The sequence below is a fragment of the Rutidosis leptorrhynchoides genome, chromosome 2 (assembly GCF_046630445.1).
Source record: "Rutidosis leptorrhynchoides isolate AG116_Rl617_1_P2 chromosome 2, CSIRO_AGI_Rlap_v1, whole genome shotgun sequence".
Taxonomy (NCBI): domain Eukaryota; kingdom Viridiplantae; phylum Streptophyta; class Magnoliopsida; order Asterales; family Asteraceae; genus Rutidosis; species Rutidosis leptorrhynchoides.
The window spans coordinates 268634245-268706333 of record NC_092334.1 but is presented as its reverse complement, the minus strand read 5'-3'; positions in this window follow the sequence as shown (position 1 = coordinate 268706333).

The window sequence follows — 72089 nt, the reverse complement described above, 5'->3', positions numbered from 1 at the left end:
GATCGTTTGTTACAAAAATGCAATTCGCATTATACGAGAAAAAGGAAAACCCTTAATGGTGTACGGAGAAAAGGGCAACACGAAGCTACATCTTATTAGTAATTTGAAGGCACAAAAACTAATAAGAAAAGGTTGCTATGCTGTTCTAGCACACGTCGAGAAAGTACAAACTGAAGAAAAGAGCATCAATGATGTTCCCATTGCAAAAGAATTTCCCGATGTATTTCCGAAAGAATTACCGGGATTACCCCCACAGCGATCCGTTGAATTTCAAATAGATCTTGTACCAGGAGCTGCACCAATAGCCCGTGCTCCTTACAGACTCGCACCCAGCGAGATGAAAGAACTGCAAAGCCAATTACAAGAACTTTTAGAGCGTGGTTTCATTCGACCAAGCACATCACCGTGGGGAGCTCCTGTTTTGTTTGTCAAGAAGAAAGATGGTACATTCAGGTTGTGTATCGACTACCGAGAGTTGAACAAACTTACCATCAAGAACCGCTACCCACTACCGAGAATCGACGACTTATTTGATCAACTACAAGGCTCGTCTGTTTATTCAAAGATTGACTTACGTTCCGGGTATCATCAAATGCGGGTGAAAGAAGATGATATTCCAAAGACTGCTTTCAGAACACGTTATGGTCATTACGAGTTTATGGTCATGCCGTTTGGTTTAACTAATGCACCAGCTGTGTTCATGGACCTTATGAACCGAGTGTGTGGACCATACCTTGACAAGTTTGTCATTGTTTTCATTGATGACATACTTATTTACTCAAAGAATGACCAAGAACACGGTGAACATTTGAGAAAGGTGTTAGAAGTATTGAGGAAGGAAGAATTGTACGCTAAGTTTTCAAAGTGTGCATTTTGGTTGGAAGAAGTTCAATTCCTCGGTCACATAGTGAACAAAGAAGGTATTAAGGTGGATCCGGCAAAGATAGAAACTGTTGAAAAGTGGGAAACCCCGAAAACTCCGAAACACATACGCCAGTTTTTAGGACTAGCTGGTTACTACAGAAGGTTCATCCAAGACTTTTCCAGAATAGCAAAACCCTTGACTGCATTAACGCATAAAGGGAAGAAATTTGAATGGAATGATGAACAAGAGAAAGCATTTCAGTTATTGAAGAAAAAGCTAACTACGGCACCTATATTGTCATTGCCTGAAGGGAATGATGATTTTGTGATTTATTGTGACGCATCAAAGCAAGGTCTCGGTTGTGTATTAATGCAACGAACGAAGGTGATTGCTTATGCATCTAGACAATTGAAGATTCACGAGCAAAATTATACGACGCATGATTTGGAATTAGGCGCGGTTGTTTTTGCATTAAAGACTTGGAGGCACTACTTATATGGGGTCAAAAGTATTATATATACTGACCACAAAAGTCTTCAACACATATTTAATCAGAAACAACTGAATATGAGGCAGCGTAGGTGGATTGAATTGTTGAATGATTACGACTTTGAGATTCGTTACCACCCGGGGAAGGCAAATGTGGTAGCCGATGCCTTGAGCAGGAAGGACAGAGAACCCATTCGAGTAAAATCTATGAATATAATGATTCATAATAACATTACTACTCAAATAAAGGAGGCGCAACAAGGAGTTTTAAAAGAGGGAAATTTAAAGGATGAAATACCCAAAGGATCGGAGAAGCATCTTAATATTCGGGAAGACGGAACCCGGTATAGGGCTGAAAGGATTTGGGTACCAAAATTTGGAGATATGAGAGAAATGGTACTTAGAGAAGCTCATAAAACCAGATACTCAATACATCCTGGAACGGGGAAGATGTACAAGGATCTCAAGAAACATTTTTGGTGGCCGGGTATGAAAGCCGATGTTGCTAAATACGTAGGAGAATGTTTGACGTGTTCTAAGGTCAAAGCTGAGCATCAGAAACCATCAGGTCTACTTCAACAACCCGAAATCCCAGAATGGAAATGGGAAAACATTACCATGGATTTCATCACTAAATTGCCAAGGACTGCAAGTGGTTTTGATACTATTTGGGTAATAGTTGATCGTCTCACCAAATCAGCACACTTTCTGCCAATAAGAGAAGATGACAAGATGGAGAAGTTAGCACGACTGTATTTGAAGGAAGTCGTCTCCAGACATGGAATACCAATCTCTATTATCTCTGATAGGGATGGCAGATTTATTTCAAGATTCTGGCAGACATTACAGCAAGCATTAGGAACTCGTCTAGACATGAGTACTGCCTATCATCCACAAACTGATGGGCAGAGCGAAAGGACGATACAAACGCTTGAAGACATGCTACGAGCATGTGTTATTGATTTCGGAAACAGTTGGGATCGACATCTACCGTTAGCAGAATTTTCCTACAACAACAGCTACCATTCAAGCATTGAGATGGCGCCGTTTGAAGCACTTTATGGTAGAAAGTGCAGATCTCCGATTTGTTGGAGTGAAGTGGGGGATAGACAGATTACGGGTCCGGAGATTATACAAGAAACTACCGAGAAGATCATCCAAATTCAACAACGGTTGAAAACCGCCCAAAGTCGACAAAAGAGCTACGCTGACATTAAAAGAAAAGATATAGAATTTGAAATTGGAGAGATGGTCATGCTTAAAGTTGCACCTTGGAAAGGCGTTGTTCGATTTGGTAAACGAGGGAAATTAAATCCAAGGTATATTGGACCATTCAAGATTATTGATCGTGTCGGACCAGTAGCTTACCGACTTGAGTTACCTCAACAACTCGCGGCTGTACATAACACTTTCCACGTCTCGAATTTGAAGAAATGTTTTGCTAAAGAAGATCTCACTATTCCATTAGATGAAATCCAAATCAATGAAAAACTTCAATTCATCGAAGAACCCGTCGAAATAATGGATCGTGAGGTTAAAAGACTTAAGCAAAACAAGATACCAATTGTTAAGGTTCGATGGAATGCTCGTAGAGGACCCGAGTTCACCTGGGAGCGTGAAGATCAGATGAAGAAGAAATACCCGCATCTATTTCCAGAAGATTCGTCAACACCTTCAACAGCTTAAAATTTCGGGACGAAATTTATTTAACGGGTAGGTACTGTAGTGACCCGAACTTTTCCATGTTTATATATATTAATTGAGATTGATATTTACATGATTAAATGTTTCCAACATGTTAAGCAATCAAACTTGTTAAGACTTGATTAATTGAAATATGTTTCATATAGACAATTGACCACCCAAGTTGACCGGCGATTCACGAACGTTAAAACTTGTAAAAACGACTTGACGATATATATATGGATATACATATGGTTAACATGAGATTATGATAAGTAAGTATCTCCATAAGTATATTAACAATGAGTTATATACATATAAACAAGACTACTAACTTAAGGATTTCGAAACGAGACATATATGTAACGATTATCGTTGTAACGACATTTAAATATATATATATATCATATTAAGATATATTAATATATCATAATATCATGATAATATAATAATTTAACATCTCATTAGATATAATAAACAATGGGTTAACAACATTAATTGAGATCGTTAACTTAAAGGTTTCAAAACAACACTTACATGTAACGACTAACGATGACTTAACGACTCCGTTAAAATGTATATACATGTAGTGTATTTAGATGTATTAAAATACTTTTGGAAGACTTCAAGACATATATCAAAACACTCATACTTAACAAAAATGGTTACAGTTACTTTCCCATTCTTTTCTTTCATCAAGAATTCTAGTCGTATTCTTACCCGTATTATACACAGCTTCAAAACGTACTTACTATGGGTATATACCAATAGGAACTAGCATGGGATTCCACTCTTGATTATGTCATGTATGACTAATCAATTTTAACTTCTACCATGAGCTAGTCAACTAACTAGAACTCCTTTTAACCCCACTCACCACTCACCAATTAACACTCATCATTCACTCCATTTCACTTCCAAATCTCTTTCTAAATCTCTCTCAACACACCCACACTATTATGAACGTATTTTTCCAGTAGTTAATCATCATCTTCATCAAAAATCACTTCAAGAATCAAGATATAATCATCATAGGAAGAACACTTCAAGAATACTTCAAAAATCCCTTCAAGTTTACTAATTTACTTCCAAGCTTTCTAATCCATTCCAAGTAATCATCTAAGATCAAGAAACCTTTGTTATATACAGTAGGTTATCTTTCTTATTCAAGGTAATATTCATATTCAAACTTTGATTCAATTTCTATAACTATAAACTATCTTAATTCGAGCAAAAATCTTACTTGAACTTGTTTTTGTGTCATGATCCTACTTCAAGAACTTTCAAGCCATACAAGATCCTTTGAAGCTAGATCATTTCTTGTCACTTCCAGTAGGTTTACCTACTAAACTTGAGGTAGTAATGATGTTCATAACATCATTCGATTCATATATATAAAACTATCTTATTCGAAGGTTTAAACTCGTAATCACTAGAACATAGTTTAGTTAATTCTAAACTTGTTCGCAAACAAAAGTTAATCCTTCTAACTTGACTTTTAAAATCAACTAAACACATGTTCTATATCTATATGATATGCTAACTTAATGATTTAAAACCTGGAAACACGAAAAATACCGTAAAACCGGATTTACGCCGTCGTAGTAACACCGCGGGCTGTTTTGGGTTAGTTAATTAAAAACTATGATAAACTTTGATTTAAAAGTTGTTATTCTGAGAAAATGATTTTTATTATGAACATGAAACTATATCCAAAAATTATGGTTAAACTCAAAGTGGAAGTATGTTTTCTAAAATGGTCATCTAGACGTCGTTCTTTCGACTGAAATGACTACCTTTACAAAAATGACTTGTAACTTATTTTTCCGACTATAAACCTATACTTTTTCTGTTTAGATTCATAAAATAGAGTTCAATATGAAATCATAGCAATTTGATTCACTCAAAACGGATTTAAAATGAAGAAGTTATGGGTAAAACAAGATTGGATAATTTTTCTCATTTTAGCTACGTGAAAATTGGTAACAAATCTATTCCAACCATAACTTAATCAACTTGTATTGTATATTATGTAATCTTGAGATACCATAGACACGTATACAATGTTTCGACCTATCATGTCGACACATCTATATATATTTCGGAACAACCATAGACACTCTATATGTGAATGTTGGAGTTAGCTATACAGGGTTGAGGTTGATTCCAAAATATATATAGTTTGAGTTGTGATCAATACTGAGATACGTATACACTGGGTCGTGGATTGATTCAAGATAATATTTATCGATTTATTTCTGTACATCTAACTGTGGACAACTAGTTATAGGTTACTAACGAGGACAGCTGACTTAATAAACTTAAAACATCAAAATATATTAAAAGTGTTGTAAATATATTTTGAACATACTTTAATATATATGTATATATTGTTATAGGTTCGTGAATCAACAGTGGCCAAGTCTTACTTCCCGACGAAGTAAAAATCTGTGAAAGTGAGTTATAGTCCCACTTTTAAAATCTAATATTTTTGGGATGAGAATACATGCAGGTTTTATAAATGATTTACAAAATAGACACAAGTACGTGAAACTACATTCTATGGTTGAATTATCGAAATCGAATATGCCCCTTTTTATTAAGTCTGGTAATCTAAGAATTAGGGAACAGACACCCTAATTGACGCGAATCCTAAAGATAGATCTATTGGGCCTAACAAACCCCATCCAAAGTACCGGATGCTTTAGTACTTCGAAATTTATATCATATCCGAAGGGTGTCCCGGAATGATGGGGATATTCTTATATATGCATCTTGTTATTGTCGGTTACCAGGTGTTCACCATATGAATGATTTTTATCTCTATGTATGGGATGTGTATTGAAATATGAAATCTTGTGGTCTATTGTTACGATTTGATATATATAGGTTAAACCTATAACTCACCAACATTTTTGTTGACGTTTTAAGCATGTTTATTCTCAGGTGATTATTAAGAGCTTCCGCTGTTGCATACTTAAATAAGGACAAGATTTGGAGTCCATGCTTGTATGATATTGTGTAAAAACTGCATTCAAGAAACTTATTTTGTTGTAACATATTTGTATTGTAAACCATTATGTAATGGTCGTGTGTAAACAGGATATTTTAGATTATCATTATTTGATAATCTACGTAAAGCTTTTTAAACCTTTATTGATGAAATAAAGGTTATGGTTTGTTTAAAAATGAATGCAGTCTTTGAAAAACGTCTCATATAGAGGTCAAAACCTCGCAACGAAATCAATTAATATGGAACGTTTTTAATCAATAAGAACGGGACATTTCAACAAATTACCCACGGCAACCTTCGTGTTCCCCTTACTAACTTTCTGCTTCTCCTTCTTAGGTATTATAAGGCCTGCCTTAGTCAAATGCATCCCCATGGCCTTCAAAAAATCATCCTTTTAGAAATGAACTGCAATGCTGCTAATATTAAGCCTTGCATTAAAGTTTTTATCTCTTTGTTTAGAATTCGCACAATTAGTGACTGCTGGCTTACTATTGATAGTAAACGAAATACGCATTTTGTTGGTACAAATAGAGTGTCAAACTTGAAGGACTAGAAAAGTCCATTTTTCTTTGTTGATAAGACTATTATTCCGGAGGAGTACTCCATTATCCGGGAATGGGGTGCTATTGATGCTGGTGTAGGAAAGGGTGTTAAGATTTCTGCCGCAGAGCAGCGGATAGTAAATAGTTTGAAAGAGCTTCGCCTTCCGCCCAGATCATACGATGAAAGGACCCGTCCTAATCCATCCGGACGAAGTCCATATCGATTACAAACGATTAACAACAGTTGATTACATCTCGAGGAAATTGACCTCTATATGATAAATTTTACAAACATTGCATTCGTTTTTAAAAGACAAACTTTCGTTACATCGACAGTTGACAGGCATGTAAAGCATTTCATAATATATCCAAATATAATTGACTTAATAATAATCTTGATGAACTCAACGACTCGAATGCAACATCTTTTGAAATATGTCATGAATGACTCCAAGTAATATCTCTAATATGAGCAAATGCACAGCAGAAGATTTCTTTCGTACCTGAGAATAAACATGCTTTAATGTGTCAACCAAAAGATTGGTGAGTTCATTAGTTTATCATAAAGAATCATTTCATAATTTTAATAGACCACAAGATTTCATACTTCCATTTCTCATAATCATACGTCCCATGCATAGAGACAAAAATATCATTCATATGGATTGAACACCTGGTAACCGACATTCACAATATGCATATAAGAATATCCCCATCATTCCGGGATCCTCCTTCGGACTTGATATAAATTTTGAAGTACTAAAGCATCCGGTACTTTGGATGGGGCTTGTTGGGCCCGATAGATCTATCTTTAGAGTTCGCATTAATTAGGGTGTCTGTTCCCTAATTCTTAGATTACCAGACTTAATAAAAAGGGGCATATTCAGTTTCGATCATTCAACCATAGAACGTAATTTCGATTACTTGTGTCTATTTCGTAAAACAGTTATAAAAGTTGCGCATGTATTCTCAGCCCAAAAATATAAAGGGTAAAAAGGTAAATGAAACTCACCTAATGTATTTTGTAGTAAAAATACATATTACGATATTGAACAATTGCAGGTTTGGCCTCGGATTCACGAACCTATATCATGTATATATATATTAACACGTATATTTGTAATCGAACAATTTATGTATTGTTATTAGTGATATAATTGTCATATTTAATAATTTATAGGTTTCATTTATAATTTAATTAATTATATCTATTTTATATACTATAGATAAATAGTTAAAAATGTTAATATAGTTATGTTATATATATCAAATGTAGTTATTTATATAAAAATATTTGTTTGTTATTATAATAATAATATAGTAATGATAGTAATAATAATATTAATAAATTTATTTATTTTGTAACTTAATCGTTTCTATAATAATATTTATATCTACAATTATAATAATAATAATAATGTTAATTAAAATAAAAATGAAATTAATGATAATAATAATAATAATAATAATAATAATAATAATAATAATAATAATAATAATAATAATAATAATAATAATAATAATAAAAATTTATAATAATAACGTTAATAAGAATTTTACTAAAAATGACAATTTTAACAATCATAATAATATTTATATTCCTAATGATGATAATATTGATAATAATAATAATAATACTAATACTTATTTTAATCATAATAAAAATGATATTAATGTAATCTATATTAATGATATTAATAATAATAACCATGTTATTAGTCTTTGTATAAATAATAAGTAATTTAACCTAATAACAATAATAATAATTATAATACAAGTGATAATATCAATAATTAATAATAACAATAATAATAATAATAATAATAATTTTTGGTAATGAAAAACTACCTCAAAACAAACTTCAAAAACAGTATGTCACCAACAGGGATCGAAACCGCGACCACTCGCTCAACTACAAACACCTTAACCATTTGAGCTATAATACTTCTCTATTTTATTTCCTAACAGAATTCATTTAATCCATTTTTGTTTCTATTCCGATAATACCAATTAATGCCTGGCCCAATCTTATAATTTCGGCACAACATCATAATTAACCTCAGCCCAAATCATAGTTACTCACGATCCAACAACAATTAAGTCACGGCCCAACATAATATTTCAGCCAAATTTTCGAACCATAGCAGCCCAACAGAGTTTATATTGCTCTTGGCCCAATAGGAAACACAACCTCCAACAGCTTCTATTTAGAAAAAAAAAATGTGCAAGCTGCTAGATTCGATCCTAGGACCTCTCGATCGACATTCACCACACTAAACCATTGATCCACCTATTACCTTTTCTGAATTGATTACTCCAAAAATTTGATTTATCCTATTTTCTGCTTAATCAACTAAATACCCATCATCATCTAATTGCTGTATATACATCATCATCATAGTAATCATTATCATAATCATCTCACACCATCATCAACTCTCACCTCCCTGTAAATCTTTCATCTTCATCATCGAAATCATTTATTATGATTATAACCCGTTCTTCATGATATCTTCATATCATTATCATCATATTCGTGAATCGTCTCAGCTCACCATCATCATCTTCAACATATCGCCTCATTGTCATTACTACATGATCATCATCATACCTCGTTATAATCCTCCCCTTCGTTCCAAATATCCATCACCGTCCACTGTAAACCGAAAGGGATGTTGACATCAAGAACAATAACATTGAAAAAAAATTCTTCGCGAATTGGAGAAGAGAGAGAGAAAGGATGAAAGAGAGTGAGGTGGTGCTATGGTGATTATTAGGGCAGCGATGGTGATGACTTGTTGATGCTGCAAACGAACACAAAAAAAATATAAAAGGGATCGATGGTGGTTAACATGGAGAGGATGGTGGCGGTTCACGATTTACAACAGAAAAAATAGGTTCGATGGTTTAAAACAGAAAAGAGAAGTAACAGCGAACGTTGGATGATCATTTGAAGATAAGTTGCAGGTGATCGGTTGTAGGGTGGTGACGAGGGTGTTGATGGTTGCCCGAGAAGACAAGGGTGAATGGTGGTGGTTATGGTGGCGAAGAGTCTGGTGACTAATGCTTTTCCCTCTCCATCCATTCGATACACATACATATATACAATGATATATATTATGTAAATATATAATATTTAATATTAATAATAATTATAATAATAATTAATCATAATATAATATAAATAATTTAAACATGTGGGAGCAATAATGAACACTAGCAGCCTTAGTGTTGCTGTAGTGTGCCGACACTTTACCCGGGTTATAATATCGTGGTTCATTGTTAAACAGTTAACGTATAAAAGTGTTCCTAAAAATCCCAAAATTTTAGATTAAACATAATTAATTATTTCACTCATTACCTGTTTGAAACCTGATAAAAAAAAGGTTCGAAAATTATTTATTTTCTGTTCCAATTTATATGTACGGAGTACAAAAACTTAGTTCGAAAAGGTAAAAAAAAAAAATATTTATCAAAACTATTATCTTTTTATTCAAATTTTGGAACAACTTTTATTTTAAAACTTCATATATATATATATATATATATATATATATATATATATATATATATATATATATATATATATATATATATATATATATATATATATATATATATATATATATATATATATATATATATATATATATTAGAACTATTTTAAAAATAATTAAATGTCAATCGAAAACTACAGACGTTTATCATTTAAACTTATAATTAATTATATTTAATATACGTTATGTATATATATACATATTTTTAAATAACAAAAATTTACTACGCAAATAAGTATATATTAAATAATTAAATATAACAATATATATATATACAAGAAATATACATATAAAATAATAGTTTTTATTACAATGTATTTTATTGTACATAATTATTTATAACTATAAGTGTATATAATAGTTTATTAATATTTCAGTTATTATATATATTATATATATATTTATATATACATATACTTATATTTAACCACATATTTACAAGCAATGGTTCGTGAATCATCGGGAATAGTCGAAGGTCACATGAATATGTGAAAATAGTTCAACTTTTTGAGACTCAACTTTACAGACTTTGCTTATCATATCGAAATCATACAAAGATCAAGTTTAAATTTAGTCGAAAATTTTCGGGTCATCACATACGAGAGGTATGAGGGAATTCTTGTGCTGTGCAAAGTGAGTCAAGAATGGCCGAGCACTTATGTGCCAGTACTTCGTGAGAAAAACCAGGGTAGGATGTGATATGATCATCCTATTATATATAAATGCGTGTCTATTATTTGTCATGTTTGCTTATATTGCTGTTTATGTTTAATTTTTGCAGCCAATTCCGTGATGCAGGTTCGTTCTGCTCTTTTATCCGTTGATCTTGATGATGAAGTAGAGATCACTGCTAGTGATAAAACTGCTGAAGAGCTAGAGGCAGAGAGAGCTGCAGCTGAGGCTAAAGCTGCTGCTGCTACTGAAAAGGGGGAAGAAATAATTGTCAGCAATTCTGACAGTGAGTCCGGGTCTGAACAGACAGACACTGAACAGACAGACACTGAACAGACAGTGGATGACACCACCACTGCCGAGCAGCAGACATCAGGTTCGGTTGACATCATGAGCGAAACAAACCCCACTCCCCCTCCAACCCAAAAGACAAGGAAGAAGAGCATAGGCTCTAAGAGGGCGAAGAATACAGAGGGGAGCCAAAAGCAAAAGCGCAAAAGAAGTATGTCCATTCTGCTCGTTCTTGATAATGCACATGTCTCTGTTTATAACTGTTATACTTATTCAAAATGCTAATTTGTTTCTGTTAGTGATTTTAGCAGGGTCTGATGATAGCTAACTGAAGGCTACCAAAGGCGGTGAGCAGAGGCTGGAGGAGAACCTTGAAGGTGAAGGAGATAAGGGTCTGAAAACTCCTGACCCAAACTTTACTCCATTTGAGGAATCTGAATTCCATGAAGAGAGGCCGAAAGGCGACTCTGCTTATCATTCTCCTCTTCCTAGTGCCACTAACCCTGTTGTCACATCGTCCAATGTTCAAGAGCCATCTCTTCCTGCTCATGTGATGACATTGCAGGCGATCATTCAAAATCTTGCTACTAAGGACAAAGAATTTTCCACTCTTCTTCAGGTATGAATAATGAAAATTCCTGCATGTATAAGCTTGCAATTTATTTATGTGAGTTTCTTGAAATTAACCATAAAATTTTTCTTCTACAGAGTTATGCTATCCCTGAGCTAAAACCCCAGTTCACCGCTCTCCGCTCTGAGCAGCTCAGGGAATCAACTGCTGCAACATATGTATTGTTAACCAATCATCTGGATTCCGTTCTGCAACTGCAGAAGCAACAGGAGTCCATACTTGCTTTTGCCCGCGCTGAGATTGCTCAAGGTGTAACGACCCGGAAATTTTCAACCAAATTTAAACCTTAATCTTTATATATTTCCGACACGATAAGCAAAATCTGTAATGTTGAGTCTAGAAAGTTTGAAATCTATATTCGGATAATCAGTTACCCTTTGACTACTCCCGACGATTCACGAACAATTTTGCGTAAGTAAATATGTAAATATAAATATAAATATAAATAGATATATATATATATATATATATATATATATATATATATATATATATATATATACAGATATATTAGGAAATCTATATTATTGATATTATTATTATTATTAATATTAGGAATATTATTAATATTAATATTGTTATAATTATTAACAAATTAGATTAATAAAGATATATATAAATGAAAATATATAAATACAGATAGGATTACATATTACTATTCTGTTCCTTAATTCCATTGATGTCTGTTGCCTGTGATTAGCTGTCCACTACCAACACAAAACAACAAATAAATTACTGCTCAAAATGTTGAATTAACCTCCTTATTTCTTTGTTATATACTGATCGTATCTGTATATCATAGGGATAAAAAAATAGAAGTTTAAGAAATTGAAAACCGTTCATCTCTGTTACACCACCACTCGACCACCATGGAACCGCCATCACCTTCTACCACCATGAATACTTTCTCTCCCATCTTTCTTTATCCTCTCTCTCTTCTATACATGACCTCCATAAAAACATCACTTCATCATCCTGTTTCTTGCTCGATAAGACCACCATGTTACCACCTATCTTCGATCACCAACATGACACCAACCCATTGATTTATTGTTGTTAACCATCAACGAACCAGGTTGCTACTACTCGTTCCTGAGTTTGAACCGGAGACAATAACCATTGAAAAACCCACCCAAGAACAACCATACATCATCGATCACCAGTTTAATTTGTTCCTGTTTTGTTTGAGTTAAACCCCAAAAACCCATCACCACTATCACGATTATTGTTGCCGTGCTAATGCTATTTCTGTGTTACTTCGAGAAAAATCACAACCCACCACGATGACCACCCTTCACCCTCTTTAAACCCTCATAATTCTTCTCTCTATCAGTCCCTCTCTTTCTTATTATTCGTAAACTCGCTCGTGTTTTTTTTTTTCGTTGAAACCCCAAAACAACTGTCATCAACACTTCGATTACTACTGCTGTTATACATCTGTTTTCCTATTACGTTCCATCACGAGCCACCATCTATTTCCTAATATTCGATCCACAAACACAACATCATTATCTTTTTCCTGTTCGGAATTCTTTTGTTGCCGTTATTTCGTGATTATCAAACACCAGAATCATCATCTAAGAACCACTCGATTCGATCATTACGTTTTGTTTACTTCTGTTTCGAACAAGAATCATGATGATGATGATAACATAAATGGTGATGAAAAGAACATAATGATGATGATTTAAAAACCCAAATAAAAAGAGTAGGGATCGAGATAGTTATTTGTTTATGAGTTAAAGTTAAAGAAGATAATGATGGTGATTAGTATGATTGATACGTTTGTGTTTTATTTCCTAGAAGAACCCCACCAAGACTTATAACATCCAGCTATATTCCACGATGTATAAATTAGATCTAAAACAAATTGGGCCGTAACCCTTGAACTCTCTAAACCTACTGTGGGCCGAAATCATTGATGGGCCGAAATTGTTGTTGGGCCGTGAATGGTTACCTGGGCCGAAGAGAAAAGTGTAAATACATATGGTTCATATAAAAATCAGAAAAAGTTAAATGGAGCGATGGTTATAGGTGTTAGTAGATAAGCGGGAGGTCAAAGGTTCGAGCCTGGGTATGGGCAGTTTTTTTTAAAAACTTGTTCTAAAGGTAGTTTCCTTTTTCTTATTATTATTATTATTATTATTATTATTATTATTATTATTATTATTATTATTATTTTTATTATTATTATTATTATTATTATTATTATTATTATTATTATTATTATTATTATTATTATTATTATTATTATTACCATTTACATTAAGATTAACTTTTTAATTAAAATTATTACTACCATTAAATTTTTTTTATTATTATTATTAATATTAGTATTAGTATTATCATTAATAATTAATGTAAGGATTATCATTATTATTAAAATTTTATTATTATTATAATAATAACTATTAAAATTATTATTTATTATATAGTTGTTAATATTTAATATTATAAAAATAATACAAATTAACGTTATTAACATTATTAATATCATGGTTATTATTACTATAGTTATTAGTATTATTAAAAATATTTTCTATTAAAAGATAATACCATTTTTTTATTTAATAAATTATTGATTTATCAAATAACTATTAAAAACTATACTCAACATATATGACTTATTAATATTTTTATATATAAAATGAATATATTTAATTTATTAAGGAAACCTATAAATTTTTAATATATAATTCATATCCCTAATTATATATAAATTTCTCTGATTACAATTATACGTGTTAATAACCATTGTAACTCGCTACAGTTACAGCCTTATGTAACTCGCTACAATTACAGCCGAGACCCAGATCCCATCGAAATAACCATTGTAACTCGCTACAATTACAGCCTTATGTTTCTGTTTCATCTCAAATCAAACCCAAAGAAAATACATATTCGATACAACTAAATACTACTGCTGCTATTTCCTCGGTTTCTTAATCTGTTTATCCATTCCAAACACATCACCACCACTGGGACACAATTACTATGCATGCTACTGTTTTACGATTCTGTGAATGAACTCAAGGAGGAAGTAAGACTGTTACCGCTACTATTATGATAAATGAGCGAATGATGATACGTAAATATTAAGAATGATGATGATTTAGAATGATGATGATTAAATTAGATAATGATCCCATGGTGATAATGTTAATGACAAACGATGATGATAGTAAATGATACCCGATTATGATCGTGTTACAATGATGATGAAGTTAGGATGATGTTGGTATGATTCATTTATTATGATAAAGAAAGAAACGAAATCGAAGATGAGATGACGATGAAGATTCGAAGATGATTATGGAAGAAGAAGGAGCAACACAAATAAACGGGTTATATATTTTTGGGGTGATATTAATTCCAGAAAAACAGAAATAGAGGGATGGACTAGAGTGTTTGTGTGTAACGAGAGGTTGGGGGTTCGAGCCCAGGTAGGGGCATATTTTTTTTAAGCCATTTTAAACACTTTTATGGTAGTATTTTATTCCTATTATTATTATTATTATTATTATTATTATTATTATTATTATTATTATTATTATTATTATTATTATTATTATTATTATTATTATTATTATTATTATTATTATTATTATTATTATTATTATTATTATGATTATGATTATTAGTATTATTACTATGGTTATTAATACAAGAATTATTATAATAATTATTATTATTATTATCAACATTTTTAATATTGTTATTATTATTATTATTAAAAGTATCCTTATTATTAAAAATATCATTATTATCAAAATTGTCATTTTTATTAAAATTATCATTTTATTATCATTAAAAACTATCATTATTATTATTATTATTATTATTATTATTATTATTATTATTATTATTATTATTATTATTATTATTATTATTATTATTATTATTATTATTATTATTATTATTATTATTATTATTATTATTATTATTATTATTATTATTATTATTATTATTATTATTATTATTATATTTAACATTAATATTACTATTTTTACATTATTATTATTATTATTATTATTATCATTTTTATTATTACTAGTATCATTATTATTGTTATAATAACCATATTATTATTAATATCAATATTACTACTAATATTATTATTAATATTACAATAAAAATTGGTCATATAAAAATATACTTAACAAAACTATAGTAATATTTAATACAAAATAAATACATTTAATTAAGTTATTAATGAAACACATAATTTATTAAGATAACATTTATAATATATAAATCAGTTCGATTACAATTATAGGTGTTAATATATATACTTTATATAGGTTCGTGAATCCGAGGCCAACCCTGCATTGTTCAGTTCCGTCGTATGCATATTTTTACTACAAAATATCGTATCGTGAGTTTCATTTGCTCCCTTTTTAAATGCTTTGCAATATATATTTTTGGGACTGAGAATACATGCGCTGCTTTGCTTTACAAAATAGACACAAGTACTTGAAACTACATTCTATGGTTAGATTACTATACTGAATATTGCCCCTTAACTTGGTAACCTAAGAATTAGGGAAATGGCCCATAATTGACGCGAATCCTAAAGATAGATCTATGGGTTTTGACACGCCCCAATCAGAGATATGAACTGCTTTAATACTTCGATTTATATATATACTGATTGCGATGGCCGGTATATGGCATACTGATTGAGAAGTGCCGGTATGCGAGGGATATTCTATATGCATTATGTTAATGTCGGTTACCAGGTGTTCATCATACAAATGATTTTTATACAGATAGCTATATGCCTGTATGTTATTTATGAAAATGAAATCTTGTGGTCTATTAAAATATTGAAATGATTGTTATGATAAACCTATGAACTCACCAACCTTTTGGTTGACACTTTTAAGCATGTTTATTTTCAGGTATTAAAGAAATCTTCTACTATGCATTTGCCCAATTTAAAGATATTATTTGGAGTCATTCATGGCATATTTTAAAAGACCTTGCATTCAAGTCGTTTGAGTTTAAAAACACTGTTATTAAGTCAATGACAGATTACTCATTCATATTATGGGAATCATATATCATTTGTATCGAAAGGTTATATTTTGAAATGAGTTTGTCTTTTAAAAGAATGCAATGCTTGTAAAACGTATCATATAGAGGTCATTACCTCGCATGGGACCAGATGTTATTGTATTCGTCCATATGGATTTGGACGGGCCAACATAATTTCCAAATGTAACCGTTCCAAGTAATTTGTCAATGTAATTAGCAAGCAAGGATTTATCACCCGTCATGTGCCGAGAATAACTGGAGTCGATATACCAAACACGAACATTGAAACCCTGTAAACATTAAGTTTCCTAGAGTTTAGGTACCCAAAGTTTCTTGGGTCCTCTACGGTTGGTACCAACAAAAAACTTTGGATCACAAATTAATGTATCACGTAATGCAGCATGCAATTTAGACATTAAAGCATCATCTAAAACCATATTACATGAAACATCATAAGCAATATCCATTTTTACATCATCATCAGAAGTCTTTACACACAATTTATTCCAAGTAGATGTTTTGTTCACAGAAGAAAGTTGAAAAACATGTGATGAATTCCTAGGTCGACTAGTAGATTTCTTGGTTCGGTTTGCTACTTTCTTAGTCATTGACTTAGGAACCCATACAGACTTGTAATTCAAGTTTGGATTATAACTTGTGACACAAAAAACACCTTTGTTAGTGACACGTCTAAACTTTTCAGTTGACATTCGAGTAGATTGATTTTGCAAAATTTCCATTTTGATTTTACATTCCTTGGCATCATACTCACTCAAATCAGGTTTTGGACTCGTGTGTAGTTTTGAAGAATTCAATGGTTTTGTTAAAAGACTTTCCTTTGTATGGTTTGATATTAACATCAGAGGAAGTTTTTCACTTGAACACACACCATGTGAATGATGTACCTTCTTAACAATGAATTGTTTTGAAGGTACAACTTTAGAAATGCTCTTTTCAAATTGAGAACGTCAACAATTTTCAAAAATAGTAATGGGTTTAGAAGTATTAGATTGTTGTTTACCCTTAACCTTCTTATGAATCCCTCCAGCACACTCAGAAAATTTATTCACACAAGGCAACCTAAGAGGTGAATCAATCTCACAAGTAGAAGTCAATTGTGGTGTGTGTGCTTGGAAAGTTAATTTCTTTTTTGTGTTAGCCTGTTTTAGTTGAACTATCTTCCGATTTAAGCTTTGAATTTCAAGACATAAATCCTCAGCAGATACTAAACACCTTCCTTAAAAGCATAAGAACATTCTTTCCTAGGAAGTGGAGGCAATTGTTCTCACAGTTCAAGCATTTGTTTCAAATGTTGCATCTAAGTTGCAATTCTATGTTTTCTTTTTCAAGTCTATGAACTAGATGAAACATATCTAGTTCTTCAGGGTTTTCCTCTCTAGGTTCTACCTTAGGTTCAACTTTTGGTTCTACCTGAGGTTCTACCTTAATATCTGAAGCCTTTTGAACTAGTGATACTGACTCAAACAAGACAGTAAGTTCATGTGCTAGGTCTTCACAGATTTGAACATCAGAAATAGGACATGCAGGTAAAGCAGGTAAGATTGGTTCATCATCAAAAGTTGGTTCATCAAACACCTAATCTATGGTAATAATGTTAGAACTAGGTTTGTTAAACACTTCATTCTCAAGCATTAAAATGTATTTCTCTAGCATGAGTGTGGGAATGTAAACCAATCTACGTTTAGACACATATTCAGCAAGTTTCATGTTCTTTTCAAGATCAACAAGTTTTTTAAAGAAATCAGGAGTAGGTTTACCCATTTTAGCAGTAATTTTCTCTTTGATGATATTTTTTAGATGAGCGATTAGCAATAATATCATCAAATTCAGCATCAAGAAGCATGCATAAAGTGATATGGTAAACCGGCTTGAAAGTAATCAGAATGATATAATCCTGGAATCTTTTTGGAAATATCTTCTAACATCTTGGGATCTTCAAAACCCAACCCCCACTTATTACCATGAATCGTTTTAGGTCTATTCAGAAAGATTATTTGTTTTGATAATTCCATACTAATGATAGCTCAGATTGCTCTTGTCGATAGAGTTTTTTCTCATATCTTGCAAGTTGAGCTTTCATTATTAAAGAATCTTTACTGAATAGTGAAATTTCAGTTTTCTGCTTGATTATGGTTTCTTTCAATTGAACAATTTTCTTGTTTAATTTGGAAAGTGTGGGTTCTTGTTGTTCTTTTAAATTTGAAAGATCTTATTCCAAGAACTGAAATTTCTCCGTAAGATGTTCGGATTTTAGACGATAATCCGTTCGTTCAACTTTAATCGGATGAATTGACTTTTTAAGGTCTTCCAACTCAGTTTCTGTCGAGCTGAGTTGGACTTTCAATTGATTCATTTCCGATTGTGATTTTTATGATGAAGGTTTAGTCTCATTAAGTTTGATTTTATCTTTTAAAACTTTGTTTTCATATTTTAAACCTTTTACTTCTTTTGACATTGAGACTAAATTCTTCATCAAATCGTTTTGCATTTTAATAAAATCAGGTGGGATTTCAGTTGATTGTACCTCATCATCGTCAGATGTTGAGTCAGAATTCTCAATCGCTTCCTTTAATTTGATAAGCTTTGTCACCTTGCAGAAATTTGCATGCTCCACCTCTAAATCTAAATCATCAGTCCAGTTAAACCAAGTATCATCAACCGGTTTCAGCTCTCCCCCAATTTCTACAATCTTTGCCATCAACATTTTCTTCTTGTAGTAAGTTGCATCCCTTTTCTTAGGCATCTTGCACTCACGAGAGTAATGACCAGCTTTGCCACAATTGAAACAAATTGAGTCACCCTTCTTGGAATCATCAACACGTTGATATTTTGATTGATCAGATTTCTTGTAGTAGGAGGAAGAAGATGAATTTTTGCATTGATTGCTTGATTTGCCTTTGAACTTGTGTTTGTTCAAGGCTTTGGTGAACATGGAAGCCATTTTGACTAGTTCAAGGTGAGAATCATCAACATCCAAAAGATTTAACTCTTCAGAATCAGTTGATTCTTCAACAAGCACTTTCTTAGACAAGCTTTTAGAAGTGGTATAAGATTGGCTTTTCTTTTTGGCAATGAGGGCAAGTGGATCACCCGGGATCACCCGAAGAAGACTCTTTCCTTTCCTCTTAAAGTTTAGACACTGCCAGCTGATAATACATAAAAACTCCAACAAGCTCATGTATATTCAATTTGTCAATCTCTTTGGTTGATCGAATGATGGTTCCATAAGGAAGCCAATCAGCATTGAGCTTTTTGAGAAACTTCATGTTGATCTAAGCATTCACCTTAGTAATCTTGTACCTTTTCAACTCATTAAGAACACCATTGAAATGTCGATAGGTATCCTTGAGTTGTTATTCTGGTTCCTGCTTGAAATCTTCATAAGATCCCAGAGCCTTATTCAATTTGGTCACATCGGACATGTCATAACCTTCTTGTTGTCATTTGATCTCATCCCATATGTCCTTAGCGGTGGTGTTGCTATCAACATTTTCAAACAATTCATATGGGATGGATTGCATGACAATATTTTTAGCCTCTATATCACCCTGCGCTCTCTCTCATCTCTCACCAGAAAGTTCATACACTGGAATTGGCATACCAGTATTCGGATGATACTCTACAACTGGTCCATCTCTCAAAGAAGCCCATATGTATTTTACCTTCTTACCCTTGTAGTCTATGTACTAAGTGATACGGTGGAGCCACTGAGTGTATTTGCCATTAAACAACACTGGAGGTAGGGAATCTGATCCGCTGATCAATGTATCTTGAGTAGACATGTTGAAATTGAGGTAGATTCGGTAAAGATTTGGTATTACACACAACTAAGAATCTGGTTCACAAAAATCTAACAAAAATGTCAGATTCGGTATCTGATTCAGTACTGCAGCAGACTCGGTAACTTGTTCGGTACTGTAGCATATTCGGTATATCAGATTCTGTATCAGAAACTGATGAAAAACACAGGTATCACACCCTGGTTCGGTATATATTCGGTAACCACTAGACTTGAAGCCTTAGAACACTTAAAAACAAAATATTAAGTGAAACAGAAACTCTGGTTCAGTATCTGGCTCGGTAGCCAAACTCTGTAAAACTTTGAACTTAATCGCAATCCAATTCCTTTGAATCAGACTCGGTAACCTTGTTGCACAAGGAAACAAGTTAATAACAAACAGAATATCAATGCATCCAAATGTTTAGGATACCGAATGTCAACTGCAGCAATTGACAAACCGAGTCTAAGTGTAAAACTTAGAAATTCAATTGAATCCTTGCTCAAACCACAAAAATTAGCTGCATATGATCAAACCGAATGTTATAGAATCAGTAACACACCACAAGCTGCAACACTTAAGATGAATTTTCAACTTTGAAGCAGACTCGGTATGACAGTTACGATACCGAATGTAGATTAAATCTTCAGTACATGAAGAATTGATGAAATTAAACCGTAAAATATGTGATAAACACCTCACGAACACAACTGAATCCACAAACCTTCACTTAAACACGAAATCAAGCTGGAATTGATCAATTCCGGGAGTTTTAGGCCCGAACTCTAAAAATCAACTTGATTATACATAATTGTTGGTAAAAAGCTGTAATGATGATCAAAATTGTTTCTAATACACCTAATAAACCTTCGCTGAACTTATCACAAGAATCTGAACGTTAGATTATCAAATTCGATGATACCGAATGTGATTCAATCTAACTGAGAGTGTACATATTCTGTAATCTTCAATCTCTGGATCGATATAGTGATGTAATATCACTCCCTGAAAGCTCTATACCAAATGATAGCTCAGATCATAGTGAGATTAGAAGATGTGATGAGTTAGAGTGAGACATGTTAAGGTAAGAACAGATTTGGTATTAGAGAGAATCGGTATATTTACATTCCACAGCTCCTTAAACTAGTTTACAATGCAATGGCTATCTAATTAGGACTACTTAGGTTCCTTATATAGCCCTCTTCTAAGAAACCTTCTAATAAGCTTGTTTCATATTAACACTATACATACTTCGAGGTCCTAACAGTTATGAAGAAAAGGGTATGCCAAAAAAAATTGTTTATGAAATAGCAAAGTCTTTAGAATAAAGGCAAGAAAAACCCGAGAAGTTGCCAAAATAAGGAATATCGGAAGAGCCAAGAAATATTCTAGACAAAAGTCTTAGCAAAATACGCATCTTCCGAAGACCTAATCGCGAAATTCAAGGCATTTTATATCCAAAAAGGGATATTGAGAATAATCAATGCTTTACCAAGCCTATGATGAAAACTGTTACACAACTGGCTTCTGAGCGACAATATAATTAGAATAGGGCACCCTAAACACTTAAGTGATATGAGTGATCCGCTAGTGAGAATCCTGGTCGTGTATACTCTACATCTAAGAGTTGGAAAGTGCATGTTTTTCACCATGGAAGCGATTGAAATCTAGTAACTGAACCATCGAAATTTGAAACTTTTTCCACTACTTTTGAAAGATGTGACAACTTCTGATCAAAGCATAATAAAAGAATCCAAGGGTGGGAGAGGGAGAATCTATTAGAAGATAACCGTATATTCGCTTTTTGCTTAAGGACAAGCAAAGTTGAGTGTGGGGTACTTGATATCGGCCAAAAAGTCACGTTTTTACCCCCGATATTAAGCCCAAAATCAATAAAGTTCCAAACTTTATCGCCAAAATAATCGCTTGGTCCATTAATTTTGTAGATTAAGTAATTACAAAGGCGATGCAAAAAGAATCAAGTAAATCGGAGCTAAACCGAAGATTCTAGAGCGAAAACGGTGAAAGACAAGTTACGATCCCAGAAATCGAGTTACAATCCCGGGAACGAGCAAAACGATCCAAGCAAAACAGCAAGACCAGGGGCAAAACCGGTCTGCCAAGCCGACCTGCCCACAGGCCTGCCATACCCGTCGGTTTGCCAATTGGCTTGGCACCGGCCACAAGAAACGGCCATCAAAAACAGCTTGCCCAGGCACCGGCTACCAAAAACGGCCATATAAAATGGCATGCCCACCGGCCTGCCAGCCGGCCCTAATCGAATTTTCCCTATAAACGGAAGGCTTTTTGCGCTCATTTTAACACACACTTAATTTGTACTTCAAATTAGATTTTAAATATTTTAGTTAGTTTATAGTAGTAGCTAGCTTAGCTTTTATTATCCGAAAGATATCTCGGCGAGTCACTGCGATCTCGGGCAGATTTCTTCGGCCTTTGCAGGTTTTTATCCGAAACACTTGTCTTTTTAATTAAACAAGTATTGTTATCATTTATGTTTAAAGATGCATTCTGATATTGCCATTTAGCTTAATTAATATGTATGTTTCCATGATAGAAGTTTGGGTTAGCGTAGTTATGTTAAATTAGTACGATTACTGTTATTATGTTGAATTTGTGACCCCGATAGATTTGTATGCTAGCATCTTAAGGATTGACCAACCTAGGTTATAATCAGGACTTATCCACCTATATGAACTTAGCTACTTCATAGGATTAAGACCCCTGGTTATACAGTACCTGAAGATTCTATGAACTTGGTATGGCCGGAGTTCTCGAAAGGCATCCAATGCACTTTTAGGACACGAAACTTAGGAATTGAGACATGAATGACCTAGTATGCCTATTGATTGTTCCAAAGATACCTATTAGGAGCTACTAAGATCTATTTATTGCCTTAACTATCTGACCCAAACCTATTGCATGTTCGTGTTTGATTGTTGCCCTAGGATTAAGTAATTTTCAGGTGTCTATTAGGTTTCTATCTGCTTTACTTTCAGTATATCAATTGTAATGTTGTGTAATGTTTAGATTAGTATGATCTCATTAGTATAATGAAATGGTTGTTAGTTTGTATTAATGTTTTGCCAACTTGACCCGACGGACTCCTTCCATTGGTGATCAGTGTTCACTCAACACGGCACGTTGTTATTCAGTTACCTAAACTGATAATGAGGGTTAAGATTAGAACTCAACATACTAATAAACCTAGTGCTTTACTAAGGATAACCTCTGAGGTATAGTTACCTTTTAATTATACAACCAAGTGACATACTTTTACCTGCTCAACGAGAACTCCGAGAATCTAGAGATAAGTAGGTCTGTGGAATTGGCTCATCCAACAAGATCTACACTATTCTAATCATAGATTTAACATAAACATAATTACCTTTCCCTAGCCCAAACTGATATCCGGGTTAATATTTCCCTGATCTGCATACTCCGGATAGCCCTCCATCACCTTTACCTTTTTGTAATTAGGATTATTAGCTTAAAACCAACTACTATCTTTAATATAGGTAATATAACTAAAGTCAATTATTCACTTGATCTTCAATTCGTTAAACCATTCAAAAACACGACTCTAGGTTAACTTACACCTTCTACCTTAGAAGTTAAAAGTTAATTTAAGCCCTACAAAATATAAATAGAACAAAGAGGAAACCCTGTTGATAAGTTTATACTGTCAATGTGTGACCTAATGACACCGCATAAATAAAACCGTCCAGTTTAGACATATCACACCACAATCAGACAATACTCTAACAGGTATTGAGTTAATCAAGAACATACTGGTAATCTTGTCGTTAGTTACGGTAGCTACCTCAACTAAAATCTGGAATGCTCTTGCATATGTTGTTAGAGGGTTCTTCCTCTTCTGCCCACTCGAGGCAGTTGACCCTCCAGCTGATGTTGAACACGCCCCTGATCCTGCCCTAGAACTAACACTTTTTGATGGGTAACTAGCTGCACGATGCCTTGGCTAATGACAATTCCAACACACACTACTCGAAAATGTCCACATTTGAGACTCGTGACCAACAACACCACATAGCATCAGTATACTAACCATTGTGTGAAGATTTACATCTGTTGCACCAATCCCCTTATCCTTATCCAGACCTACTATGACGACCCGAAAATTTCTGACCAAATTTAAACTTATCTTTATATGATTTAATGTTTCCGACACAATAGGCAAAGTCTGTAATATTGATGTTTCAAAAACTTTGAACTGTGTTCATGTAATCAATTACCCTTCGACTATTCCCGACGATTCACGAATCATTATGTGTAATATATATATATATATATATATATATATATATATATATATATATATATATATATATATATATATTAACTATTATAAATTAAAATATTATATGAGTTAATTAATAATGTAAATATAATAATATATGATATTAAAATAAATCTATATATATATATGTAAGGTATATTGAATGTATATTTATATGGTTTCGAATTCATTTAGTAATCAATAACAGCACTCGTTTGTTAGTCGATCGCTATTAAGCAAGTTAAATACAAACTTATGTGATTTTAAAATAAACGGTGATCCGAAAATGAGCTTTATAAATTATAAGCTTATTAATAATACATTTAGAAGTTATTTGATAGATTTTAAAACTTTTTATATTTTACTTGGGGTTAGGAGTGAATAATTAATATAATTTTTATATAATAGTTAATGATCGAAATTTATACCATAATGACCAAAATAAATAAAGTTAATTACTGCAAAAGTTTGGGAATTTTTCGAAGACTTTTATTCGTCAATGATTAACAACGGGCCACGATTTAATATCCTAGGGAAACTGTCGGTAATATAAAACAAGTGTATGGCTGCTAATATATTTTTTTTATTATTCTAATGGGACGTTTAGATTTCTGTTTTCTAAATGATTTAGATATCATATGCCATATGTATACATATATACACATATGAGTTACAGGTGTGAATCACTCAATTACTACTCAAACCACCACCATAATGAACCCACCATCGGTTACCACCTTTAATCCATTTAACCACCACAAGAAACACCTTCATCCACCTACATCACCCATCGAAGTATCACAAGGTAAAATCGAAACCAACCATCTTTCTATTTTTCTGTATAGTTTGACAAACCAAGACACACTCATTTGGCAACCACTTTATCATTATTGTTATGATACTTATCTATATTAAACACTCATCTACCAATTAGGAAACAATCACTCAACCACCAGGAATTTTTGATTCATTTCCTGTTTTGGCTGTCGAGCAAACACTCACACGACCCCCATCTTCAAACAATCAAACAATCACCATATTTGTTTCCTTAATTCTTTTGTGAACCACCACTTAACATGCTATCGTGAACCATCAATACAACACCATCACCATGTTGACAACTTACCACCATCATCGACCTTCACCACGATCTTTCGGCCACCAAATGCACCACAAATCCATCAAAGAGCAACCTGCAAATTTCTTTTTTTTTCTGATTTTCGTTTAATTCAAATCACCTCACTTGCATCGATCATCATGAAAACCACTTAATCAATCATCATCGTTCATATTTTTTTTATTTCTTTTTGATCTACACCACAGCCAATCTCCCGACACCCATCATGCTATTTTCTTCGTGGACCCAAGAACCACCCTCACCAAACCTTTTATCACCACCATACCACTACCATCGAACCACCATCGTCATTGATGACAACTGCTTAGCTTGTTTCTGTTTCAATTGTGATAAAACAACTACAACAAAAAAACTATTGCTGCTACGTTTATATTACTGTTTCTGCTCAACTTCGAAACCCACACAGACAACCATCGAGCAACTTCAACCATTATCAAACACCTACTATTAAAAATAATGGAGAGTGATGGTGCTCGATTGCCACTGCTATCCTTCATTTTTTTTCTGATGCTGTACAAAGGAAAGGAGGAGATAATTAATATCTGATTGCTACTGCACATTTTTCTTTCTTGTGGCCGACATATACTAAACCCTTAACCCCACCATCGATTTTCTCTTCCTATTAAACTTATCTGTTAAACCAACTATTTCATGCTATGTGATAGTTTGGGCTCATTTTCCTTTGTTAAACAGATCACTATCTTGGGCCTCTTTACAATTATAAATAGGCTCCTTAATTGAGCCATGTTTTATTCAGATTATTAGTCCAAGACCCGGCTATTCTCTTCTACTACTTCTACTACGTTTCTTCTAATGAATATCATGAAACAAGTAAGTTGATATATTACAGCGAAGATTGTATTGATGGGTCGTGTTATGATAATGATTATGATGTTGTAATAATACGTATAATGAAATGATGGTCATAGATAAAAACATTGATAATGTTGGTATGATGGAACAAAGATGATGATGATGTCTATGTAACGGGTACGTTTTTGATTAGGATGATGATTAGGGTTAGGGTATGATAGTGATGAAGATAATGCTACATGATACATGTTAATGATGATGATGATGATGATGATGAATATCGATTTCCAATGTTTCGTGTTTGTGTTGGTACACCGATTATGACTTTGGATAAATAGACGAATTGAATTAGGATTTTACTGGACCGCACCGTAGCACCTGGACCAACTCATTCCTAGCAGGCCGTCGGTATAAATCTTATTGATATATAATTTTTATTATTATGATTATTATTAATATTATGAATTGGTTAATATGTTGTTAATATAATGATTATGAACATAAAATCTAAGTAATAGGTTATGGCTAAAAATGTTGTTAAATCTAGGAATTAGGTTATGAATACAAATAATGATTAAGATATGATTTAAATAAAGCATTTTTATTATTAATATAAGTATTATCATCATAATTATAATTATTGTTATCATCATTAATATTAATATTAATATTAAGATTATTATTATTAATATTACCATTATATTATTAAGGTAAATTATCATTGTTAATAATATTAAAATTAATAATATTATTATTATTATTATCAATTCTATTAAAGGTATCATTATAACAAAAATTATCAAAGTATTTTTTTTATTAAAACTTTCAATTGCACTAAGAGTAACATTATTATTATTACTATTATTACTATTATTTTTAATTATTAATGTTATTCTTATCATTATTAGTATTATTACAAATAGATATTTTTTTACAATAATAATTAATAATACATATCAATATATCTTTATTATTAAAATGGTAATAATTAAGTCATATGTAAAATATATAAACTAATATGTAAATATATATTTTTATCATACATAAATCTTGATATAAAATTTTGTTATGATGAATGATAAATAATAGATATATAAGATATATAAATTAAATATAATAAATTTATCTAAATATAATATAATATAACAAGTGTATTATTAATAATAATATATATAAACTTGTTCGATTACAATTATGTATATTAATAAGTACATAAATGATATAGGTTCGTGAATCCGAGGCTAACCCTACACTTGTTCAATGTCGTCATATGTATTTTTACTATAAAATACAATATTGTGAGTTTCATTTGCTCCCTTTTACTCTTTACATTTTTGGGACTGAGAATACATGCGCTGTTTTACAACTGCTTTATTAAATGCTTTTGAAATATATTTTGAACTGAGAATACATGAAATGCTTTTATAAATATTTGACGAGATAGACACAAGCAAAACATTTCTTGAATGAATTATTATGCAGACAGAAGTTCTGTGGATTATTATTGAATTATGTGGACATGATAATTGCCACCAATTGATGAATATATTTTCCCCTAATTATTATTGCTTGGTAACCTAAGAATTAGAATCGGGTATGGCCCTAATTCACGCGAATCCTTAAGGTAGCTACCGGGTTTAACACCCCCACCCAGAATGTTCACTTGACGGAAGAGCTAGTGGGCGTGGTGTTTAGTACTTCGAGGTTTATATATTATACAGACAAGATGTTCTATTTTTGGGGATATTCTTTATGCGCATTATATGTTAAGGTCGGTTACCAAGCCAAGCAATGAATGAAAAGTGAATGTTATGTATCGAGAGAATGATTTTATACACATGTTATGTGTATGATATTTTTGTACATGAGATATGTGTACGGTTACTAAGATTTATGAAAAATGGTTTTGTACACGAGATAGGTGTACTGTATTTAAATCTTGTGGTCTATCAAAATGATGAATTTTATTGTTTACGATAAACTTATGAACTCACCAACCTTTTGGTTAACACTTGAAAGCATGTTTATTCTCAGGTATGAAAGAAATCTTTCGCTGTGCATTTGCTCATTTTAGAAATATTACTTGGAGTCATTCATGACATATTTCAAAAGACGTTGCATTCGAGTCGTTGAGTTCATCAAGATTATTATTAAATCATTCATAGTTTGGATATATTATGAAAGGATATGCATATCTTTCAACTTTCAATGTAATGGAAGTTTGTTTTTTAAAAACGAATTCAATATTTGTAAAATGTATCATATAGAGATCAAATACCTCGCGATGTAATCATATGTTATTGTATTTGTCCTTGTAGATTAGGACTGGTCGTCTCATGTGGTATCAGAGCGGTGGTCTTAGCGAACCAGGTCTTACATTAGTGTGTCTAACTGATAGTTGCTTAGATGCATTAGTGAGTCTGGACTTCGACCGTTTCTGCATGTCAATAGTTTTGCTTATCATTTCGTGTCGAAAATTATTTTCTTATCATCCTTAAAGTCTAGACACGTCTTCCTGCATTTAATGCATCGATAGTGTATAGACAAAATTCATATCTTAGCGTATCTGTTACTGTAGACTTTTCCTGACAGCTTTCGTAGATTCCTCCATAACTTATGGAATTTAGGTATTATATATGCTTATGTAAATTATGTATTGCAGGGTACTAATCTACATCCTATAATCTATTTTCTATCGAAAATCCTTCATCTGATTGTACGAGATGAATACCTCAACTAGTTCGAGTCCCTCAGATTCCGATAACTATTCTGATAGTTATTCCGACAGCTATTCCGACATGGATATTCACCTAAGCTCCGAAAGCAGTGTAAATGAAATGGATCAACCAAACTAGTCATGGGTTCATAGTTGACTTAACCGATGGAGACGCGAAGAAGGCGATCCTTTCCATCCACCACATTCCCTCTTGGCGAAGAACCCGTAGCACTTACCGACAAACCAGTCCGAAACACCATTTTCACCCTCATTTCCCGAATATCTCGCCACAATTATATTCTATCTAAAATTCTAAACCTTATTCATCCGATCATTCCGATCAACAATCATCCCAGAATAATAGAAGAAGTCAATGAACTTCGCGCTCGAGTAATCAATTTGGAGAATATGGTGCAAAACTTACCAGCTTCAGCAACATCATCAGCACCAACAGTATCATTAGTAACAGCACCAGTACCATCAACAATCCATGCCTCAACATCTCATTCTGTACCTCGAGTATAATCATCGTTCTACGTATCGTTCTACATCAATTATCTTCGTTCTTCATGGCGATTATGTAATCTCTAATGTTTTAGAGATTATATATTCTTGTTCTAACATAAATCAAATGAGTTTAATATCATATTAACTCATTAAATCTATATTACATCTGAAGAAAAAATATATATGTATATATGTTTTCATAAAGATTGTAATTAAGAATTCTTTTGTACAAACTGTTAATGATGAAAATATTTTAACGGGTAGGTAATACCCGAGGAATATTTAGATTTCACATTAATATGTTACACTGTACATTATTTGAATCTGACTCAACGGTCATTTACTATCCTACTTACATCCACAGATATACGAATCCATTCGCCACAGAATAACCATTTTCATTCAATTTCATATTTGAATTTTGACTTATCAGAATCCAACAAGTGGCATAATGAAGAAAACATTGGACAAAATAAAATTTGTTAGAAACAAACAAATTAACTATGAGAAAAATTTTATTAAGAATCCACGCTAACCGTTCCTAGCTAACTGATTACATTTTATTTATCGCAATTTATATTCTCGCAATTTTATTTATCGTCATTTAATTTCTGTTATTTATTTTACACACTTTAAATATCGGGACACGTATACAAGGTTTTGACATATCATATCGATGCATCTATATATATTATTTGGAATAACCATAGACACTCTATATGCAGTAATGATAGAGTTAGCTATACAGGGTTGAGATTCTTAAATAATATATATACTTTGAGTTGTGATCGAGTCTGAGACATGTACACGGGTCACGATACGTATTAATTAATTCGAATATTATATATTAAAATATATATGAATTATTGGACTGTTGACTGTGGACTAATAACATTGGATAATTAAAATAAATTAAAATATTGATTATAACATATGAAACTAAAAATTTCTTCAAGTTTGCCACTTGATTTCATCTTAAACCTCCTTTGTATCTTGACGATTACAATCTGCGTTCAAACCTTTCAAGATTCTTGAAAACATCTCAACCGAGAGGCTGAACCAACCGTATTTCATCTACGGAAGAAAAGATTGATGCATATAGTTATGCACCTGAAAACACTCGGAACCTGAGTAAACGTTTAACACGTATCTGTGCTAATTCCTTTAGTGTTATTATTACCCAAAATAACTTGGTGATTCCTTTCAAAGTAGCAAATTTTGTCACAACTCCAACAAGTCAACTTCGACTTTTCGTTCGAAACAACCTTATTAACACCTTGATATATATGTGTGCTCTTTTATTGTTACCGGAGAACCTTTTATATTCCACCATATTACCATTAGCGTTTCATCATCTAAAAACACAATTCTCCTGAAACCACCCCGGATTGATAACCGATGATTCAGATATCGTAGCATTAAATGCAGAGGAAACAGAAAAATTGTAGATGGTCTAAACGGCCAAAAGTTTGATGATAAAGAAGGGAGTGTTAGGAACGCTCGACAGAAAATTTGGTACTGAAAAATAGATTGAGCAAACCATGAGGAGACCAAGGCCAAATACAAGGACCATACCATATATTCAAAGAATCCAGGTAATTCGGGATCCAATGAAATTTTTACCGAATATCTTGCTCCTCACTCATGTTAAAATCTTGCAGAAAATCTTTCTTCATCAACATTGAACTTAGAAATTCCAAAATATCATCATAAATATCTTCGATATTTCTGAAGATATTTTCATAAATAATATCGTCTGAAATTATTTATCTCTTCATGCTATCTATATTACATCATACAGGAAACTACTTTAGTTTCTAAATTTCTTTAAAATTCGAGTTTGAATTATGAATGATTCTGAAGTAGTGTTGAAAATTGATGCATGAGTTTGTATAATATAATGACACTTGATCAACGTGATTATATTACAGTAAGTCATGCTGAGTTTCTAATGAAACATGATGATTCACAGACCATACCGTCATCAGGTGTCATGTTACACGACTCTTACATTCTACTTAATCTTTAAATTATCAAGAACATATTTTCTTGATGGTTCTATCTTTTCCCTTGAATTCCGGAATTCAACCATGACTAGTCAAAAGTTATGATGAAACATGTCTTTCTCATTTCACTATTTAGTGATAGCTTCATTCGTACTATTCGAGTAATCGAATTATTTTATTCGTATTACTCAATGATAATAAAACTCTATTTATCAACTCATATTCGTCATGAAAACATTTTTATTGTTAGCCATGACAACCTCGATCAAATTTCGGGACGAAATTTCTTTAACGGGTAGGTACTGTGACGACCCGGAAATTTCTGACCAAATTTAAACTTAATCTTTATATGATTTAATGTTTCCGACATGATAAGCAAAGTCTGTAATATTGATGTTTCAAAAACTTTGAACTGTGTTCATGTAATCAATTACCCTTCGACTATTCTCGACGATTCACGAATCATTATGTGTAAATAAATATATATATTATATATATATATATATATATATATATATATATATATATATATATATATATATATATATATATATATATATATATATATATATATATATTATAAATTAAAATATTATATGAGTTAATTAATAATGTAAATATAATAATATATGATATTAAAATAAATCTATATATATATGTAAGGTATATTGAATGTATATTTATATGGTTTCGAATTCATTTAGTAATCAATAACAGCACTCGTTTATCAGTCGATCGCTATTAAGCAAGTTAAATACAAACTTATGTGATTTTAAAATAAACGGTGATCCGAAAATGAGCTTTATAAATTATAAGCTTATTAATAATACATTTAGAAGTTATTTGATAGATTTTAAAACTTTTTATATTTTACTTGGGGTTAGGAGTGAATAATTAATGTAATTTTTATTTAATAGTTATTGATCGAATTTTATACCAAAATGACCAAAATAAATAGAGTTAATTACTACAAAAGTTTGGGAATTTTTCGAAGACTTTTATTCGTCACTGATTAACAACAGGTCACGATTTAATATTCGAGGGAAACTGTCGGTAATATATAACAAGTGTATGGCTGCTAATATATCTTTTGATTATTTTAATGGCACGTTTAGATTTCTGTTTTCTAAATGATTTAGATATCATATGCCATATGTATACATATATATACATATGAGTTACAGGTGGGAATCACACAATTACTACTCAAACCACCACCATAATGAACCCACAATCGGTTACCACTTTTAATCCATTTAACCACCACAAGAAACACCTTCGTCCACCTACATCACCCATCGAAGTATCACAAGGTAAAACCGAAACCAAACATCTTTCTATTTTTCTGTATAGTTTGACAACCCAAGACACACTCATTTGGCTACCACTTTATCATTATTGTTATGATACTTATCTATATTAAACACTCATCTACCAATTAGGAAACAATCACTCGACCACCAGGAATTTCTGATTCATTTCCTGTTTTGGCTGTCGAACAAACACTCACACGACCCCCATCTTCAAACAATCAAATAATCACCATATTTGTTTCCTTAATTCTTTTGTAAACCACCACTTAACACACTATCGTGAACCATCAATAAAACACCATCACCATGTTGACAACTTACCACCATCATCGACCTTCACCACCATCTTTCGGCTACCAAATGCACCGCAAATCCATCAAAGAGCAACCTGCAAATTTATTCTATTTTTCTTCTTCTTATTTTCATTTAATTCAAATCACCTCACTTGCATCGATCATGATGAAAACCACTTAATCAATCATCATCGTTCATATTTTTTTATTTCTTTTTTATCCACACTACAGCCAATCTCCCGACACCTTTCATGCTATTTTCTTCGTGGACCCAAGAACCACCCTCACCAAACCTTTTATCACCACCATACCACTACCATCGAACCACCATCGTCATTGATGACAGCTGCTTAGCTTGTTTCTGTTTCAATTGTGATAAAACAACCACCACAAAATATTGTTGCTGCTACGTTTATATTACTATTTCTGCTCAACTTAGAAACCCACACAGACAACCATCGAGCAACTTCAACCATTATCAAACCCCCACTATTAAAAATAATGGAGAATGATGGTGCTCGATTGCCACTGCTATCCTTCATTTTTTTTTTCTGATGCTGTACAAAGGAAATGAGGAGATAATTAATATCTAATTGCTACTGCACATTTTTCTTTCTTGTGGCCGACATATACCAAACCCTTAACCTCACCATCAAATTTCTCTTCCTATTAAACTTATCTGTTAAACGAACTATTTCATGCTACATGATAGTTTGGGCTCGTTTTCCTTTGTTAAACAGATCACTTTCTTGGGCCTCTTTACAATTATAAATAGGCTCCTTAATTAGGCCGTGTTTTATTCAGATTATTAGTCCAAGACCCGGCTATTCTCTTCTACTACTTCTACTATGTTTCTTCTGATGAATATCACGAAACAAGTAAGTTGATATATTACAGCGAAGATCGTATTGATGGGTCGTGTTATGATAATGATTATGATGTTGTAATAATACGTATAATGAAATGATGGTCATAGATAAAAACATTGATAATGGTGGTATGATGGAACAAAGATGATATTGATGTCTATGTAACGGGTACGTTTTTGATTAGGATGATGATTAGGGTTAGGGTATGAAAGTGATGAAGATAATGCTACATGATACACGTTAATGATGATGATGATGATGAATATCGATTTCCAATGTTTCGTGGTTGTGTTGGTACACCGATTATGACTTTGGATAAATAGACGAATTGAATTAGGATTTTACTGGACCGCACCGTAGCACCTGGACCAACTCATTCCTAGCAGGCCGTCGGTATAAATCTTGTTGATATATAATTTTTATTATTATGATTATTATTAATATTATGAATTGGTTAATATGATGTTAATATAATGATTATGAACATAAAATCTAAGTAATAGGTAATGGCTAAAAATGTTGTTAAAATTAGGAATTAGGTTATGAATACAAATAATGATTTAGATATGATTTAAATAAAGCATTTTTATTATTAATATAAGTATTATCATCATAATTATAATTATTGTTATCATCATTAATATTAATATTAAGATTATTATTATTATTAATATTACCATTATATTATTAAGGTAAATTATCATTATTAATAATATTAAAATTATTAATATTATTATTATCAATTCTATTAAAGGTATCATTATAACAAAAATTATCATAGTATTTTTTTTTATTAAAACTATCAATTGCACTAAGAGTAACATTATTATTATTACTATTATTATTAATGTTATTCTTATCATTTTTATATTATTACAAATAGGTTCTTTTTTACAATAATAATTAATAATACATATCAATATATCTTTATTATTAAAATGGTAATAATTAAGTCATATGTAAAATATATAAACTAATATGTAAATATATATTTTTATCATACATAAATCTTGATATAAAATTTTGTTATGATGAATGATAAAAAATAGTTATAAGATATATAAATTAAATATAAAAAATTTATCTAAATAAAATATAATATAACAAGTGTATTATTAATAATATATATAAACTTGTTCGATTACAATTATATATATTAATAAGTACACAAATGATATAGGTTCGTGAATCCGAGGCCAACCCTACACTTGTTCAATGTCGTCATATGTATTTTTACTATAAAATACAATATTGTGAGTTTCATTTGCTCCCTTTTACTCTTTACATTTTTGGGACTGAGAATACATGCGCTGTTTTACAACTGCTTTATTAAATGCTTTTGAAATATATTTTGAACTGAGAATACAAGAAATGCTTTTATAAATGTTTGACGAGATAGACACAAGTAAAACATTCCTCGAATGAATTATTATGCAGACAGAAGTTATATGGATTATTATTGAATTATGTGGACATGATAATTGCCACCAATTGATGAATATATTTTTCCCTGATTATTATTGCTTGGTAACCTAAGAATTAGAATCGGCTATGGCCCTAATTCACGCGAATCCTAAAGGTAGCTACCGGGTTTAACACCCTCACCCAGAATGTTCACTAGACGGAAGAGCTAGTGGGCATGGTGTTTAGTACTTCGAGGTTTATATATTATACAGACGACAAGTTCTGTTTTTGGGGATATTATTTATGCGCATTATATGTTAAGGTCGGTTACCAAGCCAAGCAATGAATGAAAAGTGAATGTTATGTATCGAGAGAATGATTTTATACACAGGTTATGTGTATGATATTTTTGTACACGAGATATGTGTACGGTTACTAAGATTTATGAAAAATGGTTTTGTACACGAGATAGGTGTACTGTATTTAAATCTTGTGGTCTATCAAAATGATGAATTTTATTGTTTACGATAAACTTATGAACTCACCAACCTTTTGCTTGACACTTGAAAGCATGTTTATTCTCAGGTATGAAAGAAATCTTTCGCTGTGCATTTGCTCATTTTAGAGATATTACTTGGAGTCATTCATGACATATTTCAAAAGATGTTGCATTCGAGTCATTGAGTTCATCAAGATTATTATTAAATCATTCATAGTTTGGATATATTATGAAAGGATATGCATATCTGTCAGATACCTCGCGATGTAATCATATGTTATTGTATTCGTCCTTGTGGATTAGGACGGATCGTCTCACCTATAACCACTTTGATTAATTTTACCCTTTGATGTAAACCCACTGGACTCCTTAAACTTAGATCGCGACTAACTGGACACCTGTCCACCTTCGTACACCACGTTTCCAAGCATCATGTTTATAAAAGTCTTGACATCACTTTCCACCATCTTGGCCATCACAATAGCCTGAGACAATGATGTAGTTGTCCTAACAATAGTTCTGTAATTGGGAGAATTATGTTAACAAAATGTTGAATCCGAGATGATTCATCCGGCACCCAGTGCTGAACACACCGCAAGTTATCCATATATTGTTCTATTATTTCATCAATCATCATTTGTGATGTCATCTTCTTTTCTAGAAACTCGGTCTTAATTCAGTTCATGTCTAATGGATTACAGTACTGTTCACAAACTTTCCCAGAAATTGTTCCCACATGATCATGCTTAGTTCTTCTTTTGAAAAACTAGAAATCAAGGATTCCCACCAAAACCAGTGCTCTGCCTTTCAACATACGACTGACATAAGTAACTCGTATCTCGAGCTCACACTGATAAGAATCAAATACCCGATCAACTTTCCACAACCAGATAAAAGTTACCGTCGATTCAGTACTTCCTGAAAATTTTGGGAGTTTATAGTTACGTAAATTTTTGTATGAGCATTTCTTTTGAGGTTGGATAAACTGTTGTCGAAACATCGGCATTTGTTACGGGTTCATCATTACTAGATTTTAGTAAGGGAAAGCATTTTGTGACGGCATATAATACTGATTTGGAATTTGATTCGGATATTGAAATTAGGTCTGGTTTACATTAGGTAATGTTTGGGATTACGCGGTTAGAAATCCTGGGATTACCGGGTTAGAAATCTTGGTGGTGTATCATCATTTCCAGTAGGTTGAGCTAACTCAAGCTCAGCCGCTCTATCACGAGCCTCTTTTAGCTTACTCTCTAACTTATAAATGTGACTCTGGTGGTCATTATCAGATTCATAAACCCCGTCGGGGTATATCCCAAGGTTTGATGGGCCAGTAGCGTCTGCATCCCTGTCGACCATACATGTGCTACAAAACAACTCACACAAATGCTTAGTGCATAATAGTTAGTTCAGTCACAACTAACGCACACATATCCCTGCATTCACTTATTCCCACCTCACAAATATGTTTGACTTATCCCAAGGTTTGGGAACAAGATACACACATGTACTTGCTGCCAAACCTATGCTCCAATACCAACTTGTAATACCAACCATTTTTTTTCTAAACATAACGAAAGACTTAATATTTAAATTAGAACATTAATTACATCTTTATGTAATTCTACGTAATTAAGTTTAAGTTTATAAAATGGTGTTACGTTATTACAAAACATCATGTCACAAAAGTCTAATCAGAGTCCACTGGTCAAACATGTCTTCATACACCAGCACCCAGCTCAACTAGCAGTACCTAAACCTGCAAGGGTGGAATGTGGGGGATTAGCACTCATCTAATTGAATGAAATCTATCTAACAGAACAATCTTAAGCAATCATACATGCAATCCACAAAAAAAAAACATGCTAAAAACCAACTATCATACAACTAAAGACAATACGAGGATCGGCGGCTTGTACGAACACACGTCTAACGACCCGTCCTAATCCATCTGTACGAATACATTACATTTGGTTACATCGCGAGGTACTTGACCTCTATATGATACATTTTACAAACATTGCATTCGTTTTTAAAAGACAAACTTTCATTACATCGAAAGTTGACGGCATGCATACCATTTCATAATATATTCAACTATAATTGACTTAATAATAATCTTGATGAACTCAACGACTCTAATGCAACGTCTTTTGAAATATGTGATGAATGACTCCAAGTAATATCTCTAAAATGAGCAAATGCACAGCGGAAGATTTCTTTCATACCTGAGAATAAACATGCTTTAAAGTGTCAACCAAAAGGTTGGTGAGTTCATTAGTTTAACATAAATAATCATTTCCATCATTTTAATAGACCACAAAAATTTCATTTCCAGTTCTAATAAATAAACGTCTCATGCATAGAGACAAAAATCATTCATATGGATTGAACACCTGGTAACCAACATTAACAAGATGCATATAAGAATATCCCCTATTATTCCGGGAAATCCTTCGGACATGATAAAAACAACATCGAAGTACTAAAGCATCCGGTACTTTGGATGGGGTTCGTTAGGCCCAATAGATCTATCTTTAGGATTCGCGTCAATTAGTAGACTGGTTTACTAATTCTTAGGTTACCAAGTAAAAAGGGGCATATTTAGCTTCGATCATTCAACCATATAATGTAGTTTCGATTACTTGTGTCTATTTCGTAAAACATTTATTAAAATTGCGCATGTATTCTTAGCCCAAAGACATAAAGGGTAAAAAGGCAAATGAAACTCACCTAATGTATTTTGTAGTAAAAATACATATAACGATATTGAACAATGCAGGGTTAGCCTCGGATTCACGAACCTATATCATTTGTACATTCATTAATATATATAATAGTAATTGAATAAATATCCTTATTATGTTTTAATTTATATATTATGTATAATTGATTTGTGTATATATTCAAATTGATTTAATATTTGTATAGTTATATTAATATGTCCATATTTATATACGTAATTATTTAGTGTTACAATTAAAATTGATAGTTTGTCATTTGTAAGTATTTATATTAAGTAATCTTAATAAATTTGATATATATAGTTATATGAAGTTTTATTATAATTATAGTATATGTAATGAGTATACTTATGTATAAAATATTTATCTATTTGAAAAGATAGTTTTTGATAAAAAATAATAATGATTTACTAATAATAATAATAATAATAACTTAATTAAGAATGATAATATTAATAAAAATAATGATATTGTTAATAATAATACATTTGTTTAATAATAATAATAATAATTCTAGTAATTACAAAAGTGATACTAATACTATTATTAATGAAAATAATGATTGTTCGTATTATTTTCATAATAACAATAATAATAATTCTAATCATAGTAATACTTATTTTAATATTAGTAATACTAATAATAACGCTAATAACACTTAATAACGTTACTTAATAACAAAATGATAATAATATTAATCATAGCATTTATGTTAACGTAATAATAATAATGATAATACATCTAGTAGTAGTTAATAAATATGATAACAATATTCATAATAATAATAATAATAGTAATAGCAATATTCCTAGTTATAATCATAATTATAATAATAATAATGATGAATGATAATTAATACATACAAGTAATAATAATAATAATAATAATAATAATAATAACTATAATAATTAGTACTAGTAACAATATTTAACAATAACAAAATTCATAAAAACATTAAAAAATAATAATGATACTAATAATAATAATTATATGTTAATGATGGAACTACCTTTAAAGGCATCAAAAAAATAAGAAACCGCCCAAGCCGGGACTCGAACTCGAGACCATCCGTTAACCCGACAACTCTCCTGACCACTCCTCCGTTCCTGCTTTTTCTGATTTGTTCTCTTCCTATATGCAGTTAACTCGTCTGTTTCAATTTCTTCTACATCTTCTTCATATCAACAAATTGTCCAGCAGTTAACAACCATAACAGTAATAAATCAAATGGGTTTAAGTCGTTTAATTGAAGCAGGTACTAATGATTATTATTGGTTTGGAATAATAGGAAACGAAGAAAAAAAAATAATAACAGCAGGAACACTCGATCCTCTATTGTTTTTCAACCTCATCTTCTCGATACCCAATTAAATCAGTGGACACAATAAACACAACATTAAAATACTGGATTTAATTAAGTATATAAATTGAATTATAAATAATCAGTTGTGTTACCCTGAATTAAAGAAAATAAAATAAAATAAAAGGAATATCACAGCTCGTTTTTTTTAAGACATGAACTCGATATTCAGTTTCGAATTTAAGGTTGTTTTAGCTACAGATTTATACACAAAATAGTTAGAAAATCCTTCCTAGAATCTTTAGAAATCATCAATTAAACCAGAAACTTTAAAACAAAATTGAATTTTACCAAGAACATATTGTTTGACTTTTAAATTAGATCTTTGACTCCGACATTCTCTGTCAATAACATGAATTAAAACTTCGAATTTTGCAGATAACATTAGTGGAGGATTTCTAACCTTTCTACATTAATAGATTTTGAAGAATGGATCAAATTGGAGCTGTTGTGAATCGAGATGTTGAAACAGAGATATATCAATTCTATTTCTATCTTTTTGTTTTTTAATTTCTACAATAACACTGTAATATGTGGATTGAACTGATAATTGAAGTAGGAATCCTGTTAAATCACGAATATGTGTTGTTGTATATCATTAGTCGACAAAGGATTAGATGAGAAGAAAGAAAAAACGCAAGCAGACAAGAGGAAAAATAAATAAAATAACAGATGTCGATTTATATCAGTTTGTGTATATATGAAATCAATTAATTATCTGATATTATATACATCAGTATTTATAATAATTATTAATAATAATAATAATATTAATAATAATGATAATAATAATTATCATTGATAATAATTATTAATGATAACAATAATAATAATAATACCCATGTAACAATCTAAGATTAATACATAATTATTTTTCATAAAATGAAATATTATAAATATCTATATATAATATTTATAATTTGTTTTATATTACAATATGCATAAGAATAACTTAGGTATACAATTTATATCTATATATTACCTATATTAATCTACCATTGTTAAGAATATAAAAACGAGTGTTTCTAAATACTATGTTCAAAGTTTCTAATGTTTTCTTTTTCTATATAAAAATAGTTTTAAATAGTAAGTTTAACTACTAAAATAGATACATTATATATTTTTAAAAAAAAAGATTTAATCTAATTTTTATATATTTACAAATAATATTTATATACATATCTCTTTATGATAATAGTTTTTCATTACAACGCATATTATTTTACATATTTGTTCTCAACTATTAAATCATATATTATTTCAAATAATTTATCAATTATTATATACATATCTACATATATATATATATATATATATATATATATATATATATATATATATATATATATATATATATATATATATATATATATAAGTAATTGTTCGTGAATCGTCGGGAGTAGTAGAAGGGTAAATGAATATTAGAAACAGTTTCAAAATTTTGAGACTCAACATTACAGACTTTGCTTATCGTGTCGAAAACATATAAAGATTAAGTTTAAATTTGGTCGGAAATCTCCGGGTCGTCACAACACGACCTTAGCTGATCAGGCCAGTGTCTACCGATAGTCCTTCCTGCTTTATCTGTACACAGAAAATAGGATATGAACCCAACCTCCGCAGGCCCGGATGACCTCATACGAACTCTAACCTCCAAAGGCCTGGTTACGAGTTCCCATCCTCCACAGGTTCGGCTGGTGTAAAGCATGGTGTGCACATAACATCACATAGCAACCACATACATGCAATATCTAAATAACATGGCAACCATTATCTAAACATGGTAATAAGATCAGACTAAAGCATGGAAAAATGTACAACATAGTAGCATGACATGCTACTTAAACTCTATCTGTAGATAGAACCACTCACCAATTACCAGCTACAACTCAGTTATCTAAAATCTGAGCTTCTTCCTTCTTCTTATCGCCTGAGAACAACACAAACCAAGTTAGTATAGTAATCAAGAATTAGACACACGGGCAGCATAACGGCTAAAAACCAACACTTAGCATAAATTTCACCAAAATCAAACTGTCGGTAGTCTGTCATTAACAGCCAGTCGACTGTCTCTTGTCCAACGGGTGACTGTCTTTACAAACAAAATTGGTCGACTATCATAACCTGACGGTCGACTGACACACTTCGATGGTCGACTATCTAGACATTCGGTCAACCGTGTTCTTTAACTATTGTAGCAGTAAAAAACTTACGGGTTTCGAGCCAAAATCACCAAACCTTGATCCTGGACTCGATTTTGACCTCAAAACTGAACACATCTTGTTTATAAAACATCTAAGGACATAAACCCACAACGTTTACACCAAACTAACAAAAATTTGAGTTATTTGACACCCAATTTTATCCAGATTTGGACATGAAATCAAACGATTCTTACCTTATTTGAACTCTTGAAATCACGTACTACAGATTTCAAACACAAATCAACACTAAAGATCAAGATTTAACACTTAGTGTTTCAAAGGTTGAAGATGTTAGGTACAATTGTGTTTGGGAAATTTTTAGAGAAAGAAGGGAAATGAGAAAATAGATATCAAGCACTAAAGTGTTTAAAACACATACCCCACAACACACAAGTATTTATCAGTTATTTGATAACTTTCATACTTACTTAGGCGGTCCTAATGGAGTCCAAATAAAATGAATGAACCAGGTTCTGTGACCCTTGTCACAAACTAGTCTTAACCAAACTATCAGATAACACTAAACACTTATTTAAAATAAAAACCTATATAACCACACATATAAACCTAAGAGCAAACGAAACGATCCCCAACCCGAGTTAATAATTAACTTGCAAAAATATGACATTTTTTTAAACAATGGCATTGATCACAACAACACAAGATTTAGTACATTGCTTGTTCAAATGTTACCACAAATTTCAAAATACAAGAAGTTAAGAGTTACATCATCGGGTACGCAAGCCCATAACTTTAACCAAACGTTTAACCAAAACGACCTAATAGTGAGCATGACCATCGGGACCATTAACAAAAAGTGCCTTCTAAATTCCACCACATGCAAGCTAGGCCAAACCCTTACCCTTCTCCTTCGATGTGCCACAACCTATAAAAAGATAAACAACGAGGGAGTAGGCTACAATGCTTAGTGAGTGCAATACTTATATGCATACATACATAAATCCTTTACTTGTACCACTTGCACAAATATCTGCATACAAGCTAGCATCATAATCAATATAAATTCTAAACAACGCGTTACGCTACGACATGTCAATTTTGTTAACCATGAAAAATAGTGCTGGTAATCAAATGAATTAACACTACCAAACAAGTGCATATGGCTACGAAGGTACCTCCGGGATGGCACCGCCAAGTACACATGCACGTGGTCGCTGAAGAGTGTATTCGTTGAGTGAAACTCACCACATCCCTAAACAATGTGTGGCCGCTGAAGAGTGAATAACACTCGCCACAACTACATTTACAAATGTGGTCGCGAAGAGTGAGACCTTACGGTTAACACTCACCATCTTGCACCAAATGGCCACGAAGAGTGAACCCTACGAACGGTGTCACTCGCCATAACATAATATAAGCAAACAATCTATATATACACACACATATAAATACTCCACTCACCATGAACAACTACATGAGTAAATAACCAAGCTAGGACTTCAAGATTGCTCCAAAGGCGAGTTACCTTGCATAATTCACAACATCAAGCTAGAAACACTAGTAGCTTGTCATACCCCGTCCAAAATTCTTCTAAATGAATAAAATAACATCTGGTACCATTGCGATGAATAAATCCATGTAATACGAGCAAATGCACAGCGGAAGATTTCTTTCATACCTGAGAAATAACATGCTTTAAAGTGTCAACCAAAAGGTTGGTGAGTTCATAGGTTTATCATAAAACAATAAAATTCATCATTTTTGATAGACCACAAGATTTAAATGTTGCATGGTACAAATGGGCTCGAATCATATACCCACCTGTAATGTACATGCGATATCTTTTAAATACAGTACACCTTTCTCGTGTACGAAATCCTTTTTCATAAATATTTAGTAACCGTACACATATCTCATGTACAAAATATAATACACATAAGCTGTGTATAAAAATCATTCTCTCGATACATAACATTCACATTTGCTTTCATCGTTTGGCTTGGTAATCGACCTTAACATATAATGCGCATAAATAATATCCCCAAAATAGAACATCTAGTCTGTATAATAATCATATAAACTTCGAAGTACTAAACACCACGCCCACTAGCTCTTCCGTCTAGTGAACATTCTGGGTGGGGGTGTCAAAGCCGGTAGCTACCTTTAAGATTCACGTGAATTAGGGCCATACATTATTCTAATTCTTAGGTTACCAAGCAATAATAATCAAGGGGAAAATATATTTATCATTTGGTGGCAATTATCATGTCTACATAATTCAATGGTGGCAATTATCATGTCCACATAATTCATTCGAGGAATGTTTTGCTTTTGTCTATCTCGTCAAACATTTATAAAAGCAGTTCATGTATTCGCAGTTCAAAATATATTTCAAAAGCATTTAATAAAGCAGTTGCAAAAACATCGCATGTATTCTCTATCTCAAAAATGTAAAGAGTAAAAGAGAATCAAATGAACTTACAATACGATATTTTGTAGTAAAAATATGCATACGACGATACTGAACAATGCAGAGTTGGCCTCGGATTCACGAACCTATATTCAATCATGTATATTAATACATGTAATGGTAATCGAACAATTATATATATTATTAGTGAATTTATTTGTTATTTTATGTGTTTTATTAATAACTTAATTAAATATATTTATCCTTATATAGATATTTAACATTTATTACAAAAGTATTAATATGGTTAGGTTTTTATGTCATAAATATATTTTTATATAGAAAATCTTCATTTGATATATTAATAATTGAAATGTCCCGTTCATATTGATTATAAACGTTCCATATTAATTGATTTCGTCGCGAGGTTTTGACCTCTATATGAGACATTTTTCAAAGACTGCATTCATTTTTAAAACAACCATAACCTTTATTTTATCTATAAACGCTTAAAAAGCATTACGTAGATCATCAAATAATGATAATCTAAAATATACCGTTTACACACGACCATTACATAGTGGTTTACAATAAGAATATATTACATCAAAAATAAGTTTCTTGAATGCAGTTTTTACATAATATCATACAAGCATGGACTCCAAATCTTGTCCTTATTTTAGTATGCAACAGCGGAAGCTCTTAATAATCACCTGAGAATAAACATGCTTAAAACGTCAACAAAAATGTTGGTGAGTTATAGGTTTAACCTATATATTATCAAATCATAATAATAGACCACAAGATTTCATATTTCAATATACATCCCATACATAGAGATAAAATTCATTCATATGGTGAACACCTGGTAACCGACATTAACAATATGCATATAAGAATATCCCCTATCCTTCCGGGAAATCCTTCGGACATGATAAAAATGAATTCGAAGTACTAAAGCATCCGGTACTTTGGATGGGGTTCGTTAGGCCCAATAGATCTATCTTTAGGATTCGCATCAATTAGTAGATCGGTTTACTAATTCTTAGGTTACCAAGCAAAAGGGGCATATTCGGCTTCGATCATTCAACCATATAATGTAGTTTCATTTTCTTGTGTCTATTTCGTAAAACATTTATAAAACTGCATGTATTCTCATCCCAAAATATTAGTTTTTAAAAGTGAGACTATAACTCACTTTCACAGATTTTTACTTCGTCGGGAAGTAAGACTTGGTCACTGGTCGATTCACGAACCTATAACAAATATGTACATATATATCAAAGTATGTTCAAAATATATTTACAACATTTTTAATAAGTTTTACTATTTTAAGTTTATTAAGTCAGCTGTCCTCGTTAGTAACCTACAACTAGTTGTCCAAAGTTAGATGTACAGAAAAAAATTGATATATATTATCTTGAATCAATCCACGACCCAGTGTATACACGTCTCAGGCTAGATCACAACTCAAAGTATATATATTTTTGGAATCAACCTCAACCTTGTATAGCTAACTTCCACATTACTGCATATAGAGTGTCTATGGTTGTTCCAAAGTATATATATATGTATTCTAGTTCTAACGGTAAACCAAATGAGTTTAATATCATATTAACTCACTAAATCTATGATTACATTTGAAGAAAATATATATACAAGTACATTTTCCTAAAGATTGTAAATAAAAATTCTTTTGTACAAACTGTTAATGGTGAAAATATTTTAACGGGTAGGTAATACCCGAGGAATATTTAGACTTCACATTAATCAGTTACACTGTACATTCTTCGAATCTGATTCAATAGTCATTTACTATCCTACTTACATCCACAGACATACGTATTCGTTCATCACAGAATAACCATTTTCATTCAAATTTCATATTTGGATTTTGATCTATCAAAATTCAACAAGTGACATAATGAAGAAATAATAGACACAATAAAATTGATTAGAAACAGACTAATTAACAATATGAAAAATTTTGTTAAGAATCCACGCTAACTGTTCCTAGCTAACTGTTAATTCCCTATCGCAATTTATTTATCGCAATTTATTTATCGCAATTTAATTATCGCAATTTTAGTTATCGGCATTTAATTTCTGTTATTTACTTTACGCACTTTAGTTATCGTCATTTAATTTCTGTTATTTACTTTACGCACTTTATTTATCGTCATTTAATTTCTGTTATTTATTTTACGCACTTTAAATATCGGGACACGTATACAAGGTTTTGACATATCATATCGATGCATCTATATATATTATTTGGAATAATCATAGACACTCTATATGCAGTAATGTTGGAGCTAGCTATATACAGGGTTGAGGTTGATTCTACAATAATATATATAGTTTGAGTTGTGATCGAGTCTGAGACGTATACGGGTCATGACACGTATTAATTAATTCGAATATAATATATTAAATTATATATGAATTATTGGACTGTCAACTGTGGATTATCGACTGTGGACTAATAACATTGGACAATTAAAATGAATTAAAATATTGACTATAACATATGAAACTAAAAAAAAAAATCTTCAAGTTTGCCACTTGATTTCATCTTAAACCTCATTTGTATCTTGACGATTATAATCTGAGTTCAAACCTTTCATGATTCTTGAAAACACCTCTATCGAGAGAATGAACCAACTGTATCTCATCTACAGAAGGAAAGATTTATTCATATAGTTATGCACCTGAAAACTCTCGAAAACTGAGTAAACGTTTAACACATATCAGTGCTAGCTCCTTTGGCGTTGTTATTACCGAAAATAAATTTTGTCACAGCTCCAACAAGTCAACTTCGACTTTCTTTCGGATTAGCCTTATTATAGCCTTGATATATAAGTCTGCCTTTCATCATCGTTGTCGGGGAACCTTTTATATTCCACCACATTAGCAGTAAACTTACAAGCAACTTCATTACTCAGTAACTTAATTCACTCCGAAGAACCATATTAATTGTTCATTAAAACCCTATCGTATACTCATCCGCAACTTGTAACGAGAATTACCATACAAATTACTGGGAATCAGAAAACAGAACTTTGAATTTCGCAGCGTTTCTATGCCAACAGTTATATATGTACATATAACGTCTATCTCCTGAACTTACATACTGCGAATGTGAAGTTTCTGAAAAACACCCTAAACTGCGAACTAGTTTTCGAAATTTTGAGATTGCTGATGCAGGAGCAAAAACTATAAACAATCTTAACAGTCGAAAGTTTGATGATAAAGAATAGTGGCTAAAGAAGCTCGGAAGATGAGAAAAATTTAGTACAGAAAAGCAGATTATGCGAAACTATGAAGGAGGCTATGGACAAATCACAAAGACTAAATCTGCCTTCAAATAATCCTGATGATTCAGTTTCTAATGAAATCTTTAGCGAATATCTTGCTCCGGATTCATGTTAAAATCTTGCGGAAAAATCTTTCCTCATCAACCATCGAACTTAGACATTCCAAAATATCATCATAAATATCTTCGATATTTCTGAAGATATTTTCATAACTATTCTTATCTGAAATCATTAATCTCTTCGTACTATCAGTGTTACATCATATAGAAACTGATAGTTTCTATATTCTGTAAACTTTCGAGCTTAAAATATTAATGTTATTGAAGTAGTGTTGAGAACTGATGCATGAGTTAGTATAATATAATGACACTTGATCAATGTGATTATATTACAGTAAGTCATGCTGAGTTTCTAAATGGAACATGATGATTCACAGATTATAATTTCATCATGTGCCATGTTACACGACTCTTACATTTTATCTGATATATAAACATATCAAGAACATATTTTCTTGATAGTTCTATCTTTCCCAGATATTCTGGTAATTTGACGAATCAATATCGTGCTATTACCATTTCTTTCTTAGAACATTAACTATGTTCATTTCGAAATTCATATCTATGAATTCTGGACCGTTGCTCACTTTAATAGAGGTCGAGAGGATAATAAAAAGGCAAAGAGATCCAAAATATAAGAGAAAATATAAAGTCCAATGAACACTGAAATTACAAACCGTGTATATCAATGTTTATCGCAACATAAAGACACAGGAGAATTAAGAACATTATAACCCCAAGGGCAAAGTAGAAGTAAGCAGATTCATCTGGTGGAAGTTGGAAAAGGAGAATAATTATTGCGATAGTAAGGATAAGGACAAGGATTAGAACTGGATTAAGCATTTCCATACAACTTTGGAAATTTGGAGAATTAGGTATAGGAATGGAAAAACTAACGGAACGGGAGAAGTAATTTATAGTGAAATATCTGATAGAGAAATCAAAGCAGATCACCGAATTTAATTATAGAGATCTTAATCTCTTTATTCGCCGAAGAATCAAATCTCTCAGATTTCGAAGATTTTCTTTAAATCCCTTAAATTCCGGAAATCCACCGTGACTACGTCAAAAGTTAAATCTCTATCTCAATCTTTTGTGATAGCTTCACTCGTACGCTTCGAATAATCGAATTGTTTTATCGGTATTACTCAATGATGATAAAATTTTATCTTATCAATTCATATTTGTCATGAAAACATATTTATCGTTAATCATGACAACCACACTCAAATTTCGGGACGAAATTTCTTTAACGGGTAGGTATTGTGGCGACCCGGGAATTTCCGAGCAAATTTAAACTTAAATTCTAATTTAATTTCGACATGAAAAGCAAAGTCTATTTAATTGAATATCAAAATTTTAAACTGTTGTTATACATTCAATTTGACTTCTAACCATTCCCGAAGATTCATGAACATTTGTGTGTAAATAAATATGTAAATATATACATATGAATATATATATATATATATATATATATATGTATAAATTCTATACATAAGAAATATTAAATATAAATAATAAATAAATACTAAAGATTCAACATATTGTATTATTAGTAAAAATGAAATAATTGATAAATTGTAACATAATTATAATTTTAAGTGAAAATGCTATATTAATATTATTATCATTATTTACATTATTATTATCAGTAAAATTAACGTTATTATAACTAATAATATTATTAGCACCATTAATAATAAATATTTTGATTAAAGTCAATGTTAGATATATTATTAATACCAATAGATAGTACATAAATATGAAAACGATATATATAAATTGATATATTATTATTATTATTATTATTATTATTATTATTATTAATGTTATTATTAATAATATTAGTATAATTGGTATTACTGCTATAAATAATATTGGAGTTATATATTTCATAAAAGTTATTATCATTATCATTTGTAATAATATTAGTCTTATACTTGTATTTCTACTAATTAAAACTTTAAGGATATTATTATTATACTTATTAAAAGATTAATCATAATCTAGCAATATAAACATATAAATATATAAATATAAGAGAAATACAAATAAAGATAAATAAAGATATATAAATACTGTTATATATTCAGATATACATAAAAACATAAACAAATACTAAATTCAGTTATATATATTGATATCACTCTTATTACTAGTATTATTTTAATTATTAATATTATTAATAATAATAATATTCCTATTATTATTTATTATTAAATGTTTTATTATTTACTGTATTAATATTACTAACTATATGTAACCTATCGATAATTAGATCTATTAGGAATCCAAATCAGATAGAAACAAACTGGTTAACAAAGTCCATAATTTGTACAATTCCTGTTGAATTCTTTGTCTGCCTTTATTTTATTTTTTTGTTTTCTTCTACTTGTCTGAGCAATTGAATGTCGATACCCTTCTCTTTAGAAAACCAACGAGCTATCTCATTTTTTATTTTTATTGAACCATTCAACTCTTCATAACCAATATATATCAAGGTCACCTGCGATTGATAGAGGAGGTTATATATATATATATTTTTTTTCAGCTCTTCGTCCCTGTTCCAAGTTTTCAAAATCAAAAACTCAAACACGAATGAAATTTCAAAATTTACAAATGCCATTGTGTTAGGAATCTTATAATGAAACTATCTACAAATTTTCAAATCCCAATTCGTAATATTATTATTATTATTATTATTATTATTATTATTATTATTATTATTATTATTATTATTATTATTATTATTATTATTATTATTATTATTATTATTATTATTGTTGTTGTTATTAATACAAGTATTATTGTTATTATTATTGTTATTAGCAATATTATTTAGAAAATTATTAGTATTAACTTTATTATTACTAAAAGTATTATCATTAGTATTAATATTATTTATTATTATTATTATTATTATTATTATTATTATTATTATTATTATCACCATTACTAATAAAAGTTATCATTTATTATCACTAAAACAATTAAAAGTTACAATTATGACTACTATTATTATCATTATCACTAGTATTATTATGAAGTAATAATATTCTTAAAATTATCAATTGTTTTATTATAAGTAATATTAACATTATAAATCGTACGATTTTAATATTATTGTAAATATTATGATTATGAATAACATTGGTAATATTATTATAAAAATGATACGATTTATTAGTACTTACATAAATATTAGTATTATTATCATAAGTATATTATTAAGGTTATTATCATTATTTTTACTTTTACTAATATTAACTTAGTATAATTAGAACTACTGTTTTGATAAATAAACGAAATATATTTACATAAATATATGTAACACCTACAACATAACAAAGTATTTTTTATTTACATATATTATAATCATATTAATAGTTTATTTATCACATATCAAATATAATAAAATTATTTATATAAATACTTATACATATATATAAGAAATTAAGGATATTTTCATATAATACTAACCATATATATATATAGAGATATTTTAATATAACTAAATATATAGATATTAAACATTTTAAATATATACACAAACTAAATAAGTACAACATATAATTCAAGTTATAATATATAAACTTGTTTGAATACGATTATACATTTTAATATATATAAACAAATGATATAGGTTCGTGAATCCGAGGCCAACCCTGCATTGTTCAGTTGTTCTGTATAGTCATATGTATTTTTACTACAAAATACATTAGGTGAGTTTCATTTGCCTTTTTACCCTTTATATTTTTGGGCTGAGAATACATGCGCAACTTTTATAACTATTTTACGAAATAGACACAAGTACGTGAAACTACATTCTATGGTTGAATTATCGAAATCGAAAATGCCCCTTTTTATTAAGTTTGGTAATCTAAGAATTAGGGAACAGACACCCAAATTGACGCGAACTCTAAAGATAGATCTATTTGGCCTAACAAACCCCATCCAAAGTACCGGATGCTTTAGTACTTCAAAATTTATATCATATCCGAAGGGTTTCCCGGAATGATAGGGGATATTCTTATATGCATTTTGTTAATATCGGTTACCAGGTGTTCAAACCATATGAATGATTATTTTTGTCTCTATGCATGGGACGTATATTCAGAAGAAATGAAAATCTTGTGGTCTATTAAAATGATGGAAATGATTATTTATGTTAAACTAATGAACTTACCAACCTTTTGGTTGACACTTTAAAGCATGTTTGTTCTCAGGTATGAAAGAAATCTTCCGCTATGCATTTGCTCATTTTAGAGATATTACTTGGAGTCATTCATGACATATTTCAAAAGACGTTGTATTCGAGTCATTGAGTTCATTAAGATCATTATTAAGTCAATTATAGTTGGATGTATTATGAAATGGTATGCATGTCGTCAACTTTCAATGAAATGAAAGTTTGTCTTTTAAAAATGAATGGAATGTTTGTAAAATGTATCATATAGAGGTCAAGTACCTCGCGATATAATCAACTATTGTGAATCATTTGTAATCGATGTGGACTTCAAACGGATGGATTAGGACGGGTCACTTCATTCTTGATGTTGGATTATCACTTTACAAGATTGGAAGTGAGCTAGTAAACTTGGAAGTATTCTTGATTTTATGAAACTAGAACTTGTAGAATTTATGAAGAACACTTAGAACTTGAAGATGGAACTTGAGAAAGATCAATTAGATTAAGAAAATTGAAGAATTAAAGTGTTTGTAGGTGTTTTTGGTCGTTGGTATATGAATTAGATATAAAGGATGTGTAATTTTGTTTACAGTCACGAATGATTACTCATATTTTTGTAATTTTATGAGATATTTCATGCTAGTTTCCAAATGATGGTTCCCACATGTGTTAGGTGACTCACATGGGCTGCTAAAAGATGATCATTGGAGTGTATATACCAATAGTACATAGATCTAAAAGCTGTGTATTGTACGAGTACGAATACGGGTGCATACGAGTAGAATTGTTGATGAAACTGAACGAGGATGTAATTATAAGAATTTTTGTTAAGTGGAAGTATTTTGATAAGTGTCTTGAAGTCTTTCAAAAGTGTATGAATACATATTAAAACACTACATGTAAATAGATTTTAACTGAGTCGTTAAGTCATCGTTAGTCGTTACATGTATATGTTGTTTTGAAACCTTTAGGTTAACGGTCTTGTTAAATGTTATTAACCCATTGTTTATTATATCTAAAGAGATGTTAAATTGTTACATTATCATGATATTATGATATATAATATATCTTAGTATGATATATATACAGTTAAATGTCGTTACAACGATAATCGTTACATATATGTCTCGTTTCGAAATCATTAAGTTAGTTGTCTTATTTTTACATATGTAGTTCATTGTTAATACACTTAATGATATATTTACTTATCATTTAACATAATTAACTAAGTGTATCAATATCTTAATATGATTCATATGTACTTAGTAAGACGTTGTTATAACGATAATCGTTATATATATCGTTTTCGAGTTTCTTAATTTAACAGTCTCATTTTTATGTATATAACTCATTGTTAAAATACCTAATGAGATACTTACTTATCATAAAATCATGTTAACTATATATATAACTATATATATGTCATCATATAGTTTTTACAAGTTTTAACGTTCGTGAATCACCGGTCAACTTGGGTGGTCAAATGTCTATATGAAACTTATTTCAATTAATAAAGTCTTAACAAGTTTGATTGCTTAACATGTTGGAAACATTTAATCATGTAAATAACAATTTTATTTAATATATATATAAACATGGAAAAGTTCGGGTCACTACAGTACCTACCCGTTAAATAAATTTCGTCCTGAAATTTTAAGTAGTTGGAGGAGTTGACGTATCTTCTGGAAATAAGTGCGGGTATTTCTTCTTCATCCGATCTTCTCGTTCTCAGGTGAACTCGGGTCCTCTACGAGCATTCTATCGAGCCTTAACAATTGGTATCTTATTTTGCTTAAGTCTTTTAACCTCACGATCCATTATTTCGACGGGTTCTTCGATGAATTGAAATTTTTCGTTGATTTGGATTTCATCTAACGGAATAGTGAGATCTTATTTAGCAAAATATTTCTTCAAATTCGAGACGTGGAAAGTGTTATGTACAGTCATGAGTTGTTGAGGTAACTCAAGTCAGTAAGCTACTGGTCCGACATGATCAATAATCTTGAATGGTCCAATATACCTTGGATTTAATTTCCCTCGTTTACCAAATCGAACAACGCCTTTCCAAGGTGCAACTTTAAGCATAACCTTCTCTCCAATTTCAAATTCTATATCTTTTCTTTTAATGTCAGCATAGCTCTTTTGTCGACTTTGGGCGGTTTTCAACCGTTGTTGAATTTGGATGATCTTCTCGGTAGTTTCTGGTATTATCTCCGGACCCGTAATCTGTCTATCCCCCACTTCACTCCAACAAATCGGAGACCTGCACTTTCTACCATAAAGTGCTTCAAACGGCGCCATCTCAATTCTTGAATGGTTGCTGTTGTTGTAGGAAAATTCTGATAACGGTAGATGTCGATCCCAACTGTTTCCGAAATCAATAACACATGCTCGTAGCATGTCTTCAAGTATTTGTATCATCCTTTCGCTCTGCCCATCAGTTTGTGGATGATAGGTAGTACTCATGTCTAGACGAGTTCCTAATGCTTGCTGTAATGTCTGCCAGAATCTTGAAACAAATCTACCATCCCTATCAGAGATAATAGAGATGGGTATTACATGTCTGGAGACAACCTCCTTCAAATACAATCGCGCCAACTTCTCCATTTTGTCATCTTCTCTCATTGGCAGGAAGTGTGCTGACTTGGTGAGACGATCAACTATTACCCAAATAGTATCATAACCACTTGTAGTCCTTGGCAATTTAGTAATGAAATCCATGGTAATGTTTTCCCATTTCCAATCCGGGATTTCAGGTTGTTGTAGTAGACCTGATGGTTTTTGATGTTCAGCTTTGACCTTAGAACACGTCAAACATTCTCCTACATATTTAGCAATATCGGCTTTCATACCCGGCCACCAAAAGTGTTTTCTTGAGATCTTTATACATCTTCCCTGCTCCGGGATGTATTAAATATCTGGTTTTATGTGCTTCTTTAAGTACCATTTCTCTCACATCTCCAAACCTTGGTACCCAAATTCTATCAGCCCTATATCGGGTTCCGTCTTCCCGAATGTTAAGATGTTTCTCTGATCCTTTAGGTATCTCATTCTTCAACTTTCCTTCTTTTACAACCCCCTGTTGCGCCTCCTTTATTTGAGTAGTAAGGTTAGTACGAATAATTATATTCATAGCTTTTACCCGTATAGGTTCTCTGTCCTTTCTACTCAAAGCGTCGGCTACCATATTCGCCTTCCCTGGGTGGTATCGAATCTCAAAATCATAATCATTCAACAGTTCAATCCACCTGCGTTGTCGCATATTCAGTTGCTTCTGATTAAATATATGTTGGAGACTTTTGTGGTCGGTATATATAATACTTTTGACCCCATATAAATAATGCCTCCAAGTCTTTAATGCAAAAACAACAGCACCCAATTCCAAATCGTGAGTTGTATAATTTTGCTCGTGAATCTTCAATTGTCTAGACGCATAAGCAATCACCTTCGTTCGTTGAATTAATAAACAACCGAGACCTTGCTTTGATGCGTCACAATAAATCACAAAATCATTATTCCCTTTAGGCAATGACAATATAGGTGCCGTAGTTATCTTTTTCTTCAATAACTGAAACGCCTTCTCTTGTTCATCCTTCCATTCAAATTTCTTCCCTTTATGCGTTAATGCAGTTAAGGGTTTTGCTATTTTGGAGAAATCTTGGATGAATCTTCTGTATTAACCAGCCAATCCTAGAAATTGACGTATATGCTTCAGAGTTTTTGGGTTTTCCCACCTGGATACCTTCTTTGTTCACTATGTAACCGAGGAATTGAACTTCTTCCAACCAAAATGCACACTTTGAAAACTTAGCGTACAGTTTTTCTTTCCTCAATACTTCTAGCACTTTTCTCAAATGTTCTTCGTGCTCTTGATCATTCTTTGAGTAAATAAGTATGTCATCGATGATAACAATGACAAACTTGTCAAGATATGGCCCACACAATCGGTTCATAAGGTCCATAAACACAGCTGGTGCGTTAGTCAATCCAAACGGCATAACCATAAACTCGTAATGACCGTAACGCGTCCTAAAAGAAGTCTTTGGAATATCATCCTCCTTCACCCGCATTTGATGATACCCAGAACGTAAATCAATCTTCGAATAAATCGACGAGCCTTGAAGTTGATCAAATAAGTCGTCGATTCTCGGTAGTGGGTAGCGGTTCTTGATGGTAAGTTTGTTCAACTCTCGGTAGTCGATACACAACCTAAATGTACCATCTTTCTTCTTGACAAACAAAGCAGGAGCTTCCCACGGTGATGTGCTTGGTCGAATGAAACCACGCTCTAAAAGTTCTTGTAATTGGCTCTGAAGTACCTTCATTTCGCTGGGTGCGAGTCTGTATGGAACACGAGCTATTGGTGCAGCTCCCGATACAAGGTTTATTTGAAATTCAACGGATCGATGTGGGGGTAATCCCGGTAATTCTTTCGGAAATACATCGGGAAATTCTTTTGCGACGGGAACATCACTGATGTTCTTTTCTTCAGGTTTAACTTCCTCGATGTGTGCTAGAATGACGTAACAACCTTTTCTTATTAGTTTTTGCGCCTTCAAACTACTAATAAGATTTAATTTCGCGTTGTTCTTTTCTCTGTACACCATTAAAGGTTTTCCTTTTTCATGCATAATGCGAATCGCATTTTTGTAACAAACGACCTCTGCTCTCACCTTTATCAACCAGTCCATGCCAATTATTACATCAAAACTCCCTAACTCAACTGGTATTAAATCAATTTTAAACGTTTCATCCCCCAGTTTAATTTCACTCTCCCGACATATATTATCTGCTGAAATTAATTTACCGTTTGCTAATTCGAGTAAAAATTTACTATCCAAAGGCGTCAATAGGCAACTTAATTTAGCACAAAATTCTCTACTCATATAGCTTCTATCCGCACCCGAATCAAATAAAACATAAGCAGATTTATCGTCAATAAGAAACGTACCTGTAACAAGCTCCGGGTCTTCCTATGCTTCTGTCGCATTAATATTGAAAACTCTTCCACGGCCTTGTCCATTCGTGTTCTCCTGGTTCGGGAAATTTCTAATAATGTGGCCTGGTTTTCCACATTTATAACAAACTACATTGGCATAACTTGATCCGACACTACTTACTCCACCATTACTCGTTCCGACACTATTTGTTCCTTTCTTTCTGTTAATCCCTGGTCCGTAGACCTCACACTTCGCCGCGCAATGACCATTTCTTTTACACTTGTTGCAAAATTTGGTGCAGAACCCCGAGTGATACTTTTCACACCTTTGGCATAGCTGCTTCTGATTGTTGTTGTTGTTGCGGTTGTTATTGTTGTTGGGATGATTGTTGTAGTTGTTGTTGTTGTTGTGCCGTTTGTTGTAGTTGCGATTGATGTTGCGATTGTTGGGATAGTTGTTGTTGTTTTTGTTACTCTTATCACCGTTTTCCTCCCACTTTCTTTTGACTAGCTTCACGTTGGCCTCTTCGGCCGCCTGCTCTTTAATTCTTCCCTCAATTTGATTTATGAGTTTATGAGCCATTCGACTTACCTTCTGTATAGAAGCTGGCTCGTGTGAACTCACATCTTCTTGAATCCTTACTGGTAACCCTTTTACAAAAGCGTCGATCTTCTCTTCTTCATCTTCGAATGCTCCCGGACACAATAGGCACAACTATGTGAATCGTCATTCATATGTGGTAACGTTAAACCCTTTTGTTCGTAACTCTCTAAGTTCTGCCTTGAGTTTATTGACTTCGTTTTTAGGACAGTACTACTCGTTCATCAATTACTTGAATGCCGACCACGGTAGTGCGTAAGCAGCATTTTGTCCTACTTGTTCAAGATAGGTGTTCCACCACGTTAACGCAGTACCTGTGAAGGTATGCGTAGCGTACTTAACTTTGTCCTCTTCAGTACACTTACTTATGGCAAACACCGATTTGACTTTCTCGGTCCACCGTTTCAATCCAATTGGTTCTTCGGTTCCATCAAATTCCAAAGGTTTGCAGGCAGTGAATTCTTTGTAGGAGCATCCTACACGATTTCTTGCGCCGTTAGCTACATTGCTAGATTCAGAGTTATTGTTGGCATGTAGCGCAGCCTGTACTGCGGCTATGTTTGCAGCAAGAAAGGTACGAAATGCCTCTTCGCTCATATTCATGGTGTGTCGAGTAGTCGGTACCATTTCCTTCAAAATAGCCAACTGAATCGAGTTAATCATACAGAATATTAAGAGTAGTCAATAGTATTTCGTAGCATAATATGAACTCATTTATAAAAGCTTTTTCTTCATATTAGCATTTTATAAGTTTAAATTCGGGTTGTAACTACCCGTTAAGTTCTTACTTAGTAGCTAATATACAATTCAACTACTACAATTCCATATGAAAAAACTGATTATAATAATATATCACATACAAATATTCTTCAAACTTACAACTTCGCTATATTACATATAACATGAAATATAGTACACTATGATACAGGACAGTTTTGAAGATAAATCTAGTTAATACGCATGTTGTTCAGCAAAGGAAATAAAGACACGTAATTCATAAGTCCAGAAACAAGTCAAGCATTCTGGTTTTACTAAGACGAGTTCCCATCCTTGGTCTTGTGGAAAATAACCGTTATGACCATTGGCCAGGCAACATGTTGTAATGTCGTCAAAAGGACGAGGGTTTCGTAATGTCCAACAGCCCCGTAATAATCTAAAAACCTTGTTTCTCACCTCAACTACTGAATCTGTCACTTGTGGGAAGGTTTTATTTAAAAGTTGCAATCCGATGTTCTTTTTCTCACTTTGGTAAGAAGCGAACATCACTAACCCGTAAGCATAACATGTTTCTTTATGTTGCATGTTAGAAGCTCTTTCTAATTCACGAAATCCTATATTGGGATATGTTGAGTCAAAATAGGTTCTTAACCCATAGCGTAAAATTGCATTTGGGTTCCCCGCATTTAATGCTTTAAAGAAAACACGGCGTAACTTACAGTCTCCCCAATGTGATATACCCCACCTATCAAAGGAAAGCCTTTTATAAACTAAGGCATTTCCAGAAAGTCTTTCAAATGTTTGACAAGTTAATTTCGCCATAACTAAATGTGCTGATGAATTCTGACAGACTCTAGACAAGATTTCCTTAATCATATCCTCTGGTAGGTCTTCTAAAATATTCGGTTGTCTACCCTTAACGTCCATTTTGTTTTTATACTGTAAAATAGACAAGGATTAGATTCGTAAAAGATAATTAACAAACAATACAAGCAATTTTTACATAGAACATAAAAGTACAAGCACACTACAATACATATAATACACAACATGTTTACAACCCTCTAATCTGAATCACTGGTTTCTTCTTCTTCAAACTTGGTTCGTTTTCCTAATTTTCTAGGAATAGATGGTGTTCCTCTAATACGAGCCGTCATTTTCCATAATGGTTTAGAAAACCTAGTGGTTTAGAGGTTCCCGGGTCATTGTTACATTTTAGGAAATACAGATGTTGTCGATACATATAAAGTTTATCGGGGTTGGAATCGGGTTTCTCTATTTTTATACCTTTTCCCTTATTATTTTCTTTCGCTTTATTAAATTGGGTCGAGGTAATTTCTATAACATCATCGGAATTCTCATCAGGATCCGATTCATCAGAAAATTGGTAATCTTCCCAATATTTTGCTTCCTCGGCAGAAACACCATTGACCATTATTAACTTTGGTCTGTTGGTTGAGGATTTTATTTTATTTAATCGATTTACTATAGGTATCAATATTTCTTCCTCCAGAACCTCTTCTTCTTCTGGTTCCTCTTCTTCCGGTTCCTCCTCTTCCGGTTCCTCTTCTTCCGATTCCTCTTCGGGAATTTGTGAATCTTCCCAAAATATATTCGACTCTTCATTATTATTAGGTGAATCAATGGGATTTGTACTAGAGGTAGAAATCTATCACACAATATCAAACACGTTAAGAGATTAATATATCACATAATATTTACATGTTAATAATATATAGTTTCCAACAAAAAAATGTTAAGCAATCGTTTTTGAAGAAAAACACGGTCGAAGTCCAGACTCACTAATGCATCCTAACAAACTCAGTAAGACACACTAATGCAATTTTTTAGTTCTCTAGGACCAACGCTCGGATACCAACTAAAATGTCCCGTTCATATTGATTATAAACGTTCCATATTAATTGATTTCGTCGCGAGGTTTTGACCTCTATATGAGACGTTTTTCAAAGACTGCATTCATTTTTAAAACAACCATAACCTTTATTTTATATATAAAGGTTTAAAAAGCATTACGTAGATTATCAAATAATGATAATCTAAAATATACCGTTTACACACGACCATTACATAATGGTTTACAATAAGAATATATTACATCAAAAATAAGTTTCTTGAATGCAGTTTTTACATAATATCATACAAGCATGGACTCCAAATCTTGTCCTTATTTTAGTATGCAACAGCGGAAGCTCTTAATAATCACCTGAAAATAAACATGCTTAAAACGTCAACAAAAATGTTGGTGAGTTATAGGTTTAACCTATATATTATCAAATCTTAATAATAGACCACAAGATTTCATATTTCAATATACATCCCATATATAGAGATAAAATTCATTCATATGGTGAACACCTGGTAACCGACATTAACAAGATGCATATAAGAATATCCCCTATCATTCCGGGAAATCCTTCGGACATGATAAAAACGAATTCGAAGTACTAAAGCATCCGGTACTTTGGATGGGGTTCGTTAGGCCCAATAGATCTATCTTTAGGATTCGCGTCAATTAGTAGATCGGTTTACTAATTCTTAGGTTACCAAGAAAAAGGGGCATATTCGGCTTCGATCATTCAACCATATAATGTAGTTTCATTTACTTGTGTCTATTTCGTAAAACATTTATAAAACTGCATGTATTCTCATCCCAAAATATTAGTTTTTAAAAGTGAGACTATAACTCACTTTCACAGATTTTTACTTCGTCAGGAAGTAAGACTTGGTCACTGGTCGATTCACGAACCTATAACAAATATGTACATATATATCAAAGTATGTTCAAAATATATTTACAACATTTTTAATACGTTTTACTGTTTTAAGTTTATTAAGTCAGTTGTCCTCGTTAGTAACCTACAACTAGTTGTCCAAAGTTAGATGTACAGAAAAAAATTAATATATATTATATTGAATCAATCAACGACCCAGTGTATACACGTCTCAAGCTAGATCATAACTCAAGGTATATATATTTTTGGAATCAACCTCAACCCTGTATAGCTAACTCCCACATTATTGCATATAGAGTGTCTATGGTTGTTCCAAATAATATATACACATGGGTCGATATGATATGTCAAAACATTTGCATACATGTCTATGGTATCCCAAGATTACATAATATATTAGAATACATGTATAATACAATATAAGTTAGCTAGGATATGATTTGTATAGAATTGTTACAATATTTTCCGTAGCTACAACAATCAAAAAAATATCCAATCTTGTTTTACCCATAACTTCTTCGTTATAAAACCGTATTGAGTGAATCAAATTGCTATGGTTTCATATTGAAATCTATTTTATGAATCTAAGTAGAAAAAGTATAGGTTTATAATCAAAAATATAAGTTACAAGTCGTTTTTTTAAAGGTAGTCATTTTTAAGTTGAAAGAACAACGTCTAGATGACCATTTTGGAAAACATACTTCCACTTTAAGTATAACCATGATTTTTGGATATAGTTTCATGTTCATAATAAAAATTATTTTCCCAGAAGAACAACTTTTAAATCAAAGTTTATCATAGTTTTTAATTAACTAACCCAAAACAGCCCGCGGTGTTACTACGACGGCGTATATCCGGTTTTAAGGTGTTTTTCGTGTTTCCAAGTTTTAAATCATCAAGTTAGCATATCATATAGATATAGAAAATGTGTTTAGTTGATTTTAAAATTCAAGTTAAAAGGATTAACTTTTGTTTGCGAACAAGTTTAGAATTAACTAAACTATGTTCTAGTGATTACATGTTCAAATCTTCGAATAAGATAGTTTTATATGTATGAATCGAATGATGTTATGAACATCATTACTACCTCAAGTTTAGTAGGTGAACCTACTGGAAGTGACAAGAAATGATCTAGCTTGAAAGGATCTTGGATGGCTTGAAAGTTCTTGAAGTAGAATCATGACACGAAAACAAGTTCAAGTAAGATTATCACCCGAATTAAGATAGTTATAGTTATAGGAATTGAATCAAAGTTTGTATATGAGTATTTCCTTGATTTAGAATGATATATTACTGTAAACAACAAGGATTTCTTGAGGTTGGATGATCACTTTACAAGATTGGAAGTGAGCTAGTAAACTTGGAAGTATTCTTTATTTTATGAAACTAGAACTTGTAGAATTTATGAAGAACACTTAGAACTTGAAGATAGAACTTGAGAGAGATCAATTAGATGAAGAACATTGAAGAATGAAAGTGTTTGTAGGTGTTTTTGGTCATTGGTATATGGATTAGATATAAAGGATGTGTAATTTTGTTTACATGTAAATAAGTCATGAATGATTACTCATATTTTTGTAATTTTATGAGATATTTCATGCTAGTTGCCAAATGATGGTTCCCACATATGTTAGGTAACTCACATGGGCTGCTAAGAGCTAATCATTGGAGTATATATACCAATAGTACATACATCTAAAAGCTGTGTATTGTACGAGTACGAATACGGGTGCATACTAGTAGAATTGTTGATGAAACTGAACGAGGACGTAATTATAAGAATTTTTGTTAATTAGAAGTATTTTGATAAGTGTCTTGAAGTCTTTCAAAAGTGTATGAATATATATTAAAACACTACATGTAAATACATTTTAACTGAGTCGTTAAGTCATCGTTAGTCGTTACATGTATATGTTGTTTTGAAACCTTTAGGTTAACGGTCTTGTTAAATGTTATTAACCCATTGTTTATTATATCTAAAGAGATGTTAACTTTTTACATTATCATGATATTATGATATATAATATATCTTAGTATGATATATATACAGTTAAATGTCGTTACAACGATAATCGTTACATATATGTCTCGTTTCGAAATCATTAAGTTAGTAGTCTTATTTTTACATATTAGTATGATATATATATACACTTAATGATATATTTACTTATCATTTAACATAATTAACCAAGTGTATCAATATCTTAATATGATTCATATGTACTTAGTAAGACGTTGTTATAACGATAATCGTTATATATATCGTTTTCGAGTTTCTTAAATTAATAGTCTCATTTTTATGTATATAACTCATTGTTAAAATACCTAATGAGATACTTACTTATTATAAAATCATTTTAACTATATATATAACCATATATATGTCATCATATAGTTTTTACAAGTTTTAACGTTCGTGAATCACCGGTCAACTTGGGTGGTCAAATGTCTATATGAAACTTATTTCAATTAATCAAGTCTTAACAAGTTTGATTGCTTAACATGTTGGAACCACTTAATCATGTAAATAACAATTTCATTTAATATATATATATATATATATATATATATATATATATATATATATATATATATATATATATATATATATAAACATGGAAAAGTTCGGGTCACTACAATAATGCTAATAATAATAATGATAAAAATAAAACTAATTATGATAATAATTATGATAATTCTAGTAGTAATAATAATAATAATAATGATAATTTTTATATTAATGATAAAGATAGTACTAATAATAATAATATTTGTAATGATAATACTAGTAATGTTTAATGATAATACTAATAATTATGATATAAATTTTATTAATAATAATAATAGTAATAATAATAATAATAATAATAATAATAATAATAATAATAATAATAATAATAATAATAATAATAATAATAATAATAATAATAATAATAATAATAATAATAATAATAATAATAATAATAATAATAAGTAAACTACCTCAAAGAAGTAATCCTAAAAAAAAAATGCCCAAGTCCGGGTTTGAACCCGCGATGTCCTGCTAACACGATAACATACTTAACTATTCCTCCGTTTTTGTATTTCTGTTGTATAATCATACTTAATTTTATTTAACCCATAATATTCTGCTTTCCCTATGTCTTCTCCTTCTTTTTCTAAAAAAAATTTGTCACGGCCTGGGATCGAACTCATGACCTCTCGTTCAAGACAAACAACCCTAACCACCTGATCTATCTTGTTTTTCTTGTAGTAACCCACGTTTTTAATTATTTAACAAGTGTGAACTGATTACCATCTAATCTTAAATTCACCATCATAACCATAATCACTATCATAATCATACTTCATAATTATAATCGACTTAATTATCATCATTATTAAATCCGTAATACGCATCATCATCATCTTTATTATCTTACACGACACCAATAACCTTCATAATTATCATCTTCTATGATCATCATCATCATTCGTGTTCAGTATTATCATCATAAACCGTTACCATCATAACCATCTACATCATCATCAATTATATCGTAATATTACAATATCAAACATCACTACCATCATCATTCTTGTTAATATTACTATTATCAATTCGTTATTGTTATACAGCAACACAACAACAAATGCAGCCATTGTAATCTTAAAAGGGTGGTGTCATCTTTTTGACCCAAAATATAATTAGCAAGGCCCGTCAACAACCCATTCAAAAGTTGGCCAACTAGAAAAAAGAACCATGGTGGCCCAATTCGCATCATACCAAAATCGATGGAAAATAGAAATATAGAACTCAAGTATGCAGTACAGTAACACAATAACATTGATAATGCTAAAAACGAACATATATTTCATAGCATTATTCCTCAAGAAAGACAAGCTTTTAGTTGCAATTATTCTATTTACAAGTGATATTCGTTTAAATAATAAAAGGTGAAGACAAAAGATAGATTCGACGAATTGAAGACGCAAACGACCAAAAAGCTCAAAAGTACAAAAGACAATCAAAGAGGTTCCAATTATTGATAAGAAACGTCTCGAAATTACAAGAGTACAAGATTCAAAACGCAAAGTACAAAATATAAAATTGTACGCAAGGACGTTCGAAAATCCGGAACCGGGACCGGAGTCAACTCTCAATGCTCGACGCAACGGACTAAAAATTACAAGTCAACTATGCACATAAATATAATATAATATTTAAATAATTCTTATAATTATTTAATATTTTATATTATTTATAAAACATCGGCACAAGGAAACAAGCAACATGTGAGCACTCCCAGCTGGCCATGCGATCGAAGAAGAAAGTCCATGCGATCGCATGGCATGAAAAGTCAGGCCACATCTCCTATAAATTCGCAGTTTGGTGAACCAAAATATCCATCTTTCTCTCTTCTCTCATATATACGTAAAATATATATATATAATTTATATTTTAATTTTAATTTTAATTATAATTCTAATAATAAGGGTATGTTAGCGAATATTGTAAGGGTGTAAGTCAAAATTCTGTCCGTGTAACGCTACGCTATTTTTAATCATTGTAAGTTATGTTCAACCTTTTTATATTAATGTCTCGTAGCTAAGTTATTATTATGCTTATTTAATCCGAAGTAATCATGATGTTGGGCTAATTACTAAAATTGGGTAATTGGGCTTTGTAGCATAATTGGGGTTTGAACAAAAGAACGACACTTGTGGAAATTAGACTATGAGCTATTAATGGATTTTATATTTGTTTAACTAAATGATAGTTCGTTAATGTTAATATAAAGATTTACAATTGGGCGTCCTTATAAATTACCATATACACTCGATCGGACACGATGGGCGGGGTATTTATATGTACGAATAATCGTTCATTTAACCGGACACGGGAATGGATTAATAGCCACTAGAATAATTAAAACAGGGGTGAAATTACATTCAAGGGTAATTGGTGTAATTGCTAACAAAGTAGTAAAACCTTGGTTTACACGCAGTTGATAACCTGGTGTATTCATTAAACAAAGTATTAAAACCTTGTTACAATTCGAATCCCCAATTAGTTGGAATATTTAACTTCGGGTATAAGGATAATTTGACGAGGACACTCGCACTTTATATTTATGACTGATGGACTGTTATGGACAAAAACCAGACGGACATATTAAATAATCCAGGACAAAGGACAATTAACCCATGGGCATAAAACTAAAATCAACACGTCAAACATCATGATTACGGAAGTTTAAATAAGCATAATTCTTTTATTTCATATTTAATTTCCTTTATTTTATATTTAATTGCACTTCTAAATATCGTATTTTTATTATTATTGTATTTAATTGCACTTTTAATTATCGTACTTTTTAATTATCGCAAGTTTATTTTATCGCACTTTTATTATTCGCAATTTCATTATCGTTATTTACTTTATGCTTAATTTAAGTCTTGTATTTATTTTTAATATTTTACATTTGGTTTTAACTGCGACTAAAGTTTTAAAATCGACAAACCGGTCATTAAACGGTAAAAACCCCCCTTTATAATAATAATATTACTTATATATATATTTGTATTTTTATAAAAGTAAACTAATATAGCGTTAAGCTTTGTTTAAAGATTTTCCCTGTGGAACGAACCGGACTTACTAAAAACTACACTACTGTACGATTAGGAACACTGCCTATAAGTGTTGTAGCAAGGTTTAAGTATATCCATTCTATAAATAAATAAATATCTTGTGTAAAATTGTATCGTATTTAATAGTATTTCGCACTAAAAATAATACTATTTTGTATACACCCCCTACGATATCAAGTATTTTTGGCGCCGCTGCCGGGGAATCGTCTTAAAAACCGGAAGCGCAACGCTATATATAAAAAAAAAAAAAAGATTTTTAGTTTACTTTTATTAAAATTCGTTTTTATAAAAATACGTTTTAAATATTCAAAAATATAAAAAGAAAAAAAAAATATAAATATTTTTAGGAGTTTGATAAATATTTAAATTTTATAAAGTTTCTTTATTTCCATTTTTTTTTAGTTTGTAAAAATATAAGTTTTAATTAATTAATAAATATATTTTATATTTTACAGCAAAAAAAATAATAATAATAATAATTAATTCGGCCTGTACTGTAGCAGCCAACTCTATGGCCCGAAACCCTAGCCCATGCGATCGCATGGCTGGGCAACTGAGGACTCATGCGATCACATGAGCCCATCTGACACGCCAGATTTGACTTCCTGCTGCAATAATTACGAAATTATTATTATTATTATATAATTAAAACCCTAATTAGGGTATTATTTTTTTATTATTAGTTTAGTTTTTATTATTATTAATTTGTTATATTTAGTTTTATTTTAGTTTTCATTAAATTATAAAATAAATAGTTTTATAAAATAAATAATATAAAAATAATATTTTTATAAAAATTGTACTTTTTACAACTTTTTATATATTTTTATATTTTGTCCCTTTTTAATCGTTTTAGCGTAACTTTTGTATTTTTAGCTCATATTTAGTTTTAATTCATAGTTTTTGCCATAATTATTTTTACTTCTAGATTTTTAGGCTTTGTCGTAAAATCCCTTAAGTGCTTTTTCTTTAGACTAAGATTTAGGTACTCTAAAATTTTACGACGCCTTTTTAAGTTTTAGTTTCTTTTTAAGTTATTTCCATTTGGGATTCAGTTTTTCCTGTAAGCTTTAATATTTTAGACACCTTTTACTATGTATCAATTATCATTCCAATTAGTAATTTCAATTTGCGATTATAATTTTAAGTTAGTTGTAGTAATAAGGTTAGGTTAGTCAAAGTACTTTTAAGTTTTTATAAGTTTCTTTTATTTTTCCGTCACTTTTTATTTTTCAACCTTTTTTTTTTCGACGAACTCTTTTTCTTTCTTATTTCTCGCTATTCTAGTTTTAGGACATAGATTTTTATTCTACTTCTTATCTAAATTTCTTAAAATTACGAAAATTTATTTTAAGTGGTTAAATTGATAGACATCAAAATTTTCTGGTTCGTAGTAATAGTTGGATTTGTACGTGGACCGGGTTATTGGAGCCAAACAGTCCTCAATTATATTGAGACCAAACGAATCCTGCCCCTATGCTGCATCTTTTGGCTATTCGAAACGTGGGCAAAATCAGAAAAGTCTATTAATTGGATAACTTATTATAATTTTTCTTTCCTTTTTAAAACTAATAGGATATTCAGTGAATGCACCGAGCAAGACGTTCACCACCTTTTGTACGTTCACCACCTGTAAGTAGATCAAGACATTTAGCAAATATAACCGCCGTTGATTTTTCTTTAGAATCGTCATCCAGTAGACCAAGTACTTCAGTTCAAATTTCCGATAATCCATTTTTTGAACCCAACCTCACAATTGAGAATCCGGAGAATATTCAGGAACGGTTCATAGATCCTGAACCATTAAACTTTCCTCCGGAGCCACCAATTATTCAAACAGAGATTGTTGAGGAACGAACAATTAAATCAGAATCCTCTAGTGATTCCGATTCAACAAATTCAATTATGGAGAATCTGGAACCTTTAAGTATGGAAGACCGAATGAGAGCTAAACGCACTGGCCAAGGTCACGCAATTACTCATCCAGATATTAATGCGCCAGATTATGAAATCAAAGGACAAATTCTACACATGGTAACTAATCAATGCCAATTTAGTGGTGCGCCGAAGGAAGATCCAAATGAACATCTACGTACCTTTAATAGGATCTGCACACTATTTAAAATCCGAGAAGTAGAGGATGAACAGATATATCTCATGTTATTTCCCTGGACTTTAAAGGGAGAAGCCAAAGATTGGTTGGAATCGTTACCTGAAGGGGCGATCGATACATGGGATGTTTTAGTTGACAAATTTCTTAAACAATTCTTTCCTGCATCTAAAGCCGTAAGACTTCAAGCAGAAATTGTTACGTTTACACAGAAACCAAATGAAACTCTATATGAGGCGTGGACAAGATATGGAAAGTTGTTAAGAGGATGTCCGCAACATGGTTTAGACACCTGTCAAATAGTACAAATATTCTACCAAGGATGCGACATCACTACAAGGAAAGACATAGATATAGCAGCTGGTGGTTCTATTATGAAGAAAACCGAAACTGATGCTTACAAAATTATTGATAACACTGCTTCCCACTCATATGAGTGGCACCAAGAAAAAGACATCGTTAGATCATCTAAAGCAGCTAGAGCCGATTCTAGCCATGACTTAGATTCCATTTCCGCAAAGATAGATGCTGTGGAGAGACGAATGGAAAAGATGACTAAAGATATTCACTCAATACGAATTAGTTGTGAGCAGTGTGGAGGACCACATTTGACAAAAGATTGTCTCAGTATTGAATTAACAATGGAACAAAGAGAGAATATTTCATACATAAACCAAAGGCCTGGAAATAATTATCAGAATAATTATCAACCGCCAAGACCGATTTACAATCAAAACCAGAATTATAACCGAAATATTCCATACAACAACCAACAAGGTCCTACCAATCAACAAGTATCTAATAACAATTACAATCAGCAAAGACCTAATTTTCAAAACAAACCACCACAACAAACCGATGATAAAAAGCCGAATTTAGAAGATATGATGACAAAGCTAGTTGAAACTCAAACGCAATTTTTCACATCTCAGAAACAAACCAATGAACAAAATGCTCAAGCATTTAGAAATCAACAAGCTTCTATTCAAAATCTGGAACAAGAAGTAAGTAACCTAGCAAGGTTAATAGGTGAAAGAAAACCGGGAAGTCTACCTAGTGATACAAATGCTAACCCCCGGAATGAAACAGCTAAAGCCATTACCACAAGAAGTGGTACAACACTTAAACCACCTGAAATACCTGTAACTTCTGATAAAGCTATTCCTACTCCACAAGAACCACAACCTGATCAAGATAAGGAAAAAGAACCGGTAGTTGAGAAGGTTAATGAAGATAACACAGTTAAGGATAAACCTTATGTTAAACCATACCAACCACCACTTCCTTACCCAAGTAAAATGAAGAAAGAAAAACTTGAAGCCGAGCAATCCAAATTCTTGGATATGTTTAAACAGATAAATGTAAATCTTCCTTTCATTGATGTGATTTCAGGAATGCCTAGATATGCTAAATTCTTGAAAGATCTAATCTCAAATAGAAAGAAAATGGAAGAACTCTCGGCTGTTACTATGAATGCTAATTGTTCAGCAGTGCTGTTGAATAAGATACCAGAAAAACTATCTGATCCAGGAAGTTTCACAATTCCATGTTTTCTGGGTAGTCTTAGTTCAATAGAAGCATTGGCAGACTTAGGTGCTAGTATAAATCTAATGCCGTATTCACTATACACTAAACTAGACCTTGGAGAATTGAAACCAACCAGAATAAGCATACAACTAGTCGATAGATCAATAAAATATCCTAGAGGGATAATGGAGAACATGCTAGTTAAAGTTGGTACTTTAGTATTTCCAGTAGATTTTGTTGTTCTGGACATGGAAGAAGATTCTCAAGTTCCTCTCATATTAGGAAGACCATTCTTAAACACGGCTAAAGCAATGATAGACGTGTTCGGTAAGAAACTGACCCTATGTATAGAGGATGAGAGTGTTACCTTTTCAGTTGATAGAGCAATGCAACAACCACAATCTGCAGATGATACATGTTATTATATTCAAACTATAGATGCACATGCAGAATTATTAGAAGAATTTCCAGAATTACAAGGAACAGGAGAATGTTCTTTAGGAGAAGGTAATGAACCAATTGATGAAGCTGAAATGTTAGCTACACTTATAGCTAATGGATTTGAACCAACAACAGAAGAAATTCAAATGCTAAAAGAAGAAGACAGATATCGATACAAATCATCGATAGAAGAACCTCCAAAATTAGAGTTAAAGCCACTTCCAAACCATTTGGAATACGCTTATTTACATGGTGAATCTGAATTACCTGTAATAATATCATCTTCTCTTACTGAAAATGAGAAATCACAACTCATTTCTGTGTTGAAAGCTCATAAACCAGCCATTGCATGGAAGATTCATGATATTAAAGGAATAAGTCCTTCGTATTGCACACATAAAATCCTTATGGAAGAAGGTCATAAAACGTATGTGCAACGCCAACGAAGACTAAATCCTAATATGCAAGATGTAGTTAAGAAAGAGATTATTAAACTGCTAGATGCAGGTTTAATTTATTCAATCTCTGATAGTCCATGGGTAAGCCCAGTTCAATGCGTGCCTAAGAAGGGTGGCATGACTGTCATTACAAATGAGAAAAATGAGCTTATTCCTACTAGGACTGTAACAGGATGGCGTGTGTGTATTGATTATAGAAAATTAAATGA